At 37.8% G+C, this 72,089-nt stretch overlaps 1 long non-coding RNA gene across 1 annotated transcript; it reads left to right on the top strand.

The window, feature by feature from the left end:
- Positions 1-32,973: 32,973 nt before the first annotated feature.
- On the top strand, positions 32,974-58,644 carry LOC136851600 (uncharacterized). The gene is made up of 3 exons (XR_010856923.1): positions 32,974-33,331; positions 38,099-38,194; positions 54,840-58,644. It is a non-coding gene; the product is annotated as an uncharacterized lncRNA (long non-coding RNA).
- The last annotated feature ends 13,445 nt before the right edge of the window (positions 58,645-72,089 follow it).

Here is a 72,089-nt window from a genome sequence, read left to right on the forward strand (position 1 = left end):
AAGTAAACAAAAAGAACAAGAATACCAGATGGTCAGTTGTCAAAGGGTAACAAACAGAAAGATAATCCAGGAAAATCCGGGATCGAGCTGTCACAAACTGAACCCATAGACCAAACAACAAGAAATACTAAAGTTTAGGCTTACAAAATCCAAAAGCATGTATAACCTTGAATACCAGATGGTTAATTGCCAGGGGATAAAAATCAAAAGATTAATCCACGGCAAATCCGGGATCATGCGGTCACAAACTAAATCCAAATATATATTTAAACATAAGGCAAACGAAATCTTACCCATTCACATTGCAGAAACATGTATAAAAATGAATATTAATTTTTTGCATATACAGTATTTACCAACAACTTTTTTAATTATGAAGGCATCAAGTTTAAACAAACCAAGACTTAAATTTAGAACACTTTCATTATTTGACTTGATAAAACAAGATTCGATGATATTCCTTTTAACTGTGTCATTGCACGGGACTAATCCAGTTAATAGGATGATCTAAATCTCTCATATGTACGAATAATGCATTCGATATTTGGCCAGTTCTCACAGAATACTGGTGTTGTTTGATTCGTTGTGGAAGTGATTTTCTTACACCAGTGGTAGGAAACATTTCTAATACGAATATAAAAAAAATTATGTCGACTTTATAGACAAATTGAGTAGTTCGAATTTGAAATTTGATTTTACTCTGGTTAGTTTTGATGTTGTCTCTTTATTTACAAAAGTTCCTGTAGATGATTTACTGGAATTTCTAGAGAAAGAATTAGAAAGTTATGACATTCCTTTAACTGTAGCAAACCTCACAAATCTTTTAAGGTTATGTATCAAAGACAGTAAATTTTGTTTCAATGGGGAATTTTTTGTACAAAAGTTTGGTATGGCTATGGGTAATCCCTTATCTCCTGTCTTTAGCAATATTTACATGGAATTTTTTTAGACAAAATTTTTACCAAGGATTTTGCCCCGAAAAGTTATATGGTTTAGGTATGTGGATGACATTTTTTGCATCTGGACAGTTCACGAAAATCTCCAGGAATTTTTCGTTAAGCTAAATAATTTAGTCCCTTCTATAAAATTTACCGTAGAGGAAGAAAGAAATTGTAATTTAAATTTTCTTGATGTAACTGTCCATAGACATGATAGAAATTTCACCTTTTCAGTCTTTCGAAAATCAACTAACATTGCCTCTTTTGTTCATTATTATTCCAGTTACCATCAAAGTGTTAAATTCTCTGTCTTTTCTGGAATGTTCTTTACGTGTTTGTAGCCGGCAGTTCATTGTGCTGAGATCAAAACTATTTATGATATTGCTTTGAAAGTTAAATACCCAAGGACCTTTGTAGATGTAGCATGGAAAAGAGCCAGGAAAACATTTGATTTAACTAATAACAAACTTGAATTCAGCAAGCATAATATTCTCAGATTACCGTATGATGAAAGGTTTTTACAAATTCCTAGAATTTTAAAGCTCTTCAACATAAATGTTGTTTTCAGTAATTTTAATGTTAAGAGTTTAGTGATAAAAAATTCTCCTGAAGATGTTTCTGGCTACATTTATGAAATTCCTTGTAAAAAGTGAGATAAAATATATTATGGACAAACTGGAAAATCACTTCACAACGCGTCAAACAACACCAATATTCTGTGAGAACTGGCCAAATATCGAATGCATTATTCGTACATATGAGAGATTTAGATCATCCTATTAACTGGAGTAAAAGAAGACCTTTAGTCCCGTGCAATGACACAGTTAAAACGAATATCATCGAATCTTGTTTTATCAAGTCAAATAATGAAAGTGTTCTAAATTTAAGTCTTGGTTTGTTTAAACTTGATGCCTTCATAATTAAAAAAGTTGTTGGTAAATATATGCAAAATTAATATTAATTTTTATACATGTTTCTGCAATGTGAATGGGTAACATTCCTTTTGCCTTATGTTTAAATATATATTTGGATTTAGTTTGTGACAGCGTGATCCCGGATTTGCCGTGGATTAACCTTTTGCTTTTTACCCCCTGGCAATTAACCATCCGGTATTCAAGGTTATACAGTACATGTTTTTAGATTTTGTAAGCCTAAACTTTAGTATTTCTCGTTGTTTGCTCTGTGTTCAGTTTGTTACTGCTCGATCCCGGATTTTCCTGGATTATCTTTCTGTTTGTTACACTTTGACAACTGACCATCTGGTATTCTTGTTCTTTTGTTTACTTTGTAACCTTCTTTTATATCTGTGTCTCGATTCAATAAACGCCCCGACGATGCGTTAATAAACCTGTGGATTCGCTTTGTACTGAACTTCTGCCTGTCATTTTCCTGTTTGATTCGCTTATATATATATATATATATATATATATATATATATATATATATATATATATATATATATATATATATATATATATTTGTGTGTGTGTGTATACATATACTGTATATATTATATATATGAATTAGTTTCCATATAATTGATGACAGCAGGTGCGTATTTACCATTAAGCAAGTGATACATAATTGCGCGGTAGCTTCATTGCGTCAGCAAGAATTTCATACCGGGAAATCTTATTAAAAATCGTCTTTTATGTAAGTTTTAACGTTTACGTCAAATGTATTTACCTGTATATATATCAAATCAAATATTTTGCTGTGGCTATTTATTCATCATTTATATCTTATATATAATATACTTATATATATTTTCCCTTCAAATATTTTGCTATATGGCTATTTATTCTCTCTCTATCTTAGCTACTCTCTCTCTCTCTCTCTCTCTCTCTCTCTCTCTCTCTCTCTCTCTCTCTCTCTCTCATCAGTGGAATTCAATTCTTGGGATAAATATGAAAGCAACACGACGTTGCCGATAAAAGTTCTTTTCAGCTTTAAATATTACCTTCTAAATTTTCTCCTTATTTTTTATTGTTTGAAAATTCATTAGATAACAGAATCTAATAAAAAAAAACATAACAAACAGAATGTGAACAATATTCAGTAGCCTGAGCGCCCTTAGCAACAACCAAAGAACAAAAAATCAATAAAAAATACGAAAAAAAAATTCAGACATACTAAAGAGTCAAAGGCAGAGCGATTCCGTGAAAAATCCCGAGGATTTAATTTCAATCCGACTGAGATTTTTCCAGCTGTGATATCTCAAAAATATAATGGAAGAATTCTTAGGTTCCTTTTCCTGGGAGGCGAAAAAGAGAAATGATTTTATTTGTTTTCTTGCTTTCAGCGGTTCTGCCGCAAGGTAATGACCATGATGTATACAATTTGAAGTATATGTTAAGTAGGATAGGAAAATGATATTGAAGGCGATGATGACTTAGGATGATTATGATGATGATGATGACAATGATGATGATGAGGAGGAGGAGGAGGAGGAGAAGGAGGAATAGAAGGAAGAGGAATTGAGGGAGGAGGCTTATTTACTACAGTAATACTTTATTTGTTCCTCCAGGTTTATTAATATTTGCAACATTTGGTCTACTAAGGATAAGCCTCATAATTGAAATCTTCAAAATAAAACGAACAAACATTATAATTTATTAATAACTACCTGCAATAATTATGCATGAAAATATCGCCGTAAACTATATTTCATCCTAAAAGAATGGAGGATAGTTGGAATTTCTGAATAAAACCTTCAATCTACGTAAGTGACGGCTTTAGAATATCCTGTTTAAAATGCGTAAAATACAGCACCCCTAGTTTTAGTTTTCTGTAAAAGAAAACTATAGAGATGGCTTTGTCTGTCCGTCCGCACTTTTTCTGTCCGCCCTCAGATCTTAAAAACTACCCAGGCTATAGAACTGCAAATTCACCCTCCAATCATCAAACATATCAAACTGCAGCCCTCTAGCCTCAGCAGTTTTTACTTTCATTTAAGGTTTACGTTAACCATGATCGTGCTTCTGGCACCGCTATAAGTGCCCACAACACAGGCCACCACCGGGCCGTGGTTGAAAGTTTCATGGACCGCGGCTGAGAGTTCATGGGCCGTGGCTAAGATTTTCATACTGTATTGTACGCTGTGCAGAAAAATCGAATGGTATATCTAAAGAAACATCCCAAACTAGAGGCATGACATTTCAAGAGAGTAGGATACTGAAATGTTGAATAGATAAATGCATCAATAAATAAATAAACAATTAATACTGTATAGTTGGGCATGACTGAACTAAAGAGATGAAGCTATAAATTAAAACCACTCAGAAACGGCCTAAGTGCTTAAATAAAGGAAAGCCAAAAAAAGAGAGAGAGAGAGAGAGAGAGAGAGAGAGAGAGAGAGAGAGAGAGAGAGAGAGAGAGATAGCGCTGAGTATTATATTATACTACTATCCTATGAGCAAATACGTTTCTCAGTCGAGCTTCGATGTTTATTGTTATGTGGAGCGAGGATTAAAAGATTATCCTGGATAACGAGGGATTATTATGCCACGGAAGAAGCTGATATAAACCTCCTCGGTAATTCAGGTAATATCATTAAAAAGTTGAAGTTAGAAAGAATGTAGTAATAACACTGGAATTATAATTTTTAATTGGAATTCAATAAATATTAAACATCTACGTATGATAGGCATGATATATATATATATATATATATATATATATATATATATATATATATATATATATATATATATATATATATATATATATATATGTGTGTGTGTGTGTGTGTATATATATAATATGAACATACATATATATAATATGTAATTATGTATTTATTTATATATATATATATATATGTATATATACTGTACATATATATATATATATATATATATATATATATATATATATATATATATATATATATATATATATATTATCTTCTCTCTCTCTCTCTCTCTCTCTCTCTCTCTCTATATATATATATATATATATATATATATATATATATATATATTATATATATATAATGCAGATAGACGAAGAGAGAGAGAGAGAGAGATTTATAAACGTCACATAAATTTCTGTCCAACAGTATTCTATATTCATTATGTACTAAGCATGGGGTTGGGGGAGAGAGAGAGAGAGAGAGAAAAAGAGAGAGATTAACGTCATATAAATTCCTCTCCAACAATATTCTTTGCTCATTACGTGCTAAGCATGGAGAGAGAGAGAGAGAGAGAGAGAGAGAGAGAGAGAGAGAGAGAGAGAGAGAGAGAGAGAGAGAGAGGCGCGCGAGCGTAAACGCAGCATATTCCTCTCTCCAACAGTGTTAATAATTCCTACCATTACTCGCTATTTGGCTGGAAATGTAGCTAAATATTTTATCTCCTTTAATGAATAATTTAGCAAAAAAAGTCCTCTTACTGAGATATACATCAGAGTAAAGCCGATTCGGGATCACGCTAACATGAATCTTTTCAGAGCAATACCTGATGTTTCTTTGCGAGTTATCCAAGTATATCTATCAGCAACGCGGTCAGTAAATGAATAGAAATGAAGATTCATTGCGGAGGGAAGTTGTTGGCTACCGCTAGCATTATTCAGCTGGTGGAGGTACTTGTCCTTTATTTATTGACGGATACATAAACCTTATTGAAAGCTTAACAGGAGTAGGGTATGAGGAGGTAATGGTAAATTCTTGTCAAAGAATTATAGTAACACATTTTAATGATGCGTGTGTGTGTGTGTGTGATAGAGAAAGAGAGAGATAGGATTTTTTTAATTATCATTTTTCAAAATTAGGTTTATTATAAACCAAAAGAAAATGTTTAAAATGGTACCAAAAGGGGATGAAGAGTTCTACAATTTTAAATGCATACAAACATGGTAAAGATTTTAAAAAAAGAAACAAGAATGTTCTGGCTCCTGACCAACGCAGAAAGGAAGTCCTTGGAGCTCTGAACCGAGAAATGCAGGGAATGAATTTTTGTGTGCTGTTGGAGAAGCATAACTTTTGCTGTACGGTAGCGAGAACAGAGCAAAGAATACAAGTGTACTGAGTACTAGGATTGTTCAGTTGAAAATTCGGGATAATAGTAATCGCATTATTCGCTGCCATGGAAAAAGAGTGAAAATGAATGATAATTACTCTACGGGATGTCGAACAGCATCTAGCAGGGTTCAGATGGCAAAACCAGAGTAGACTGAGTTAAGTATAAACGTAGGTTCTGGAAAGAGAAGGGAATAGATGAGAGCTCTGGAACTAAAATAAATTCCCAGTTTTATTGTCAGAAAAGGTAAATGTTCATAGATATAACTGGAAAGGAGAGACCATTGGGATAACAATTTATCACACCAAGTGCCATTTGCAGTGGCAGTTTAATTGTAGCTTTGGTGAGTAGGGGAGTGACTGGATGTATTTTTTCTCGTATTTATAACTTGGTTTGAAAATAAATGAACATTGTAGGTAAACTTATTAAAGCAAGAAGGTGGCAGAATGAGAATGTACGTACAATAGATGCGACTGTGAATAGTAAACAAAACATAATAAACACTCTGCAGAAATAGTAAATGTTTATGGAATGTTTTAAAGGTTCAGACAATGAGATTTTTCCAGGAAGAATAAACGGAGTACATACGACGAGTATAATAAAGATGTTGATGAGAATATAAGCAATAAAAATTTGAAATCGGTCAATGTGTTTGAAACAAAAACGAAAACTTGTTGAAGAGGAAATAATGCGGTGAGAAAAATCATTTATAAATATTCTTGAAATTACATTGCAAATATTAAGATGCTGTCTGATCAGAAAAGTAGTTTTGTGTCGAAGTTGTGAGAATAGATCCGAAAGAGTTTGCTTTGCATTTAATTAGGTTTATTAAAATTGGGAAAGTTAAAGCCTACCAGATATTTTGGTAGTGAGAGAACAATTGAAGGGCTAAATATTGAATGCAATCTTTTTTTGAACGTTGAGGTTGCTGATTGCCTTTTCAAAAATGAAATAATAATTAATAATTACTCAAACACTTCATAAAAAATTCTACTTTCTGTGCTTGAATTAACTCTTAAAAAAAGAATCAATGTATTATAAACCCGTAACACTTTCTGTCCATATTAAGCCTAATCTGGAACTTGTTGAAATTAGATACATTTTTTGTGCAATGCAAATTTTTTTTTACAGTAATGAAGAATGCTTTGGTTTAGGTGCACATTTTTGATTCCTGTAAGTCTGTTCTCTTAGAACTAAAATGCCGAATGTGCATAAAGAAAAAAAAAAATTATTTCTCTGTGGGCCAAAACAAATCACTTTTCTAGTACTATATTGAAATCCAAAATTCAAATCGATGGTGCTATTTCTTCACTGAAGTTTCATCTTCATCTTGAAATGAATTGAAAAACTTAATTTTATTATCGGATATTCACATCATTGATAAAAAAAAATAAAACCAACATAAAAATAACCTAGTTAGTATGACGAAGAAGAGAAGATGGCATCTCCCATTACATATCACCTAATTTTTGCTTGTTTGGTAGGGATAAAAAACGAAAACCAATAGTAATAAATTACTCCAAGTAGACGTTGATGACGCGATATCTTGCAGAAAAAACCTTACCAATAGACAGCTCCCAGTTTTTCTGCCTTATTTGTCTTTCATTTGTCATTTCCAGTCTATATCTGGTAAGCTGATATCTTGGTAATAGATTCTTTTTCCTTTTAGTGTGGGGAGAAATGGCTCTAAAACACACACACACACACATCAAGAGAGAGAGAGAGAAAAAAAAAATTGCTGAGAGGGAATTAGGATTTATAGGAATGTGCACTTGGGAGAGACCTTAAGAAGTATGTTACAAGATAGAATAATGGATCTGACACTAGATAACAACAAGAGTAGATAAGTGTTTGATTTGCAAAGCTGCTTTGCTCTCTTCTATGAAACCTCTCATTAGAAAAGGCTACTCTGTTGTTTAGGTACTGGACTTGCATAGTTTAATGAAATGGAGTTATAACCAAATTCTTTTACAATGTAGTTTACCAACTAAGTTACATGGAGATGCTGCGCTGAATTTCTATTGTCATATACGATCGCAGAACGTCTGCAATGGAAATATTTTCATTCAGTGCCATAATACATTGAATTATTATGATAAAGAATTGTCTTTTCGTATAAATATAACTGAAATAATCAAAACCTAAAAGATACAGTAGAGGACATAAGACAATAATGTTTTATGGCAAATAGAGTAAGAATTATCGTCACGAAGAAAGTATTTACCTCAAAGGAAAGTTGGTCTAGGAGGAAACAGCTCCAAAAGTGATGGAATGGCTGCTGTTCCTGTTGTGTTCATGGCTTGACAGGAAATAATGATGAGATTGCAGGAATGTTTTCAGTCTCTTGCTTTGAGTGTGGAAGGAGGGAGAGAGAGTGAGTCTCACCCTCTCTAGTTTTAGTGAAATGCTTATCTTCAGTAATTATGGAGCTAGAATCATTTATTGAGAGAGAGAGAGAGAGAGAGAGAGAGAGAGAGAGAGAGAGAGAGAGAGAGATTTATGACTTTTATGATTTTATGAAATTTAGGCGCAGACAAGCACTGGAGCATTTTCGTTCATTTAATTAGCCCTTAAGACAGTGAAAAATGAGTTGTAATGGTTGGAAAGTAAGAAAGAGAATCAGAAAATAAAGGAAAAAGAGAGAGAGAGAGATATTTATGACTTATGATTTTATGAAATTTAGGAACAGACAAGCACTGAAGCATTTTCGTCCATTCAATTCAGCCTTTAAGACAATGAAAAGATGGGTTGTAATGGTTGGAAAGTAAGATAAAGAGACCCATAAAATAAAGGAAAGGGAGGAAGAGAGAGAGAGAGAGAGAGAGAAAGAATAAAAGATTTTTGCTGACTCCTTCTGCCATAGACACGCTGCCTGCAGTGACAGGTGGCGTCTAGACCTAGATATAAAAAGTATAATTAGGCTTGTTAGTGTCAAGCCCATAAAAAACCGAGTGTCTAATGAGGCAGATGGTGTCAAGTCTAACCCTCAGAAAAGTAGTTAGTCATTGTAGATTTTTGTCATGTCAGCTTCTTGCCTCGACGAGGAGTTTTTTTTTAGATATATACCAGTCTAGGATCTGGGCCCATTTCCCTGAAACTCCATCGTGCCTATATTACATAATCCAGCTAAGTAGTGGATTACGTATAAGGTAGTTAGTCGAGTGTGGTTGTCGCAGTTAAGTTGGGGAAAGATATGGGCCTTGCAACATCATCCTAAAAGATTTTCAGATTGTATAAGTATTAAAACTCCTTCTAGGTTACCATTCTAAAAGGAAGAGGCACAAACACAGACACGTGCACGTAGATAATGAATAAATGAAATATGGAAAAAGTTATAAATATTTCGTTTTAAAGACCACTGAGCTGATTAACAGCTCTCCTAGGGCTGGCCTGAAGGATTAGACTTATTTACGTGGCTAAGAACCAATTGGTTACTTAAAGCAACGGGACCTACAGCTTATTGTATTATATAATTTCTATCACCAGAAATAAATTCCTCTAACTCTTGCACAAATATGAGTGAGGAGAGTTGGGAAAAGTTTATCAGAGTATATATACATATTTGGGGCGAAAACGAATTGGGAGAGAGAGAGAGAGAGAGAGAGAGAGAGAGAGAGAGAGAGAGAGAGAGAGAGAGAGAGAGAGAGAGAGAATTTTTCAGTGCAACAAACTTCACCACAGTAGAGTCATTCTTTGTTCACAGACAAGAGACCAGTTGTATCAAAGGATTTTCAACCTGGTACAGTTTCATACTCATCAGTCTGCAAAGACAAGAACAAACAAGTTTCTGTACAGCGTATAATGCTGTATGGAACTCTAAACCACGGCCCGGTGGCCTGTGTTGTTCGGTGCCAGACGCACGATCATGGCTAACTTTAACCTTAAATCAATTAAAAGCTACTGAGGCCAGAGGACTGCGATTTGGTATGTTTGATGATTGGAGGGTGGATGATCAACATACCAATTTGCAGCCCTCTAACCTCAGTAGTTTTTAAGATCTGAGGGAGTTCAGAAAAGTGCGGACGGACAGACAAAGCCATCTCAATAGTTTTCTTTACAAAAAAATAAATAAATAAATAAAATAAAAATCTCTCAAGAGCTGCGCTCTTCTACAGGCTGACGACAATCCTAAAATATTTGGTCATAAAAACTCCACCTATAGATATCTAATAACGTTTTTTCCATTGGTTTTCCACCCATTTGTCATCCTCTGTATATATCCGGTCATCCGAAACTTGGGAAGAAATTCTATTGTGATTTTGGTGTGGGGCGCGGCACCTTCACCTTTCACGAGTATGGGAAAGCGAAGAAGAAATGAGGAGAATGAAATATAATTTAGTGGTAGGAGTTAGATAATAATAATTCAGCCGCCTCAAGTAATATTAGTAAAGGTAACTTTCCCTAAAGACTACGAGATGTATTCCTGAATATGATGAAATGTTTAAGTCGTAATAAGAGTGATTACTTAGGATCGACATGGAAAATGGTCAGAGATGGCTTCCCCTTCTTAAAATGAAGGCAAGGACTAAAACTGGAACAAGTTCTTGTTGCTGTGGTGCCTCTGAATTTGCAACAGATGTCAGTCCTAGAAAAGTAATAAAGGACCATTCGACAACAGCCAACTTCTATATATACTGTATATATACATATACACATACATATATATATATATATATATATATATATATATATATATATATATATATATGTATATATATGAATTTTATCACATCACCGTGATTCTTATATAAGCCGTGTGGTTTGATGCGCGTCACTGTAGTCCTGAGTTTTTGTCTTCCGTGGTTCGAGCCCACGAGACGACGAACTCATTATCAACTAAAAAATTTCCCTTCATATAACATACATGTAAATATATTATTTCCGAGGTAGAGCAGAATTGGATATTAAAGGACCTTTTGTCCTGAGCTTAATGCTTTATATATATATATATATATATATATATATATATATATATATATATATATATATATATATATATATTTCCGATATATATATATATATATTAAATGAGGTTTAAGGACTCGTGTTCCCTTAACCTCCATGGATATAGAGCCAACTGGCCCCAGTAGACCTATCTTGTAGGAGCTATTAGGATTCAGTGTACCCAGGTTAGCCTTTTAATGTAGGGTCTGCAGGAGTACGCTATGCCCCAATTAAATCTTCATATAGGAGCTACTGAGGTCCAATATACCTCAGTTGCTTTTCATGTTGGGTATGTTAGGTCTAACGCTCACTGGTTTACTTCCCATGTATGCATTTTTTGCTTAATTAGTGGCTTTACCGTCAGATATCCTGTGACCATGAATACATTACATCCAGAGTTAAAAAGATAACGGTTCTGTCTATTACCTATATAGTGATGTATTTCTAACTCAAAAAAAATATGCACGTACAAACGAATTTGAACCTTAGTGATATTTCTATTCTCCTGCGCACACGGAATTGTTTTAAAGGGAACCCTTCTTGCAGAAATGGAGTGGATATCATCTCCCATGGTAACTTTTATATTCTAAGGAGAAATACGGCATTACTTTGAGTATTGTAGTAAACATATTCACAGCACCTCAAGAGGATGCTTTTAAAAGGTAATAAAGCATGTCTTTCGTAAAGCCAGTAACTCGAGTCGAAATACTTAGCGAAAATGCCTGATTCTTGTTTCATGAACTTATTAAATCTTAAAGCTGAAGATTTCCTGCATAAAAAAGCAAATGCCAATAAGGCATTAATTGATTTTAGGTTAAAATCACCAGTGGTACATAAACAATTTCCCGATGAAGGACGTTTGTGAAGAAATCATTATCATCAACAGTTTTTTATGCGTAGATAAAAGCCAATTTCATCCCTACCTCCTCTAATGAATTCCTTTTTATGTGTTAAGAATTCCTGGATTTTAATCAAGAGAAGGGAAGGTCGGAGGGAATTCCTTTGTTCTACATTTTGTCTATACCAGATTTACCATAGAGTTGACAGTAGCTTCTTATTTTCTTTTATTTTTTATTAACATATAAACTACAATTTATATTAGATATCGCACTTAGGTATTTTTGACCTAATGAACTCTACACTAATCTTCTAATAACGTATGAAAAAACTCAAAAGATTAACAAATCTTATTACCAGTAATGGTACATATATTTCTGTAGACTAAAGTAGCAATATGAATGTAAATCATTTAATCACATTAAAATTTCACCGATAATTATTCTCTCGTTTAAAATGAATTTTCCATTGAAGACTTATAAGCATATTCAGGTTAAACAAAGTTCTTTTAAATGTGGCTCAATTTTTAGATCATTCTAAATGCCATAAAGTGGTATAATGTTCTATAATATAAATATTCAGCAATTTACTCAATATCATTTATAATATAAAAACGATAACGAGAATAGATCCTATACACAAGCTGTGTGAAGCAGAAAATACCTATCACGTTCAGAAGAAAAAAAAATTATCATCAGCTGCAACACAGGCAGAACTCAAAGACCAAATCTGAAACATTTATAGTTATATATGGTCTGCATTATAAATACTATTCTTTTCTGATATCTTTATACATCCTTGATCTAACCCTTTGCATGTTATTAAAAATTAAAAATTCAGTGCGAAGGCCTCACCTCCAACGTCTTGCGTGTTTTTTTATATATAGTTTTATAATCTCTGGCTTTATATATATATATATATATATATATATATATATATATATATATATATATATATATATATATATATATATATATATATATATACTATATATACCGGGTGTTTTGAAATTAGAGGCCCCCTCCACAGAACAAATGGAAAGTTATGAAGTTTTCTGCTATAGCCTATCTCCAAGTACATTATTTTAAGTTTCTATGAAGCTATTTTTCATTTAACATTTCTTGTATTTTCTGACTGAGTGACGGAGTTAGATACAGCCATGGCTAACGACTCGGAGGAAATCAGATGGATTGACCGATTCCGGACTATAACCTTCAGAGAGGCCAGGGATGCTGGTGCATCCTTCATTTCATGTTCCTGGATAGCTAAATACATTAAAAGAGATTAATCCTTTGTTAAAAGAAACTGGAACAAAAATCCATATGACTGTTATTGCGAAAAGAGTGAGAATCTTGGAAGGCCTGAAGTCCTTTCTCATGAGTCAAAGGACATCATAGCTAAGGCAGTGGGTAGACCAAGAAAGTCTTTACGTAAATTGGCGCTTGAACTAGAAACAAAAGGGGAAAGAAGAGAAGTTATAGTGCTGTATATCATGAGTTGAAAAAATCTGGTATCAAGCCATTTCATGTAATCAGCAAGCCCAACATCACTCAGCAACAGAGAAAAGACCGTACATGGTTTTGTGGTTCATTTCTTAAAGACTGGGATGAAGCTGACTTTTTCCATGTTGCCACATCAGATGAATTCTTCATTTACACAGTCAGGAAGCCAAATCATAAAAATGACATCATTTGGGCTGCAAAGCTGGATAATATCGGCGATGACGTACGCTATTGCCAAGTTGTGAAATTTCCTGAATGTTTGGGCATTTTTCTCTGTTTCACAGCCAAACGGTTAAGGTGGATCATCAAAGAAAAAGGACAGTCATGAAATGGCGAATACTTCAGAGAAACTGTGCTTACTGGTGGAGTATTTCCTTTCCTCAAAGATCCTGAAAATGTGTTATCTGTTGAAGAAGTCACAGTTTTGCATGATAAGGCACCATGTTTCAAGGCTCTTCAGACACAGGAGCTGCTTCGAAACAGTGGTATCGATTTCTTCTCGTCAAGTGAATTTCCAGCTAGCTCCCCTGACCTTAATGTGTGTGAAAACATTGGTAGTATGTTAAAGGATCGTGTTGAAGTGCGCACAGTGAACTATGATGGTATACCAAGCCTCGACGACCTCCGAAGAGAGGGGACTGAGGTGCTCAGGGAAATTCCACACGCCAACGATGAGTATGCAGTTGCAAGCGGACGGTGCATAGGCAGTAAATGCTACAGCCCCAAAAGGAAGACAATAATGAGTTTGAGTCTCAGCATTTTTGCGATTTGCAGAAATCATACCCCTCAAGAATGCAGGCTGTGGTACAGGCAGATGGAGGCCACAGAAAATATTAAATACTCAGAGAGAAACTTAATAAATACCTGTTCTGAATTACTTTTGTTTTTGTCCATATCAATTTTAGTTTATGCTGTGGGGAGGGGCGGTTCTAATTTCGAAACACCCATGGGTTTTCGAGAAATAACACAAAGAGAAGGATATTCATGGGGTTTCTCTCTCTCTCTCTCTCTCTCTCTCTCTCTCTCTCTCTCTGTCTTTGTTCTCTTTTGTTTTCTCTTCCCTCCCCATCTGTATTATAACCGATAACAATAAAGATGATCTTTTTTCTATCCTTTGATTTTCACGTCGTTTTTAATCTCATTTTCTTCTTTGTTACATTTGCAAAACCTTTTCCTTTACACTTCTGGAAACCCACCTCTCGCTTTTCCCTTTCAGGGAACTTTCTTTGTGCTCAGATCTTTTCTTCTTCTCAAGGTTCTCACATTCTTCAGAATATCATGACACCCATCCTTTTCCTCGCAGCACCCTCGTCCATCTTCTACCTCTTCCTTTCGTCCTTTCTTCTTTTCCTCCTTCCCTCGATCCTCTTCATTTTTGCCTTCCTTTTACAGCCTCCTCCTCCTCTTCCCCAGGCAGCCCTTCGGCCTTATCGCGCCTTTCTTCGCCGAGTGTAAAGTTCCCTAAGGTTGTTTGGTCGTATCGCACCTTTCTTTACACGGAGTATAAAGTTCCTGTCGATGCCTCGAGGAAGTCGACTCTCGAACAAAAGGGGAAAAACGGCGCAAATTTCGCCGATAAAAAGTTTATGTTTACCGCCATGGAGGTAGTCCATTGCAGGTGCCATAAACCAAATGCAGTCCCCCTCTCTCTCTCTCTCTCTCTCTCTCTCTCTCTCTCTCTCTCTCTCTCTCTCTCTCTCTCTCTCTCGCTTAGAATGTGCTTGAAAGGCGACAGATGCACTAAAAGATATGATTAATAAATCAAATGGAAAGTTAAACCCAACGGAAGGCGCAAGCAATTTTTTAAAGAAACTCACTGATAAATACAAGGAAATTAGCGGCGATAAATCCCAAAGGTACAGAAACTCATACTTCTTAAAAGAAAGTCTATTATAATAGACCTTCAGAGGAAATTAAAAAATGAAACAATAAATGAACTGATAAACTCAGGTACAGCGGATATCCAGAGGGCACATGTAGAACACAACGGCCTTTTGGACCCTATACGATTTCAAGGGGGGGGGGAGGGAGGGGAGACCCTTCTCTTTAGAAAACGGGAAATTGGCTAAATTAGGCTCTATGGAAAACAGAAAAGGCACCTTGAGGCAGGGGGAAATAGCTGGTGAAAAGGTGAAGATGTGGCCGTTGATTAGATGAATAGGTCTTAATTCAATTGCGCTGAGGGAAGAAGCAACTAATTAGGAGAACAATACAGCAAAACAAACAAGATTAGTTTAAAGCTCCAGTTACTGTGATGAAGAAATATCATTACGGCGTCGAAAAAAAGGCGACTTTAAAAAAGTACGTTTGGGAATTCTATCAGTGACATAATTTCTTAAATGTAATTTAATGTAATCAGAAAAGAACTTCATACGAGGGAAGGACTTTATAACAGTTGAAGTACAAATCAAGTATATTCATCTGAGCTAAATCTAAGGTGAGGGAAGAAGTTTAAAAACTGAATCAGAAGAAATAAGTAAAACACAGCAGGTAAACTGAAGGATACCATTTATTTACAAAAGAGAAAAATAACGTAAAATGTAACCATAAGGAACACCGTTAGAAATGGGAAAAGTACCAAATTTTGCTCTGCTAACAGCAACACATACAATGTGTCTACTTCAAAAGCTAGAAAGCTGTTTGAAAAGGCGGATAATGATGCCATAAGCATGAAACCCGAAGAGCAGTTCCTTGCTACGACGAAGTATCATTAGGAGATGCCAAAGTATTATCCAAGGGCCGACCGAGAGGAATTTAGGAAGAATATCCTGATGTTTGAGAAAGCGAGTTTAAACTATAGTTTCAAATGAGAAATAAAAAAAAAATCAGTAAGGGTTCATGCCGCAATATGATGTAGAGCACAGGTCTCGCTGGTTTAACCAGAGAGCTGTGTAGCAAGAAAATAAACACAAAATTCACCATGAGACGCATAAAGTGTAGTATGTAATTATAAAATTCACTTGAATAAAAATGTCTGGAGCCAGAAGGGCTGGGGACAAAAGAAAACTGCTTTCATATTTTCTTCAGGAGTCCGTTAGTATTTAACATTTTTTTTTTTTAAGAATGCGTTTCGCATGTCAGATTTCTTTTCTATTCCACGGACATTAAATTGTCCTAAGAAGGAACTGACCATAAGATCTGGAGCTTTTTATTTTAAAATATCTGAAATTTCAGTTTCGTTCCTTTTTGAACAATGTTTACCCAGCCATCATCCAAAGCTAGTTTGAGAGAGAGAGAGAGAGAGAGAGAGAGAGAGAGAGATCTGAGGAATGACTTTACTCCGCCTGATGGAAGTTTTACCCTGTCGAGGCCTTCCCTCGCGTTTTTAATTATGAAATGAAGAGGCGAACATGCAAGTCTCTAGACCGCGAGAACTCAGAAAGAGATAGACAGTGAAGAGAGGGGGTGGGCACGTAGGTGGGGGGGTCGTCCAGATGAGAAAATAAGGAAATGGTGAGAGAGGTCTGCAAAACAGCGAGCAAACAAAACATCATTTTGTTATTCAAGGGACATTTAACTTCCATACCCAGTGCTGCCTTTTTTTTTTTATATTCAAGCTCCTGGTCTTATCATCTTCCCTTCCGTCAAACCAAGACTTTCGTTGGGGCATGATTCTGCGCTGGAGATCTTTCAAGTTTGAGGAGCAAAAGATCGCCGCTGCCTTTTTTAACTTGACAACTTCGGGAGGTCAAACTTTGTCGAAGAGAGACAATGGTTCGTCTCTGATTGAATCATTAGGGAAATTAAATCAATACCACCTGAGATGGCTGAAACAAACTTAAAATAAAAAGGCAAATGCCTGATAAGAAAACGAAGCTTCAATCTGATAAGTGTAAGATTATTTATGCAATGATTTTCATTTTGGGAAGTATTAATATTATTATTGTTCAGAAATGAACCCTGTTCATATGGAACAAGCCCACAGGGGCCATTGACTTGAAATTCAAGCTTCCAAAGAATATGGTGTTCATTCAAAAGATTTATCATATATCTTGGACCCAATTCAGAACACAAACATAAAAATTAATTACAAAAGTAAAAACATAAAGAACACTGAGACGCTTTTATTGAAACACTGATCGATATGAACCCGCACCCAAGAGTATGAAATTGAATTGACGCAGACTCCCATATTTTTAGTTAATTAAAATGTACTCCATGATGTTTCCTTTTTTGCTTAACAAAAGTAATTCCTCAGATACCTAGTGTTTAACAAATGAACCCACCGCCAATCTACCAGCTAGCGCATTACAATAATCATTTGCTTATAGGTAAACCTATAATCATTAAGAAAAAAAAAAGTCTATTTTATTATTCTTTTCGAACATGAGCGAAGACTTATTTATACACACGTAACTTTTTTATAATCACAAATAGTATACAACAATTATGGTTTAATTTCAAATTCTCTTTAACTTTGGAATAACTTACAACCAAAGAAAATTATGACTGAAAAGTAGATCTTTCCCAGTCAGGATTCGAGCCTGTGTCTTTAAGAGTACTTACACAGTATATGTATATATATATATATATATATATATATATATATATATATATATATATATATATATATGTGTGTGTGTGTGTATGTATGTATGTATATATATATATATATATATATATATATATATATATATATATATATATATATATATATATATATATATATATATATATATATCGTTTTGAATTATATACAGAGGTATAAACTCGACTTATCCTTTCCACTATCAAGAGTTATATTATCCAGATGAACACGTCGACCTCCGCATCTATCCTAAAAGGCGCTGGTTCGAATCCTGACCTGGGAAGACGCTCCTATCCTTTGGGTGTAAGTTATTCGTAATGTAATTCGATATCAAGGGACACTTGTTTCCTATAATAGGTGGTGACCCCAGAAAAAAAAATAATAGTAATTTCCATATGTACACTTTACTGAATCATTAATGCAGGGCCTATGCAGAAAGTTTCTCACCAGTAGCCACTGTTAATCAGGTCATCGTGCCAACAACAAACACTGTTTCATTTACTTCTCTCATAAACTTGCACTGATGACTCCTGAATACTGAAGGCCTTCCTTTATAATACCTCTTCCACACTTTTAATCCAATAATTACCCGGTCTTCCTCTCCTCCATCCTCTGGACACTTTGGAATTATACACTCTTTTCAATAAATGATAGTCCTTCGTACTTTCTATGTGACATGACTATATGAAGCACTCTGTCACTTACGCTAATCTTTTTTTTACCAGGTATCACCACATTTCTTCCTAGTTCATATACTAAATAAACAATTCATCCTTTTATCCTTTCATAAATATATCATCTATTTATCAATATATATTTATCCTTTCATAAATATATCTATCTATTTATCAATATATATATATATATATATATATATATATATATATATATATATATATATATATATATATATATAAAAATTTATATCTGCATATTTATCACATCACCGTGACTCTTTTACACACAAACATTCAGCTGTAGTCACCTGATGCACTCGAACTACCGACGATAACCATCAATGACTTCGGTGACGAGTAAAGTCGAGTGGTAGAGCACTCGTCACTGAAGCCATTGATGTCGCTGGTGGTTCGAGTCCATCAGGTGACTACCACTTATCAATTATAAGTCCCCTTCGGTATTGTTTCCGAGGTGGAACGAATTGGATATTGAATGGCAATTGTAACTTAATGTTTACACATACACACACATACACACACATATACATATATGTATATGTATATATATATATATATATATATATATATATACATATATATACATATACATACATACGTACATACATACAAACACACACACACATATACTGTATATATATATATATATATATATATATATATATATATATATATATATATATATATGTGTGTGTGTGTGTGTGTGTGTGTGTGTGTGTGTGTGTGTGTATGCATAAACCTGTGCATATATGAGATAGAAAAGAGTATCAAACAAAAATCTGTATAAGCAGTTATTTATGCTCTCTACTGAGCATGATACAAATATGCTATCATCGACCTGAAAGCTGGAAATTATATAGACGATATTATAATCCGTGAAAAACTTCTGTCGCCTCAGTTTTTATGGACTGTTTTTTCTCTTGCGTAAAGACAAGAGATTTATGTAATTTTTTTTTTTTTTTTTTTTACCCCTTGAACTCCCTCTTTTGAGATAATTCCTTCCGGGGAAGAAAATATCTTTCTTCACTTGTCCCTTATCTAAGTCTTTTTTCTCTCTCATTTCTTACATCATCCCTTCTAATAATCTAATAATATATATATATATATATATATATATATATATATATATATATATATATATATATATATATATATATATATATATATATATATATATGTATATATATATAAATATATAAATATATATATATATATACATAATCACGTGTGGAACAGAAATAAATTTCTGACTCACGTCGGGATATATCTCTCAGGTGGATATATATCTAAAGAGTTGGAACCTATGCATCTGTTGCATGTTTTCCCCAACTTCCCGATATATAATTATAAATAAGATATCATGTGGAACAGAAATAAATTTCTGACTCACGTCGGGATCGATCTCAGTGATTGTGTGTTGATGATTTCTATCTTATTCACTCAGAAGGGATAATAATGAAATATTGGGTCATTGCTAAGTTGGGGAAAACTATGCAAGCAGTTATTGCCCAGGTAATTCATATTCCAACTTCTTTTAGACTTGTATATGGTAACGCCCTTGCTTTCCACCTGATATCCCGACGTAGTCAGAAATTTATTTCTGTTCCACATATGATTGTGTGTTGATGATTTCTATCTTATTCACTAGAAGGATAATTCGATGAAATGTTGTCTATTGGGTCATTGCTGAGTCGGGAAGTTGGGGAAAACTTGGTATGCAAGCAGTTATTGCCCAGGTAATTCCTTGGGTGCAGTTGCTCTCAGGTTCCAACTTCTTTAGACTTGTATGGCCCAGTGGGTAACGCCCTATTTCCACCTGAGAGACCTGGGTTCGATCCCGACGTGAGTCAGAAATTTATATATATATATATATATATATATATATATATATATAAATATATATATATATATAAATATATATATATATATATATATATATATATATATATATATATATATATATATATATATATCGTTTTGAATTATATACAGAGGTATAAACTCGACTTATCCTTTCCACTATCAAGAGTTATATCATCCGGATGAACACGTCGACCTCTGCATCTATCCTGAAAGGCGCTGGTTCGAATCCTGGCCGGGGAAGACGCTCCTATCCTTTGGGTGTATGTTATTCGCAATGTAATTAGATATCAAGGGACACTTGTTTCCTATAATAGGTGGTGACCCCAGAAAAAAAAAATAATAGTAATTTCCATATGTACACTTTACTGAATCATTAATGCAGGGCCTGTGCAGAAAGCTTTCTCACCATTAGCCACTGTTAATCAGGTCATCGTGCCAACAACAAAACTGTTTCATTTACTTCTCTCATAAACTCGCACTGATGACTCCTGAGTATTGAAGGCCTTCCTTTATAATACCTCTTCCACACTTTTAATCCAATAATTACCTGGTCTTCCTCTCCTCCATCCTCTGGACACTTTGGAATTATACACTTTTCAATAAATGATCGTCCTTCGTACTTTCTATGTGACATGACTATATGGAGCACTCTGTCACTTACGCTAATCTTTTTTACCAGGTATCTCCACATTTCTTCCTAGTTCATATACTAAATAAACAATTCACCTCGAGAGCTTCATCCTTTTATCCTTTCATGAATATATCTATCTATTTATCAATATATATATATATATATATATATATATATATATATATATATATATATATATATATATATATATATATATATATATTATTTATATCTGCATATTTATCACATCACCGTGACTCTTTTACACACAAACATTCAGCTGTAGTCACCTGATGCACTCGAACTACCGACGAAAACCATCAATGACTTCGGTGACGAGTGTTCTACCACTCGACTGTCTTGACAGTCGAGTGGTAGAGCACTCGTCACTGAAGCCATTGATATCGTTGGCGGTTCGAATCCATCAGGTGACTACCACTTATCAATTATAAGTCCCCTTCGGTATTATTTCCGAGGTGGAACGAATTGGACATTAAATGGCAATTGTAACTTAATGTTTACACACACACACACACACACACACACACACACACACAATATATATATATATATATACATGCATACAAACACACATATATATATATATATATATATATATATATATATACATATATATATATATATATATATATATATATATATATATATATATATATATATATATATATATATATATATATATATATATATACATATATATATACGTGTATGCATAAACCTGTGCATATATGAGATAGGAAAAAGTGTCAAACAAAAATCTGTATAAGCAGTTATTTATGCTCTCTACTGAGCATGATACAAATATGCTATCATCGACTTGAAAGCTGGAAATTATATAGATGATATTATAATTCGTGAAAAACTTCTGTCGCCTCAATTTTTATGGACTGTTTTTTCTCTTGCTTAAAGACAAGAGATTTATGTAATTTTTTTTTTTGTCGTGGAACTCCTTCTTTTGAGATAATTGCTTCCGGGGAAGAAAATATCTTTCTTCACTTGTCCCTTATCTAAGTTTTTTTTTTCTCTCATTTCTTACATCATCCCTTCTAATAATCTTTTATCTCCATTGCCTTCCCGCTTTTATTTCTTGCTCGTGTGTCTTATTCTCGAAGGTCTCGGTAATTGCTCAAGAAGGGTTTATTTTTTATTAAGTCAACCAAAGCGCTCTTAAAATTTAGCATTTTTTAAATGAAATAAAAACTACATTTCTTCAATTATGGCCCGTAAAATATTTCTTATCCATAATTATGACCGAACGATATACTGTATGTATATTAATTTCTTAATTTATGAATTGTATTTTTGGAGTGGAATTTATTAATTTTTATTTTAGATATAGAATAGAATAGAATATAGAATTTAGGCCAAAGGCCAAGCGCTGAGACTTATGAGGTCATTCACCGCTGGAAGGGGAAATTGGCAGTAAAAAGGTTTGAAAGGTTAACTGGAAGAAAACCTCTCAGTTGCACTATGTATCAATTGTTAAAAAAGTGTGGGAAGTCAAATGGAGAAAGACAATATGAAAGGAAGCACAGTAAAAGGAATGAAAGGGGTTGCAGCTAGGGGCCGAAGGGATGTCGCAAAGAACCTTAAGTAATGCGTACAGTGCACCGCATGAAGTGCACTGACGGCACTACCCTCCTACGGGGTAATTTAGATATAGATTTTCTTATCAACTTAATGGATACAGACCAAAAGCTAATGACCGTTTTTGGGGGAGAGTTATTTTTTCAAGCTAACTTTTCCTTATATCTGCTCCAGGTCAAATTGTTTATAGTAACATAATTTGTACAGATTTTGAAGACACATTCGAATTACTTCGCCTTATCTCTTCAGGACTTTATGTGGCTGTTAATAATTATTTATTATTTTTCTCGTTATTTGTTGTCTGAAAGGCAACCCTAAACAGATATGACTTTGGTTAAAACACTCACGGTTGTATAAACAAATGGATATTTGTATATCTATTGTCATGCGCTTTCGCATGTATATACCTCAGTGGATTTTTTAACCATAACAAAAACGCATGAGCTGGTATTCTTCTTGAGACAATCACAAATAAAGCGTGATCAGGTATTCTGTTTACGAGATGTGGCTTTAACAACTCTCCTTTTCTCAAGTCACCACTTTCTGGATCGCCCTCTGTCCCTTGCAGCCGAAACTTTTGTTCCACTTAGCCTTTTTATCATTTTAAGTTAATATTGTTTCTTCTCCCCTCTATTTCCTAAACTTTTCAAGTTTATGAGGAAAAAGTTACGTCCTAAGACGACTGAAGCGTTATGTATCTTAAGAAAAGCAAATCCCGGCAGAGAATGTTTTGATTTTTAAGTATTCATGGGCGAAAATGATTTTATGGTCATTAAAGCTCGAATGGTTACTATGTAAACTCGGGGAGTAAAGCCAGTTAAGAAACTACGGGAAGAATTAGAGCCTTTTGTTCAGAACTGTATATTTTATTATTAATCTAAAAGTACTACTGAACAAGGTTGTTTATTTATAGTTTTTTTTTTTTTTTTGCATGATTTATACATCATTACCAGGATTTATACATCATGACCGGCGGTTAATATTAGTGGATGGTTTTTCCATTTGTCTTAAAATTACGTTTACGGAAAAAAATTCCTTTGTCTATTTCAGCATCCTGTTATTATTATCGTTATATTCCAATGGAAGACTCCTGTGTTTTTTTTTTTTTTTTTAATACGGTTGTATATGTTTACGGTCAATCCCGAATAAGTTTACTACCTCTCCACTTAATCTAAAATTTTTACTACTGGCCGAATGATAGTATTGGAAGTAGAATCATCACTTGGTGTTCGCATAAACGTGATTGTTATTCTCGTCGGTGTCCTTGGTATCTTTGCACTAAGAATAATGCATAAACAATAATAGTGATCCTACAATAGTGGGCAGCTTCCAAAAGTATAATGGTTACAGGCCAGCCTCCATCGTCACAGTGCTGAGACATTGACCTCATTAATTTATTAAAGGTGTTTTAATTTTATATTTAATCATGACAACCAGTACGCTAAAAAAAACACAACTACAATTTTTATCAAGCTGAGACTCATTAAATCTGATATTCATTTGTTCGGGGGCCTTTGATGCATATAGAATCAAATAATGACCTCATTGTTGGCTGGCCTTTGAATTAAGAGCTCAAAATAGCAGACTAAGCAACTCTTGCTGTGTTTATTCGTTCGTATCTGCTGAGAGATTAAAACGCTACTTGCTTAAACCAAGAGCTGAACTAGCCAGTGGGATATGAGGCTGTATACTAGCAAGACTAATTCTTTATTGAGTAGCTAATCTCGTACCGTACTCCCATTTCTCCATTAATTTGGTGTTGGTAATGGTGCAGAAACATTAACAGTTTTCCTTGTTGATATCTTGCACGTGGTTTTATATTGCTATTTTGCTGACATTGTTTATTTTTTATGACGGAACTCGATCGTCAAACTAACTTTTGTTTTTTGGCTGAATTTTAATTTTGTAAGTATAGCTCACCTTTTCTTTGATATTTTTGTTTCCCTTTTGGGGTATATTTCCAAGACATTGCTGATTTATTCAGTGGAAGCAGTTTGCGTGAAGTATATTAAAAATGCATGTTATAAGTACTAAATCTGCGTATCATACGTTTATCAGAATTTATATTCCACATCCTCAACACATATTCTCGAATGAATAAAACTTGCACATATAATGTCCGAGTAACATTTGGAGCTACTGGAAGTAGTGGAGAACACGTGTAAATATGTCATTACCTCGCAGGTAGTATCGTTTTACATTTTGGATTTTTCTTTAAATTTATAAAAATCTATCAAATGTGGTTATATCTTCAGGTATACCTGAGATATTTTTTCTCCAGTGATGGTCTAGATTATATACTGCGTAACCAAGTTCAGTTTTCGCATATTGCTTGTGACAATAAAGTTTTCCTCCTCCTTCTCTCAAAAAACAATAAGAAGGGTTTCTAAGAAATAAGTAGAAGAACGTTTTGCACTTGGCTGCATTACCAGTCTTCTCTACCTTACCCACATTCATCATTCTTTATTATTCTATCAGATTAGAATTGTGGAAGTCAACCTTTTCCTCCCAAAGGTTATCAAATAACCATTCTGTTACCGGATGAATTACCTTTCGATAAAACCAAAATAGCGTCCCGTATTGTGGGAGTACCTTAAAATTCCTTACTAATTGCGTAGTGTATCAGATTTCCATATACTCCAATGTAACTCCTTTTTACATAATCTTTCCGTGCGGGATGAGAGTATATTCTTTTTAATATATCAAATTTCATACCAGTAATATACGGAGCTGTGATTATATATATATATATATATATATATATATATATATATATATATATATATATATATATATATATATATATATATTCATATATATAAGCTCCTCTGCTTCTTTGTATTACAAAGTACACCCAACACTTAGCGTTCTAATCTTCTAAGTAATAGGTTAAGATAGGGATCTTAGGTATGATATTACAAGATCTCATTTCCTTTTCAATTAAGATAAGGCATTACTACACAATGGTTATGGTTCTTGTTCTATTAAACCTAATCCTCGAAACTGTGTTACACGGAAAAATGAGCCTCGAGAATGTGAAGCCTCTTATTGTAGTAATACTCTTAAACTTCACCGGAATCTTACAAATAATATTACCAGGATTTCAACCTTTAATATGATTACTTCCATTCAAAGGATCAAGGGTTTAATACAATGTGTCTTAGGTTTGCTATTTCCTTATGACTTAATATTCTTACTACTTTATTTAAATCCAGTGGTCTTTTAAGATTAAATGAATATGAAAACGTGAAAATGAGCTCTCTTACGTAATCTCTGTGTCTGCTTCATTTCTAACTTTGGCAGCCTTTCCTTATTTATTTTTCACATTTTTGTTTACTGATACTCATCTCATCTTAATAACACAATTTTATCAATATATTTCCCTTCTAACCTCTGTATGATTTTATTCCTTATACATATATTTCCCTTTATACATTAATCCGAAATTCATCAATTGTGTAGAAGTTTATTCCATGTCCCTTTTTCTCCCGTCATTCTATTCTTTCCGCTTATTTAGTTTTCCCTTTCTATTATATTCTCATTCTCGATTCATAAGCGTAGTCTGACTTTATATGTTCTTTTCAAGTTTATTCCCTTCCTTTCGCTTCTCTACGTTTTTTTTTTTATTCCTTTATCATTTCCTCTTTATGTGTAGTCATTGTTCTTCCCTACTTTTTAAATACGTTCCCTTTTCAGCTCTTCTTTATTGTTTATCCATTAGTTGTCTCCAGCTGAGTTTACCATTTAGTTCCTCTATAACGTGTAAAGTTTCCCCTCTTAACCATTCTTTTTATATTTACTTATTTTCAGTTTTTAGTTTTCTGTAAAAGAAAACTATTGTGCCGGCTTTGTCTGTCCGTCAGTACTTTTTCTGTCTGCACTTTTACTGTCCGCCCTCAGATCTTCAAAACTACTGAGGCTAGAGGGCTGCAAATTGCTATGTTGATCATTCAACCTCCAATCGTGAAGCATACCAAATTGCAGCCCTCTAGCCTTAGTAGTTTTTTTTTTTATTTTATTTAAGGTTAAAATTAGCCATAATCGTGCGTCTGGCAACGATATAGGAATTGCCACCAAGGCCGGCTGAGAGTTTCATACAACATTATACGCTGTACAGAAAACTTGATTGCGCCGAAGAAACTTCTGCGTATTTTTTACTTGTTATATTTGCATTTGATCCTTTAAATTCAGTGACTGTTCGTCTTTCCTTTATGAAACTGTAACCTATTTTGAATTTACGCATATTCTTCTTATTTTTTCAAAGTATGATTCTGCATCCATCCAATTCCAGTTTCTTTCTACCTGTGAATCGAATGCTACGTTGTATTTTACCGCACTGCGCTGCTTCATATCGACAGCACGTTCTGCAAACAAAGGATGCAAAATTTATTTTTCTTACCCCAACCCTTAATGGCATTTAAACAAGCAGTCGTGTTTGCTCTATCCGACACAAGCGAAGCTTCCGCAGGATTTGAATATACAAGAAAGACACGAAATGATTCATGTTTTTTTGGGCAAGGGCCCCTGACACACTCACATTCTCTCTCTCTCTCTCTCTCTCTCTCTCTCTCTCTCTCTCTCTCTCTCTGATTCATGTTTTTTGGCAAGGGCTCCTGACACACTCACATCTCTCTCTCTCTCTCTCTCTCTCTCTCTCTCTCTCTCTCTCTCTCTCTCTCTCTCTCAAACTTTCTTACATCCTTGAATAATGACAAAACCTAAAGTATGTCTAAAGAAGTTATTCGTCTCGAAAAATTAAAAAGATCAAGAAATTTTAATTTGTTTTAATCTATTATAAAGTGGTGCAGGGATAGACTACATCAAGGAATATCTATGCATACGTACGCCCACTCACTCCGTCAGCGACTGTTTGCTGCAAAATATTTGCATGTAGATTTTACTGTAATGGGAACTAAATAGAACTTGACTAACAATTTACAGTATTTTTAATCGGTTGACTGGCAGTCAGCAAACCCTTTGTCTTAGGTGTTTCATTCCCAATGTCTGTCTGTCCTTCTGTGTCTGTCGGGCTGTTTGTTTGTTTAACTACCTGAAAGGCAGATCAGGGAACCGCTTGTCTAGACGTGAACCTCTCTCTCTCTCTCTCTCTCTCTCTCTCTCTCTCTCTCTCTCTCTCTCTCTCTCTCTCTCTCTCTCTTTACTGGGCGCCAGGAGCATTCCAAGTTAGGATACGATGAGAGAGTTTGTTTTATACATCTTATTCTATATACTGTATATCCTCTCACTCTGCCTCTTGCCCTGAGTTCCCTGTTGGCTGTTGTTGTCATTTGCAAATTTGCCAAAACTGCCAAGTTATATCTGCATTCGGAAGCCAGTTTGTAAAAAGAGGACATTTCGATATCAATTAGTGGCTTTTGTAGAGAAATTAAGACAACAACTGCAATTAGAACACAGGCGAGTCCCGGCTCACTGTAAACGAATTTGGCTCCTTTGATGTTATTCAACAAAAGGTCGTCTGCTTGTCTCTGTACGCATCTAGCGGGTTTGAGGGATTTACGTTTCCTTAAAAAAAAAATGACTTTAAATACAATGCCGATTGTTTGTGGGGGCAAATATTATCCCTTATACCGTGACTTTTTTGGGTGAATGTAGGTGTTTTGTAGAATCCGTAATGAAGTAATACCTCATACGAATAGTTTTCTTAATTTTTTCGTTTCTCCTTGGGGCTGTGCTGTATGGCTTATATGATAGACAGCAAATATTTCTTGCTGGTTTTCATTATTACTGTTATTATGCTTACTTAGATTCTTCTGTGGTCCTGATTTCCCCTATAGATCAAAAGTGGATGGGTGCAGTTTAATTTCTTGGTTGACAAATTTCCAAGCAATGCATATAGACAAGAACAATGGAACATTTAAAATATACCAAATTTGGGAAATGATAATCCTCTTTTTTTAAGAAATCCAAAATTTAAAATATATCCATCGAAGTTTGCCTTCTTTGTTAAACCAAAGCTATAACTTAAGCTCTCAGTTATCCTAAAGAAGATGGAAATTTCATCGCCGCTCCTGACAAAATGACCAATATCGAGTGCTTAAAGAATATTCCCACCTCGCCCAAAGCCATAAACAGGTTACTAATAGGACGCTAAATACTTACTTAATTGCTGCACCATCTGATCATGGGAACAGGTGCCTCATATCTTGTAGTTTCTAAAAGATATGAGATTTTACTTAGGACTGAACGAAGGTTATCCAGTCATAGTGAAAGCTTCAGCTACTAATGCCCTCAGATATATTAGTTTCTTAGTATTTTTAAAATCCCCCTGTTAGTTAGATTGGGGTTTCATGCAAAGGAACTAGATCTGTCCAACTGCATTTTTGCAACAATTTTATTCAGACGGTACTTTCCTTGCAAGTTCTCCTTAATGACAGTCAATTCATATTTTTACAATTGCTCTTAAATTCTTATGAATAAACGAAAAGATTTCTTTCCTGGATACTCTTTTCAGTAACACGTATACTTAGATTATATTAATATAGAAGTAATGCACAAAAGTCTACAATGTCTTCTCCATATTATAATTACATACGTTTTGTCGGTTATATAAAACATCTATTACAATCCCACGGCAAACACTTCAAACAAGAAATAATTTTTTCTGGTTAAGTGTCTTATCACGAACGAAAACAAACCACGGAGTTCTCCAAAACAATGTATATCCCAAGAGACCTCTGCATTTCATAAGCAAAACTTGGACAAACAATAAATCTTTACTTCCCAGAGCAGCGAAAACACCCACACCTTCGGGCATTACGGCTCGCGTTTCTTTTCGACAGTTTTTTTCTGGCTGTTACTCACAAAGTTTTGATTGGATTTTCAGGAGTAGGAAGAATCGGACAGGTAATTCCCATTCGAAGAATCAAAAGGAAAATGAAAGCTTCGTTTCCTGTGATTTAATGGGCTAATCTCACGAGCATCACCACAATCTTTTTTCATTTCAAAAGAACGCTTTATGTTTTGTTCAGGCACTTATCCTGATTTGATGTACAAACCTGTGTTTTTTTAACAAACAGAAAAATAACAATGGGAAACCTAAAACTCTAACACACACACACACACACACACACACACACACACACACACATATATATATATATATATATATATATATATATATATATATATATATATATATATATATATATATATATACTGTATATCCTGTACTCGTTTCAATTTTCTTTTCAAGTTTCAAAAAGAACCCAGAAGTTTTCTGAGAGCGTTATAACGCTAATAGCATTCGTAGTTGTTGCATTATAGTGGTGCTATTTGCATTTAGGAGATATGACATTCAAAACGAAACATTTCCAAATAGAAAAACTATGATTGTGAAAAGCCACTTAATGGTTTAGGGGTTTATTATGCTGTTGTCTCCAAAATGAGTTTCTTGGTTTTTTTTTTTTTATTCCATTCATCCCTTCTTTTAATAATGCTACCGCATATTCACGTTATGGCGTTCAGAAAAAGAAAACTTTTAATTAAGAATGTGGAATGTAACTGGCAGTTTAATCTCCGTTAATATTTTTCTCAGCAGGAAAGCTAATATACATTTTTTATATAATTATACACTGTTTATTAATTTTTTTTCTGTACTTGAAGGTTTAATATCAGCTTACTTTCCTTTTGAACCCCACCCTAACGAGGTAATTAGTTCAGACAGGAATTCTTCAGTAGCACCTTTTATTTTAAGATCATGTACTAAGATCATGTACGTTTACTTCCCTTCTCTACAGGATGATATGTTTCCCTCTCTTAAGCTCTAGCTTTACTTAACCCTAAATTTTAATCAACTCTTCTTTCTCTTTTACTTTTCCCATGACTTCATAGATCATCTTCGGTCTACTTCGAGCAATCAGTTTTCCTCCTTTCTCAACCTCTCACGTACAGCTACCACTGTGACCCTATATTTACGCTTCTGCGCTCCCTCACTGCATTACGGTATCTTTATAGTGGTTAATTTTTTATTTTTATAATACTTCCATCCTATTCTCCTTTCTTTTTTTCGGATCTTTCCTGGATAGTGACCCCCCAAGAGTTTTAACCCCGTATATGTCCACCTTTGGGGCGTGTTTAGTACAGTACAAGCCCGTTGGGGATTACCGTAAAAACATAAACAAAAGACAGTAAAGATCATAAAACTAATGACACCTAAGAAATATTAGTCCTAGATAACGACCCCCGAACTTTGTTGGGGGTGACTATCTAGGAAAGATCCTTTTTTGCTAATCCCGCAGGTCTTGAATATATTTAGATAATTTGTGAATTGTTATTCCTTGTGGAAATATACCTTATTTTTTTTTTTTTTAGTTTTTCTTTGATGGAGTGATAAGTCGCTGCCTATGCCATCCATGAATATGAAATCCAACTTGCATTGTGCCAGCATATAGGCAGCATTTTCTGATTAATGCACGTGTACTCTTCTACGTGTCCCACCAGACATTTCTGGCCCAATTCTATGTACTTCAGCTCTTCGTTGGATGAGTCGGTAGAGCTGCGGACTGTCACTCGATGGGCCAGAGTTCAATTCCCCGGCCGACTGATGAAGAGTTAGAGGAATTTATTTCTGGTGATAGAAATTCATTTCTCGGTATAATATGGTTCGGATTCCACAGTAAGCTGTAGGTCCCGTTGCTAGGTAACCAACTGGTTCTGAGCCACGTAAAATAAGTCTAATCCTTCGGGCCAGCCCTAGGAGAGCTGTTAATCAGCTCAGTGGTCTGGTTAAACTAAGGTATACTTAACTTCTCCCTCTCACTCTTGAACACACTTAACTTACTTTGCTTTCGGTGGGTGCCATGTCATTAAGCTCTTTTTTTATTTATTTTGCTGAAATGAATATATCATTATAACTCCTCTAACCCCTACGTGTGATCCACCCGTTTGAAAGCCTCTGCCTCATTAATGAATACTAATAGTCGATATCCACGACTTTTCTCCCAGATTTTTGACACTTGCCTCAAAGCATTACGTGTTACCGAAATATAATTAAGTATAAATTCAATAACATTATAAAGTAAAGAAATCCGTTGCTTGTAAATGTAACTTAAAAGTTATTTATGAAATACACCTTTCATATAGCTCACCTTACAGAAAATAATTAAATGTTCTTATGGAAAAATAACGAATGAATAGCATGGAAAATGTCTGTAATTGAGAAACAAAACAAATTTGAAATTAAGTCATTAAAAGATTTTCATATTTTTTCGTTTTTCATAAATGTTAGTTTAGAGTTGCCATACTTTTTCGCTTTTAAAAAATGTTAGTTTATAGTTTTCACTTAACTCATTATTTATTGGCAATTTTTAACTAATAGAGTTATTTACCTTTATAAGAAAATGAAGGTTAAACTATTATTATTATATTTCTTATTTAAGCATTCGTGAAGGACTATTCTCGTCAGGAGGTAATATTCTCGGGAATTTTTAAAATCATGCAATTAGAATTAAAACGAACAGCTACGAGAGGAAATCTCTTGGCGCTATGCAAGGCCTTTATTGTGCAACTTTCCTTCAAAAAGCAATGTTTTACAGGCCTGTGCTTTTAATTATCTGAGAGGAGTAATTTCTCTCTCTCTCTCTCTCTCTCTCTCTCTCTCTCTCTCTCTCTCTCTCTCTCTCTCTCTCTCTCTCTCTCTCTTACTATAAAGCGAACAAAAACATTCATTCTCACTCCCCCCCATGCTGCGAGAGAACGGGTGCGTTCATTATTAACAACTCCAAACGTCCAGGTATCAGAGTCTGTAATAAAGGCCAATTAATTTCCAGTGAACCCCAAAATTTACCAGTTTTTTTGATAAGTCTCCGAAGTCTTTTAAATGATAATGATGAACTGATGAAAATGATGGAACTTTTAAGCACAATCATTAAGTAATTATCAGCAGGCATAATTTATATGAAACCGCTGCCTTGCACGCTCGAAAAAGTTTCAGTCAATATAAAATTCGTTTCAAGTGCAGAGGACCCTCTGTTCCAAATAACGTCGGCTGACTGTGTTATTTCTGGTATCCTAAAACAAGGCCAGATTCTGGTTCATGAAAAAAACAATGGAATAAAATAACCTTTGTTTTCTCTAATGGACGAGGAAGCCATATTTACTCGACTTTTTTTTTCATCCGTAGCTCCATTCATTATTTTTTTGTAGGAAAAAAAATGTGAGGAAAACAAAAGCCTCAACAAAAGCTTACCCTAATGACACAAAAGGCTCCATTCCTGGCCTGGATTGGTTACTTAAGCAATTAGAAGTAACTGGTAAAAGGCAGTTGGACAAAATCTTGATGAAATTAAATTAATTAGTTTGAGACCTATAGATAATTTCAATAGCACTGATCATAACTATATAATTATGTAAATAGGACTGCTTTTGGTTACTTTTACTCTTGACTCATTACATAAACATTGTTCAGTACCATCTAAAGTTGCCAGCATTGTATAAACAGTTTTAACCTCCTTTATGTTAAAATTAATCTCATTAAAAGGTATAAAAGCGCATTGAATTGAAACTTGAGGGTATACTGAATGAACTGCACGCTGGCATGCGCGCTCAAATAAGTACAAACACGAGCTTTTAATGAAATTAGGATTAAAAACTCCCGATCGGCAATTTGGCAACTTGCTCCAAGGTTTATTGACAAAGGGCCTTCGAAGTGGAACTGGTGAAGTCTTGAAATGAACCGGATACCGGTGAACGTTGTTTTTGTTTTGTTTTTTTTATCTAAGAAAACGGAAGGTCGTATTTTGATTCCGGGTGAGTATAATAATTATAATTAATAATAATAAGCGTGATTAGTGGAGAGGAGTCGTCTAGAAACGAATGAGTAGGTGAAGGAGCCTTTGGGCAGTTGCTGCCTGCCCCGGCAGCCATTATGCCTAGCTCTGCCCTCGATCCGGTGTCGAAGACTATGTTGACAGGCCGATTTTAACCGCCGGTTGCATTTTCCCGAGATGTAACCCAGTACCGGGATCTTTTCGGGAAAAAACCGTGACGCTTTTCCGGAAAATAATCTCGTAATGTTTCCCACACCCACCATAACTAGCCCAACCGTACCTAACCTAACATAACTTAGGGGCATAGTAAAAAAAAAACCAGGGCTGGTGCAATACTAGCATACTTCTCAGACATTTGCCCGCCGGGTATGGTTATGGAGACAATGGCCTTTCCTAATAGTGTATTTGTGTTTTTTAAAAGATAAAAGGTAATTATTAGTGATTAAATCTATTAGGGGTACTATCCAGATTTACCTGGCATACCTTGAGCTAACTTCAGGTCTTTGACCCAGGCCGATGTTTATGTATATAAGTTATTTTGGGGTTCCCTGAATCAATCATTAGGCTAGGAGGGGTATTGTGGATACAACCTTACCCAAAATGATCATTCTAAACCCATCCTAGGCTGCATAGAATTTTGCCTAGGTAATTCTAAGCCGGCTGTCCGCGGTGAGCTAGCCCATGGCAGTTGACGTTTTCTTATGTTATTTTACCCGCTGAACAAGAATTTAAAATATTTTGTTTGTTGGCTGTAACTAAAATGTAATTGACCCTTGAAAACTGCACGTCTGTACCAGTGGGTGGCACACAGCTCAAGGTTAAATTACAGTTTACCAGCAGCCGACCAGCAAAATATTACCTTAAACTCTTGTAAAGCAAGCAAAATAACATAGAAAAACGTCAGTTGCCATAGTCCAGCTCCACTGCACACTATTTGAAGCTTTTGTAAACGGAAAACAAAACATTACCATTTCCACTTTCAACTTGGGTGGCCTCTATAGGTCGCCGTAGCAGAACGGCGCTGCGCACCTTATCTGCATTTTTAAAGATTACTGCAAGCTCGTATGTTCTGGCAAGAGGTAATTACTTTAAATTCTTGTTCAGCAAGTAAAATAACACAGGAAAACGTCAATTGCCCGTCTCTCGCAGTTCTCGCTAAGCGCAGAAAACCGGCAACTGCTGGATGATTGGTGAACCAAAAGCTAGAGCATGCGTGTTAAGGCTTAGAATCAGTATCCATTTATTTGCCCTTCTCTTTACGCTTGTTTTTCGTGTTCCAAATGACATATATAACAGGACGTACAACAATAAGGTACCAAAACCTTTTCCCAATATATTTAACCCACCAAAAAACCCAAATTCCCAACTGGTCTCCCTTACTGTTAGCTATTCTCGAAAGGGTTTTACCACACCAGTTCTAAGATAATTTGGTAAAATTGCAGTAAAAGGCAACGTGGCCAAATGGCAAGGAAATACACTTTTCTAGGTCATTTTGATGTGTTTCGCACAAATTTCACATTAAAATTCGTCGGAAATTGATAGTTTCTTAGAAATACCTGGATTATTTTCTCCCATCTAACGCTTTTAGAGGTTCTGATACTGGCGGTGCAAGTGTTTGTTGTCGGCCAGATGGAATGTCCCTTCGCAGAGTTTAGTACTGGCCAAGGGGACGGTTGGGTACCCATACATTAACAAGTTATTGTACTTGCCGGACGGGATATGAACCTTATTTTCTCGTCCTTTGGTCATGCATAAGTTTGGGGCTGTGACCTGGGTAGTCGAGTGAAAAGTTAGGGTTAGGGGCTGCGACCTGGGTACTTCTGTGAGAGGTTAGGTTAGGTTGTGTGGGTTTCACTGATAAGGAAATATGTTATTCTGATTGATTTTGATGTGTTAAGCACGAATTTCACCTTCAATTTTCGTCGGAAATTTATGGTTTTTGGTCCACTATGTACATGGAGTTAGCTCCAAAACCGTTAATTTCCGACGAAGTTGAAGGTGAAATTCGTACTAAACACATCAAAATCAGTCAGAAAAACATTTCTTTGTCGTTATGGCGTGTTGCCTCTTACTGCAATAATACCGATAATTTACAGCTTAATTAAAGCCGAGCAACAAAATATTACTTTAAATTCTTGTTCAGCAGGTAAAGTTCTATAGAAAAACGTCAACTGTCATAGCCTAGCTCACCACGGACAGCCGGCTTAGATCTACCTATAGCCTACAGTAGAAATGTCAGGCCCTCGCTCAGGTTATTGAAGTTTCGTACCTGGGAATGGCTTCAGATTTCATCATGTTTGTGTTTTATTGTCTTGTCTAATAATTTCTAAGTTTTAGCTCCGCACCTGTTTTTTTCCTTGGAAACTGGTTTTTTCTACACTTTTATGGTTTCTGATACTGGTGGTGCATTTGTTTGTTGTCGGCCAAATGGAATGTCCCTTCGCCGTGTTTAGTCTGGCCCGGGCCGGGGGTGGGGTGCCGGTACCCACATGTTAACAAGTTATTGCACTTGCCGGGCTGGATATGAACCGTTCCAAACAGACGTACCCGTGCTCTGTCTTGTGGAGATCGTGTATGGAAACCCATTGTTGGATGGACTTCAGGGGTTAATGACTGGTTAATTACATTTGTACGACAAAAATTGAGGGTAAATCCTTAATTAGCAACAAAAAAACTCTAGAAAAAGTCAAGTTAGAAGGAAATTGCCGCTGCGGAGCTACTGCTTAGATCTACCAAATTTTCAGTAGACTAATGGGGAATACCTACAGACTAATAAGTTTAGGCTAGGCTGTGTAGGGAAGAAGTGAGAAAGGTCGAGGGAAAGTCGACACCGCAGAGTTTCCAATGGGGAAATAGGTAGTCTACCTGTTGAATGGTTCAAAATATGAAAATTCAAGGGAACCAAAATGCTTTTAAATTTTCTTTTGCATGCACTGTAAACGTACACCAAAAAAATAAAGTTATTTATTTCTTAAATGGATGCTGCCCAAAACCAGGTTTTGGATTTTGCAACAAATTTTTGGTAAAACTCAACACTACTGCCGCGGCCTGGTTCCCGCCAGTTGGTGGCTGTAACATGTACCACCTCATGTCTTTGTTTATGTTTATGTTACAGTCACAAGAGCACCTTAAACCACTGTTTTTGTTTGTTGAATGTGTCAGTTGTGTAGGAAACATAAGAAGTCTTTCTATGAGGTTGATGTAAAATCCAGTAGTGTGTTCTTCAAGAGGATTTAATTTTGCTTTCACACTTCTTATATGTACACTGTTGTTGTCACAAATGACAGAGAACAGACTTTGTTTGCACATACATGTTATGGCAGAAATGGGTAAAGAAAATGTGCTCGTAACCTTGCAAAGACCTCCTTCCCTTATGGTGCAGTAGTTTTGTCCCTGCCATTTTGTAGTGTTATAAAGCAAAATCCAGATGTATGTTCTTCAAGAAGATTTAATTTTACTTCCATACTTCCTATATGTACTTTGTTATTGTCATAATGACAGGGCTCAAACAGTGTTTGCACGGACATTTTATGTAGAAAAGGGCAAAGAAAATATACTCATGCCTTACAAAGACCTTCTTCCCTTGTGTTACAGTAGATTTGTTCCAGTCACGCTATAGTATTTTATTAAGCTTATTGAATTATTGACATGCCAACTGTCAAATAGGTGTGGAACATTGCAATATGAATGGGATTGAAAGATTTTCTGTCTGATATACTCATTTCTGTTAATATAGTTACGTCAGTTTTCCCTTTTATGGGAGTAGATATGAAATGAGCTCTCTCTCTCTCTCTCTCTCTCTCTCTCTCTCTCTCTCTCTCTCTCTCTCTCTCTCTCTCTCTCTCTCTCTCTCTCTCTTGGGCATTGTCTGCCCAGTTTCCATGTGGTCCAAGTCTTCATCTGTCGTTTCTCCTTGGTTTTTCTGCTGTTCCTCAGGTCTTCATCGTATTTAGCACTTTCTTAGCTCATTTCTTTTCATAATAACTTTCATTAGTGAATTTACAGTTGTTCATCTCCTAGCCTCTGGACATTATATCTCTCTCCTACTTTTCTTATTTATTACAATATGTTCTTTGCAGTAGTATCTGTCTTGAATCTGGGCAGTGTGCAAACTGTCCTGCTCAAATATGGTCTTTGCAGTAGTACACTGCTGTCTTGAATCTGGCCAGTTTGCAATCCAACCTGCAAAAATATGGTCTTTAAAGTACATAACTGTAGAATATGGGCAGTTTGCAATCCTACCTGCACAAATATGGTCTTTGCAGTACATTCCTGTCTAGAATCTGGGCAGTTTGCAACCCTGCCTACACAAAGATGGTCTTTGCAGTGCATTGCTGTGTAGGATCTGGGTGTTTTGCAAACCTACTAACACAAATATGGTCTTGACAGTACACTGCTGTGTAGAATCTGGGTAGTTTACAATCCAATCTGCATAACTATGGTAATTGCAATACACTTCTGTGTAGAATCTGGGCAGTTTGCAGTCGTACTTGCTCAAATTTTTAATTAATGCACTTTTACTAAAAATTAAGTGAGTTTCATTTAAGGTTTTGTATTTTCTTGAATATTCATACTGTGCATTATTACCCTTAAAAGTTAAGATGTGTAATGACTACAATATACATAAGCTAGATAGATCTACATCAGTAACATGGTGAAAACTAATCATGGCACTTTGAAGTTGTCATCTTGATTTTGTGAAAATAATGATTTGAATGACCTGAGTTTTTCCTTTTTTTTTTGACAGATGGTGGAGTACATCAAGAAGAGTAGTTGTTAGGGTCCGCACATCATCCACATGGCGATTAACAGGGAGCTTCCAAACTATGCTGTTGGATATTTGGTGAGTGTGATTTGTAATTAGGAATGAAGAGACTTCCTCAGTTGACAGAATGGAAATGTTTTGGTGTTAAGTGTAAGTAATAATCCACAAGGGGTTAGGAATGGATAATTATAAAGGTTATAACTTTTCCCCTGAGGAGTATAGGCTGCAATAATCACCCCACGTTTAAACACAAATCCATGAAGACAGCCTTTCAAGTGTTGAGACTCAATGGTCATTAATTCTGGTCATTTTTTTTTATTCCAAGGTGTCATTATATTGTGGAGCTTAGTTATTTGTTTAAAAAATATGCTCCACTTGCACTTCTTGGGTCACAGACAATCATGGCTCAAGTTAAATAGTACCAGAGATATATTGATGTCTCGTAGTATCCCTTCTTAGGCCCTGCTGCCGGTTCTTTTACTGTCTTTGCTGCTTCAGCTGTTTAGCTTCCCTTTCCCTCCCTCATTATCTTTGTTTACTTTTGTTGTTGTCAGGAGGTCCCATCAAAGTACATCCACTCAGGCCCTGACGGGATTTCAACTGTCAGCGAGCTCACACGAGCGAAGGGGTTTTCAAGACGTGCAGCAGAAGCTATTGCTAAATGTAGACGCTAATCTTCCAACAGCATCTACCAGGCAAAATGGACAGATTTTAGACTCTGTTGTAGATAAAAGGATTGGATTCTCCAAGGGGGATGCAGTTTGTTCCATCACCCTGGGCATTCTAGTGAAGAACGAGAATCCGTCACAACCCTGGCCTCGTTCTTTTACCATTTAAAGTTTAGTGGATATTTTAGACACAGAAGAAGAGGAGAGGTCTCTTTGCCCTGTGAGAGCTCTTAGATACTACTGTATCTCCAAAGAACTGAGAAAATCAGAGAGCCGGCAAGTAATCCTTTGGTGCTTGGTGAAGAACCCTTGTAGACCCTTATCAAAGAATGCCCTCTCATTCTTTTTAAGGGATCTTATTTTGGAAGCACATTCCCAGATTGGAGAGGATGTTTCGCCTGTCATGAAGGTTAGAGCTCATGATGTTAGGGCTTTTGCTACCTTGGTAGCCTTTAAGCATAATGTGTCCCCTCTCTTTTATTCTACAAGCAACATACTGGAAATGCAAGTCAGTGTTCGCCATGCATTATTTGCGAGACATAGAAATAGTCTATGAGAACTGCAATACCTTAGGACCTTTGTCTGTGGCTGGCCTAGTGTTGGGTGAGGAAGGGTAGGAAGCATCCCTTCCATCCTTCTGTCTCTTTGCCGTGACATAGGGTGTCCTTTGTTGGCCATTGGAAATGTCCTTTGCCGCAAAGCCCCTACTAATACTTTGTCAGTTATTGGGTTACTCCTTCATTGCAAAGTCCCCACTTGAGTAAAGGTGCTCCTGGCTATACTGTACCGCCACTCCACTACAAGCTTGAGATGAGCACCAACAAGAGGCAGTATCTACCTCAAGTAGCTCTCTCACCAGGTAAGGAAACAGCAAGCATTTTATCAATGCTAGCCTATTTTTTGTACTCAAGTTCATTAACCTTATTAATGTCTTGGGGTACAAGATGTCCATGAATCCCCACCACCTGTCAGTGTGGATTCAGCTAAATAATTACTGGGTAAGTTACTTATATAAAGATGACATTTTTATAATAAAATAAAGTTTTATAAATACTTTCCAAGCAGTTACGGACGGAGCCCGCCCTCCTCCCCTTGCATGAACATTTAAGCATGAATGAATTGAAGCTCTTGGCTGAGTTGTTCCTTGCTTACCCCAGAAGTGGGCAGGGCTAGTCACCTACATAAACAAAAGAATCGCTGCCGCGAATTCCAAATTCAACTACTCTTAGCTAAGTAATTACTGGGTAAGTGCACATAGAACTTTTTATTATAAAAATTTATTTAAGAGGTTCCCTATGTGCTTCACTAGACTTGCCTGTTTGTAGACTCATTCTTCACAAAAACAACTAGCTTTATGCATACCCTGAGATGCCCTCATTTGACCTACCCACACTCGCTATCCTCGTTGTGTTCCCAGCCGAGCGTTTAGATAGACAGTCTCGATGCAATGACGAATTGTAGTCTCATTATTTTGTGCAGTTTTTGGGGTTTGTTCTTATCCCCCCTTTCTTATTAACAGAGTTGTCGAATTATCTTTCTGTGAAAGTTTCACATAACTAGCCTGTGAGAAATAGTGTCTTTGTCACCAGAGAGTGACTTGATCACATGATCAGGTGTTGGAAAGGTTGTTCAGTCTTGCCCTGGTTTGGACCAAAAATTTGACCATGTATTAATATTGGTGCCTGAGTTGACTAGTGTTAGTGAAACATAATTAGGAAGTGCTTTCATGTTTATAAATACGTAGGCAGTCCCTGGTTAACGGTGGGGGTTCCATCCCCGGGTGAGCGCCGCTAACCGAAAATCAGCGATAATAGCTCTGAAAACCCCACTTTATGGCGCCGTTAACTGGAGATTGACGCCAAAATCCCCGTTTAATGGTGCCAATAACCTGAGACCAGCACCAGTACCGGAGACCAGCACTGTTAACCAGAGATCAGCACCGTTAACTGGAGATCAGTGCTGTGAATCAGAGATCGGTGCTGAAAATCTGATTAACGACATTGCTAGCCAAGCGTCGTAACACCGAAATGCCGTTAACCGATGCCGCCAGTAAGCAGGGACTGCCTGTATCTAAGACTGTTGAGTGTTATGTTGTGAATATTAACTGACTAATTTAGGGAAAGTGCCAATTGCATTAAGTTCCTTAGCTTTTCCCCATTGGGTTCAGTTTTTCTTTGTCCAGTGAGACAGAAGAGAAAAGATGGAACATGTCAGGATTAGCAAACACATCATCTCCATATCAATAACAGCAAACCCAATGATACCCATGTAAAGAATGGCCAACCTTTCTGGTCCGAACTCCAATTCCACATGAGCGCTAGTACTAAACATGGCAAAACAGTGATTCATCTACACTATTTTTCCGTGTTTAGTACTAGCCCCTGGGGGACCAAATGTCTGGTACTGAAGTGTTCATGTCTAGAACAGCGAACCAGATTATTCCCTTGTAAAGAATAGTGAACCGAATAATCTTATTGTAAAGAATAGTGAACCCTGCTGCGAGTGGGTTTGCTAATCTTGACATGATCCGAAAAGATTTTCCATTTTTGCTTCATAACATAATTGTTTTTTTGTGTTGAGGTTGGTACCGACTTGGGCAACAAAATTCCAGTTGAAAACTCACGTTTGCGTTTCTCAGTGCGGCAGTCCAGTGAGTGGTTGGAGATCCTGTTCTGCCCTCCATCATGGAAGATATTGGGAAGCACATATTACGTTATTGCATGGGCAAAGACAAGTCGTGGAAAATTCAAACGACCCTCATTCGGTTTGTATTTCACGTAGGGAAAGTGTGAGTCATGGCTGTCTTCTCAGTGGGAAAAATACTGAAAGAAGTTAGAGAAAGAAGCCTACGCTGGTCTCCAGAGAACCATCTTACTGCATCCCTTCTCCCTATCCATCACTACCGATCCAAACACCTTCTTTGCCTGTCACACCCAGTAAGAATATTTTTTTCTCATCCTTCATCCTCTGAACCTAAGGAAGTTCCACGGTCAACGTCGTTAGCATTATGGCAGACTCTGAGCCAGTGCCCCAGTTTGTGCTGACTCTGGTGGTCAGCTACCTGTTGAACACATGCTGGTGCACTGTCCTAGATTTAATCACCTTAGGGAAAAGTACTTATTAGTGGGGAAGACTGTTTTAGAAATTTTAAATTATGAAATTGAGGTAGATAACCTTATGGGTTATCTGAGAGAATCTGATCTTTATTAATGAGATATATTTATTAAAGATTTGTCATATTTATTTTATATATTACGTATATATTTTAAGTATAAAATTTTTATATGTATTTATTTTGTCTGGTTTTTATCTAATATTCTTCATTTTTTACGTTCATATTTTAACACTGCATTTTACTAGTACTGTACAGTATGTTGTTATTCACCTTTTCATTATCTATCACATCATTAATTTATATATTTCATCTTCATCGCTGCGCTGAATAATCTTGATGGGTTCTGGTGCTTGGTCTTCTCTAAATTTCATAATTGATCAGTTAACGGAGAATTCCAGGGAGGTAGCGGGACAAAACAGATATGGGAGAGTAAGTATGGGAACCGGAATGGAGTGGACTCTCCATATAACCCATCCCAGCCCATGGGAGACTGAGAACACATAGGAGGGAGTGCATACCACCAAAGGAGAGGGAGGTCTACCTCTTCAGAGTCACTCACTCCCCTTAACCTGTTGTCAGGGCATAAGAAGTGTCATCATCCAGAGCCACCCTCAGAGATGAGACCATCTATAAGGGGGGTGAGCAACATTCCCTAAACACACCAGAATGTAGACATCAAAAGCAACAGAAGAGTCAACAGTCACTATACATGTCTGGGGAGACCTCCTGCACAGGTTCCAGAAGCGTGATGTGACATGGTACCTCCTTGAGGTGTGAGCAGGACGGAGAAAGACGTCACCCCTCTCGTCAGCAGTCCTGACACCAGTTTGTCACTCCCCGTCCGTCAACCGTAAATGTGTCGCGAAGCGGTACTTTCCTAAAACAAAAGAATAGCCAGAACCATCCCAACATCAATCTCAACACCGTTCATCGAGTTGGGAAACTGATGGAGAGTTGAAAGTACGCCTGCTCTCAGATGGGGAATGGTCTTCCCCATGGAAGAACCATAACAGATCCCAGTCACATTCTCCCCCATACTGGGCGGGGCGGCGTACAGACAAGAAAGAATGGAAGGTATTGTGAAGCACCCAACACTTTTTACCCAAGACATTGGAGATGGGACAATCGGTCACTTGAACAAAAGGGAGCACGGGAAAGGCTGGGACCGTCAAGCCAAATAAGTCCGTCGGACTTAGAAGAACTTGACCCATCTCTTCACGATCTACTAGAGGAAGAAGTCAGTTTTGCCAACTTCATCCTTAAGGTAAGAAGAAAATTAGACCTACTGAAGCCTTAAAAAGAAATGCCCGATGATGGTCCAGACTCCACTTACATGGATTGGATAGCGGAGAACATACCAGAGACCAAGCATTCTATCCATCTCCCTTGGTCTTCAGTGGTACATTCTGTAAATTAGGCTAAAGGAGTTGGATAGCCTAATAGCAAGGAGGAAGGTTCCCTGGCCTCCAGGTCTCAAAAATTACCACCCCCACCATTACCTCATCAAACCAAGTACTGAACTATGTCATGGAGAAACCTGCCACTCTTCCCAGGAGTGTGAATGTGGCACTTTGCTGGTTGTCTGGAAACCCTTCCTTAGACACTTCATGACAGATAGGCTCTATGTTCACCAGTAAGGAAATGGTGAATTGGGATGGAGTGTTGGGAAGGGCATTGAGAGATGTCTTGTGGCTGGACATGTGCCAAAGGGGCAATTATATCACAAATTAAAGATTTCGTTTCTCCCAAAACCATGGCTCACAATTAAGGAATGTTTGACACCTATGGGAAAAGCCTTGAAATATGTGGCAAAACAAGTAACCAATGGATGGGCTAATATCCTGCTGAAAAGAGGAGAATCCCTCCTGTCTCTGGCTCAGAGACAAATCTCAGCAGATTGTTGGCTGAACCTAAGGAACAGCCCCCCCTGTCAGATGTGTCCAGATACTTCCTTCCAGGGCCTCCCAGTCAAGCAATAACATACAGGAGGGAGGACGTAAAAGACATTCTCTCATCAACCTCTCTTAAGTCTACTGCAAGGAGACAGTCCTACAGTTGTGGCATCCAAGGTAGACAGACGAAATCTACAAGACAGACCTTTTGAGCCAAGGTTTCACCAGCAAGTCTCTCAATCTTTCCGAGGCATATCACAAGAAGGAAGGCAACCTTACTGTACCACCTTAGCCCCCTGTCCCGGGAAATGTAACGGGATCGGAAAGAGAGGGGGCAATAGATGAGAGGGAAAGAATCCCACATCCACATCATCAGACCAGGGTGGGGGCCTGTCTGGAGAACAAGTGTCAGAGTGGCAGGAGGCCAGAGCAGAGGAATGGATGGTCCAAACACTGAGGAAGGGATACATCCTCGCCTTCGAGCAGAAACCTCTCTTAACAACAATTCCACTCGAGTTCTTGCCCTACCGGAGAGACTCTGCCAAGGAGAGAGCCCTTCAGAGGGAAGTCCGAGACATGCCCATCAAGGGGCAGTAGAAATAGTGAACGGCAAGACACCAGGTTTTTACAGCTGCCTCTTCCTGGTAGAGAAGGCATCGGGCTTGGAGACCAGTCATAGATCTATCAACATTGAACAGCTGCCAATCAAAGAAGAAATGGCAACTCGTAATTGGTCATCTTGTGTCCTTGGAGAAGTTAGCACCAAGGGGCAGGACCCACATCCGTTTCTTATAGTGGAACTTGAAGGAAACAGACACAGTAATAGAGAAGAACATGCAGGGTCTGTGGTGGTGGAGAGACCCACAAAACCATCTGCAGGGATTGCATTTAAGTCAATCAGCTCCAGAGATGCTAGTTTACTCAGATGCATCCCTAGGCAGGTGGGGTGCCCACCTGAATGGAAAGTGCGTTTCAGGGAAATGGGACGGAAAGGAATGTCATGACCACATCAGCATCCTGGAGATGAAAGCAGCCTGTTTGGCACTGCAACCTTTTCAGGAATAACTCCAAGGGAAGACCACGACGGTCATAAGTGACAACACCTCAGTGGTGTGCACTTGAACAGGCAGGGAGGAACGATCTCCTGTGTTCTAAATCAGTTAGCCATAAAAATTCACAAATGGTCAGAACTCGAGGGACTAATACTGATGGCCAGATACATCCCAGGAAAGAAGAACATTGTGGTGGACACTAAACAGGGTAGACCAGATAGTAGGGACAGAATGTTTATTAAAGCAGGCAGTGGCAGCCAGGCTATTAAGGTTGTGTGAGGGCCCACATTGGATCTGTTCGCAACATCAAAAACGCACAAATTACCCCTGTACTGCTCTCCAGTCCCTGATGAAAGAGCTGTCCTGTAAGGCATTTTCCAGCATCAGTGGGACAACCTGGATGTATACATGTTCCCACCATTCAGCCAGATATGGAAAGTCATAAACAGTGTTCATGTCCCAGGGACAGAGGATGACATTGGTAGCTCCAAAGTGGCCACAAGCATAGTGGTATGTAGATCTTCTCCACCTGCTGGGAGACATACCAGGAGAGTTGCCTCTAACCCCCAAGTTTTTTAGGCAAGAGCGCAGCAGCCGAGTATATCAAGCAGCAGCCTCCCTCCAACTTCATGGATGGAGGCTATCCAGCAACTGCTTAGAAAGAAAGGGTTTTCAAGAGAAGTTGCAGCAGTCATTGCCAGTCCTCTTAGACAGTCCTCCCTCTATCTGTATCAAGGAAAGTGGAAGGTCTTCCTATGTTGGTGAAGTGAGAGGAATGTACATTCCCTCAAAGCAGCTGTGAAAGATGTAGCGGAATTCCTCCTTTTTCTGTGACAAGAAAAACCATTCCGTATCAGCAATTAAAGGTGACAGGGCCACCGTCTCCATGGTGTTTAAATCAAGAGGCATAGACTTGAGAGCATCATGGGAACTGTCAGATATGGTGAAACATTTTGAAAAGGGTTGCTCACCCAGAGTGTTAAAACCACGAGAGTGGAATGTCACCACAGTTCTTGCTTCATTGACAAACAGTCCTCGCTTCATCGACAAAGTCTCCCTATGAACAGATCAGGAAGGCTCCAGACTGGGACATGACTTTAAAAGCAGTGTTCCTCTTGGCATTGGTGTTGGCGAATAGGGTAGGAGAAATTCATGCCCTTTCGTATGAGATCACTCATGCCTGTGGATGGATGGAGTTGGGGCTTACCCTCCAGCCGGAGTTCGTAGCGAAGACTCAGAACCCCTCCACACATGACCCATGGTTCGATGGTTTTTCCATTCCCTTTCTCAAGGACTTCATAGAGAACGAACAAGAGGAAATGGTGCTATGTCCAGTCAGGGTTTTGAAAGCCTACCTGAAACAGACAGCCTCCCACATGCTAACTAACTGTAGGTTGTTTATAAGTACAGGTCGAAGAACACTGTCTCCTTCTGGCTGAGAGAAGTAGTGCAGACCCCATCCCCACCAGAATCAAGACACAACATTAGAGGTGTAGGTCCTTCAGTAGCCTTTAAAAGGAACTACTCTGTAGGACAAGTCCTGCGTGCTGGGGTTTGGAAGAGGCAGACGACCTTTACCTCTTTCTACCTAAAGGACATAGCACGCAAGTCCCTAGACACATTCATCTTGGGTCCAGTGGTGGCAGCACAGCAGGTGGTGTAAGGCGTAGAGCTGTCCCACAACTCCGTCACAAGATGTAGACATGCCTCCACAGCTCCGTCATGGGATGAATTTTGTTATGGTGGTCCGGAAGATCAAGAGCGAGTATTTTTCACAAAAGGTTATTTTGCAATTTTAGGGAATAAAGGGACACATTATGCTACCTTTTTAGAAAAGAGATTGGCCTCCCACCTAGAGTTGAGGCTCCTAAATATGGAAGTGTAGGTGAGTATTTGTGTGAGAACAAATAAATTAAAAATAAATTTGTATTTTTCCTAACATACGAACCTACACTTTCATATGGATCAAGTTACCCTCATTGTACCGCCCCTCATAGCCTGATCTCCCACTCCTGCCAAGGCATTGCAGACCTATGCACACACTGACTCCCTCAGTGAGGATAGCAAGCATGGGTAGGTCAGATGAGGGCATCTCAGGGCATGGGTAAATCTAGTTGTTTTTGTGAAGAATGAGTCTACAAACAGTCGAGTCTAGCGAAGTACATAGGGAATCCCTAAATATGAAAGTTTAGGTTTGTATGTTAAGAAAAATACAAATTTATTTTTAATTTGTTATTTTTGTTTATATATTCACTTTTGTTCATGCCACTTACCTGACAGATATATATATAGCTGTATTCTCCGAAAGGACCGACAGAAATTCAAAATCATGGCACACTTAGATGGCTAGGTGGTTAGTACTCATCCCGCCGCTGGGAGGCGGGGCATTAGGAACCATTCCCATTTTCTATTCAGATTTCTGTTACTGCATTGTCAACACCTGTTGTCAATACCTCCTGATTCTCGTAAACTTTTCCACTACATTCTGATTGTCTTTTGGTTTTTGACTTTGGCTTTGTGGATTGGGCATACGCTTTCTTGACTGTTTTGATTCTTGGTTTTGGCTTTTCCTGAACAAGATAAGTCTGATCTAGTTCTGCTAGTTTGGTGTAAGGAAGGAGGGGAGGTGAGGCTACTGAGCTTGTAGACTCCTCACACAGTATGCATGAGATGAGAGGGTATGTCTGTATGTTGGATGATCGCTGCAAGGAGTGCAGAATCGTTGCCTGATTCTGATTGGAAGGCTTACGATTCTTATGTTCAAGCTAGAGCGCGATCGTAAGGAGGTCTTCAGGAGTGTGTCTAGGTGGGAGCCAGGTATTAATTTATCACCTGTTAACCCTACTAATGCCCTTCCTGTAGAGTCAACCTCAGGATTGCGCCTGGCGGAAGGTAATGTCTCGCAGATTTTGAATCTATCTGTACTTTGAGCTCCAAAGTGCTGGCGATCGAAAGTGCTGGTGGGAAGTGCAGTGATCCCCAGTGTTGTAGGCGCCGATCGGCTCCCAATGCCTTCTAGCCCAGACTCCCGCCGAACTCCCAGGACTTAGGAATGGGCATGTCAAAGCCGCAAGAGGGTTACGGGACCCCCACCATCTGGCGCCCCTTCGCAGACCTTTGCTGACGCCTCCCCAGGCTGCCATGATCGTGCTCACAAGACGCATCCCATGATTGCTGGTCCGAGGCCCCTCTCCACTCTAAGGGGTCACGCTTTCGTTGGGACTTCTCGTCCTTTCAAGAGGAGCCATGTTGAAGAGGACGCTTCTCCTCTCTTTCCCGTGCCTTTGAATCTTCTCCCGACTGGCTGCGTGATTTGTCACTTCAGAAGAGGACCAGGATTTCTTCTCGAGGAGGACGGGCTGAACGCCCCAGCCAGCACTAAGAAGAGAGCCCCTGTCGCTTCCTTTTTGATAGAAGGAGGAGGACGTCTCCTTCCCCTCTCTTTCTTCATAAGAGCAGCCCTTCTGATAGGCTTCTCCCTTCAAGCGCCTTATCCAAGATATGCAGCGCAGTTGGGGCCTTTCCGCAAGGAGAAGGAACTCAGGCGCCCGTAAGGATTTGTCAGCTGCTGCCAAAGGCTCTAAGAGGTCCTCCTCTCTTCGTTCGTCTCTCTCCTGCGGTTTCTCGTAGTCGCCTCATCGCTCTGGCGGATCAGCCTCCGCCCGGCCGCGACTTTTTGGCCGATCAGACACCTCTTGCAGCCAGGCTTGCCGCCAGGTAAGAGTTCGCGCCAAGACGCCTTCTTGCCTCTCCCCTGCTTCTCGCCTCGCTTTGGCGCTCGCAGGACGCCCCAGGACGCTTTCTCGCGCTCCCGATCCCCGCATGACGCCGACTCGCCAAGAAGCTCGCAGTCAGCTTCGCCAGACTTCCGCCAGACGCCGCAGCTTGTGCGAGCAGGACGCCAGACGCCGGCTGCTTATGAAGCAGGACGCCGTCAGACGCCATCAGACGCTCGCTGTGACGCCTCCTCAGACGCCACAGACGCCGATGCGACGCTCCTGCATGAGTTAAGTTCGATTTTTCGGCAGCTTCTTCCTACAGAAGAGGTCTCTGGGCCGAATTTGGACCAAAGGTCTTTGTTCTTCTAGCCCCGGAAGACTCCTCCTGTCGCTCCTGTCGTAGAGGCTGATTTGTCTCAGGAGTCGGACTTGCAGAATAAGAACAGCCCCTTCGCCTTTCTACGACTACCGGTTTTGGCTAGCATGCTGAAGGAGCTTTTCCCGATAAATTTCAGCCTTCGTCTCTTTTCCTCCTTCGCAGTTAGCTGAATATGAGGAATAGCCTGAGCCTTCAAATGAAGACTCCCTCTGGCTACTTCAGAAAAGCTCAGAGTCAATGCGTGGATGAAGATACAGGAAGTCTCAAGGAAATCTTCCTTCGCTCTCCCCCCGTCTAGATTGTGCGGGAAAGCGGGAATGTGGTATGAGACGGGAGAGGAAATTGGCTCTAGAGTTCCTTCTTCCTCTCAAGGTGATTTTGCGAGCCCCGATGCGTCAAGGAGGTCTCTTTCGTTGTCGGCGGTGTCTTGGACTTTTCGAGACCGACACCATCTAAAAGGATCTTTTCAAGTCTATGGAGGTTTTTAACTTTCGACTGGTGCTTGGGGGCCTTGGACTTAAGAACTCAGAGGTCCGGATTCCATTTCTTCTGGGGGAGCTTGTCCAGTGTACTGTCGTGTACATGGACAAGGCCAGGGATGGCGAAGCATGAACTGGTTTCATATTTTGGCACAACCCTTCTAAAGAAGAGGGCTTTGTACTGCAATTTTGCTGCCAAGTCAGTTTCTCCTGTTCAGAGGGCTGAGTTACTTTTTGCCCCTCTTTCTAGCCATCTCTTCCCCCAGCCGCTTGTCAAGGATCTCGCTCCAGCCCAAGGAGAAGGCTACTCAGGATCTCCTACCCAGCCTTCAGACGCCCTAGTGGTCCTTCACGCTCGCAAGGACTTCCCCGAAGACAGAAGCCTCACAGAGATCTTCCTCCTAGACCCTTTTCGCGAGGAAGAGGTCTCTCTAGAGGCTTAGGAGCCCCTTCTTCCCAAAGGGGCAAGAAGTGACTTCATCACCTCCAGACACCAGTAGGAGCCAGGCTTCTCCCTGTTTCTCGAAGCCTGGAAGTAAGAGGGCGGATTCCTTGGTCCTCAATGTAATCTCAAAAGGTTATATCCTGCCTCGAAAACCCCCTGTCCTCTACTCCCAGAGATCTGTCGCCTCTTACCGTCCGGGGAACCAAATAGATTCTTTTAGATCTGCTGGAAGAAATGATCCAGAAGAGGCCATAGAGCGAATCCTGATCTGGAGTTCCAGGTTTTCATAATCGTCTCTTCCTGTCCCAAACAGTCAGTAGTGAGACCTGTCCGATCGCCACAGACTGAAATAACTTTGTCGCCAAAGAGAGGTTCAAAATGGAGACGCCCCAGTCGTGGTTATCAATGCACTGCGACCAGGCGATTGACGGCCCTCTGACCTACAGGACGCGTATTTTCATGTCCCCATTCATCCTCAGGTCGAGAAAGTTTCTTGAGGTTTGTCCTGTAAAGAGAGTAAAATTGTTCAGAGCTCTGCTCCCCGGACTGAGTACAGCTCCGATGGTGTTCATGTCCTGATGGAGGAACGCCGTCTGCGGCTTCATCTTGCCGGCATAAGGATATCGCTCTATCTAGACGACTGGCTCATCCGAGCCTCATCGGAACAAAGGTGTCTGGAGGACTTGCTTTCAACTTTGAAACTGACAAAGTCCCTGGGACTTCTTGTAAATTTAGAGAAGTCTCATCTGATCCCTCCTCTCCTTTTCAGTCCATTCTTTATCTGGGGATCTGATGGATTCAGCTGGAGCCTGAGCCTTTCCATCCCAGGAATGTGTTCAGCAGCACTGCTTCAAAAGTCTTGCCTCCTGGGAAAGAAACATGCTCGGTGAGGGAATGATGAGTCTGTTGGGGAACTACCATCACTGGAGGAAGTTTGTTTCTGGGAGGTTGCATCTCAGACCCCTACAGTCTTCTGGCGACAACTGGAAGAACAAGGAGACTTAACGCAGTTCCCAGATCTCTCTGTCACACCATCTCTTCGCAGGCCGATCCTTTAAAGGCAGAAGGTCTCTCTCTATCTTCAGAGCCCTGACCTAGTGTTGTTTCTCCACGCATCCATAGCTGCCGGGATGGGGAGCAACACTAGGGGGAGGAAGGTCAGGCACCTGGTAGGGAACAGGTGTCCAGCATAGAATCAAAAGAACTGAAAGCGATTTTCCTGGCTCTTCAGTTCTTCTCAACATCAAGTTGCAGGTCGGGTGGATCAAGTCAACTCCGATAACACCACGGCCCTGGCGACTTCAAGAAACAGGAGGTACTCATTCAGTCCCTGTTCTGATCGCTAAGAGATCTGCTTGGGCACTCCATTCGCCGGGTGACGATTCTCACTGCTTTTGTAGCAGGGGTCGAGAATGCACGCCACCTTCTCAGTCGACAACATCAGCTTCTGCCAACAGAATGGACTCTGAACGCAGAAGTGCTTCAGACCTTTGAAGCTTTGGGGTCGTCCCCGGTGGACACTTCAAGAACACCACAAGGCCCCTTTACTGCTCTGCTCTCGGGACCCGGGAGCTCGAAAAGTAACAGATGCCTTTCTCTGGGACTGGGAAAGGTCTAGATCTGTACGCTCTTCCATTCAAGATTCTGGGAAGTCGTCAGAAAGTTCAGCCCTGTAAGGGACGAGAATGACTTGACCCGCCCTTTTGGCCTTCTGTTATGAATGGTTCCTTAGAGGTCATGTCTCTCGTGGTGATTCTCCAAGAACGCCTTGAGAACAGATCTTCCTCAAACAACCCCACTCCCGGAGAGGGTACCACAAAACCCTTCCCGCCTGAGTCTAACTCGCATACAGACTATCGAGAAGCTGCTCAGAGCGAGAGGTTTTCAGACCAGTGGCTAAGGCGATCGCTAACGCGCAGGAGAGTTCTTCCCAGCGCAGTGTACCAGTCCAGTGATCATTTTCAGAAGTGGTGTAAATTTCATGGAATTCTCCACCACGACTCCTTCTTTCCTAGATAGTTGGACTTCCTTTATATCTGGAGAAGGATTTGAACCTGGCAGTCCCTACCATCAAAGGCTAGAAGTATGCTATGACGGCCTCAGGCATAGAGGCCTGAACTTATCGGACAATAAAGACCTTCATGATCTTCTCTTAGGTCTTTGAGATGCCCAAGGTAGCCTCCCTGCCACTTTCGGGAAACTTAGATGTGGTTCTAAAGTTCCTGGATGTCGAAGAGGTTTGAACTCTTTAAATTTGCTTCCTTCCTTGGTTATATCAACTAAGAAAGCTATTTTCCAACTGCTCCAAGGACGGCGAAGAGAGCAGTGGAACTCTGCCGCTCAGCAAGATTATGTGCCTTGTATGTTACCCTAATGCGTCTGTTCTCTGAGCCCCAATTTTCTTGCTAAGAATGAGAACCCGTCTTCCCCTTGGCCCAGGTCCTTCGAAATTAAGGGTCTGACGAACATCACTGGACAAGAACCTGAGAGAACCCTGTGTCCTGTCAGGGCTCTAAAATTTTATTTGCAGAGTGACCAGGATTGTAGAGGTCCTTCTAGGCACCTTGGTGCTCCGTTAAGAGGCCTGATATACTTCTCTCAAAAATGCTCAAGTGTTCTTTTCGATGAAGCACCATCATAGACGCCCATTCCAGTGTTGTAGACGAAGATTTGAGAACTTTCAAGGTTAAGGCTCACGAAGTGAGAGCCATTGCTACCTCAGTGGCCTCCAGAAAAAACCAGTCTCAATGACATTCTGGTGCCACTTTTTGGCGAAGCACCCGGTCTTTTGCTTCTCATTATCTCACAGAAGTGAAGACGTCTCGTATGAGAAAATGCTGTGCGCTGGGACCTTACGCCTGCAGAATAATGCATCTTTGGGAACAGAAAGCCACCTCATCCTCCTTTAGTTTTGTTTTGCAGTGTTTAAATATTTCTTGCTGATTTTTATGGTCGCTGGGTCTCCACCAGGTGGTCGCCCCAGTCCTTAGTTTACAGCACCTTTTGACGCAGAATCCAGGCCACAGGGTTGTTAGTTTGTCGCCACCTCAAAGCAAGGTCATATGGTCTAGCTCGCTATTGTGGTCTCGCCCGTTGACAGACTATCTAGATTCCACCAGCTTTAGGTCTCACCCCGCTGGAGTTTTCGCAAAGCAGAAGCAGGCTTGGGGGTGACAGTAATCACGAAGTCAGCACAAGCAATACAGGTATGTGAAAACTACAAGGGTCAATCGCCTGCTAAGGTTTTGTTTCAAACTTATTCTTCTTGTTCTTCCCACTCTCCAATGGTGGGATTCAGCTATATATATATCTGTCAAAAAGTGCATGAACAAATGATATTTTCTTATGATAAAATAAAGTTTGTCTACTTACCTGCAGATAGCATAATCATAGTACCCGCCCTCCTCAGGAGACAGTAGATCTAGTTTCTAGAAAATCTGAACAGCAATGGAATGGTTCTAATGCCCGCCTCCCAGCGGTGGGAATGGGCATAACCACTCCGGCCCATCTATGCAGCCGTAAGTTTTTGAATTTGCCGGTCCTTTCGAGAATACAGCTATATATATATCTGCCAGGTAAGTATGAACAAACTTTATTTTATCATAAAAATATCATTTTGTTGTTGTCTTCAGCTTTTGGTGGACCTTCTTACGTGACTTTTGGCCTTACTGGTGAATTCCTGATAAGTTTAGATTTTGTTTACATGTCTTAACTTATCAGAAGAGTCATGGTCATTGTATATCATACCTTTCCATGTTCTGCAGTATGGGTAATAGCTACCTAGACATTAGTAACTGATGAAGAGAACTATTATTGTGTATCACTGCTCTTTTCCTGTCATTTATATTCTATCTGTTGCCTTACCTCTCTTCCAACATGGCCCCTGTAAGGGGATAGTGCTGTCGCATTACTTAAGGTTTTATGCAGCCTCCCTTCGGCCCTTAGCTGCAACCCCTTTCGTTCCTTTTACTGTGCCTACGTTCATATTTTCTCTCGTCCATCTTACTTTCCATCCTTTCCTAACAACTGACTCATAATGCAACTGCACAATTTTCCTCCTGTTACACCATTCAAACCAGTTTACTGCCAATTTATGTTTCAGTGCAGAGTGGCCTCATAGGTCCCAGCGCTTGGCCTTTGGCCTAAATTCTGTATTTTATTTTATTCTATTCTTTCAAAAGGGCTGTCCACCACCTGTGCCTTTTACCTGCTTCAGTTCTTGCCTCATTTAAGGAAGAACTCTTCTGGCCAGTCCCATGAAAAGGGAGGAATTTGGCTGGTTGATGGCCAGTGTACAGTGAAGCTTTATCATTTGTGAGGATTATTTTGAAAAGTCTTAGTGCTGATTTTTTAATTTTACAAATGCTTATTTATAGACCTGCGTAATCATATCCTTTGTAAACGGAAAATTTAAGTGTGAATCAATGCTAGTGTTTTTAATGAGTGTGGACAAAGCATGAAATGCTCTGGCTGTTATGATTAGTCTAATACTGTATAACTGTAGGTACTAGTGGTTCAAGCATCATTATTGTTGAGTAGTTCCTCCCTGAAGTTTTGTCTGGTCAAGGAGTTTATCTGTGTTCTCAAGATCCAAAGCACAGGATGGTGTAATTCCTTCTTGTATGTAGGTCTCTCTTCTTTAGTTACTTACAAGAAAGACAGCGTCTGTTGTTGATGTCTCCTCCATAACACAAGCTGGCCAAGAATCTTTTCCGATACACTTTCATACCATGCTCTTGCAATGTTATTTCTCTATATCTGTCTCTTTCTCCTCTTAGTTTACCAAACGTAATGTCAGCATGCAAATGTTGAAGCATTATTCTTATAGTTTGTTGATATCTTTGTAGATAGAAGTTTGACAGTATCTTGTAATGAATTTTATTTTCATGTTTCATTTTGAAAAAGAAAGTTTCAGAGTATGTATTGAGACCACAGATGTCCATTGTACACTAACATATGTTCTTTGCTTTCCAGATAGATTTAAGAAAAAGGAATCGTCAACACGAACAGAAGGCACCCCGTCATTGAAACTCGTTTGAAATTTCGAGAACATGAAACTGTTGGTGTGAACAGAATGCAGCCCCTCACTGAAACTCATCAGAAAATCAGAGGAATATAAGCAATTTTTTTTTTATTTTCTCAAGAGGTGGCCAGTTTGATCAGAAGGGGTATTAATTAAATTGCTGTGCCTGGATATTATGGCTGCAGAATTAATCCATTATTGTTCATATTTTCTTTTGGACTGGTGGCATTTAATACAAGGTCTAATATGTTACTGGTTACAGTGTTAAAGAAGTGGCTCAGCTTTCACTAGAATTAAAATCTGAAAATGTCAGTTTATTAGCTGTACTGTATTAAGTTTTTGCCTCTTATTGTTAAGTGTATTTGCTTGTCATGTGATAAGTTGTATTTCATATATTTTTATTGGATTTGGGTATAGTGTGTATGGTTTTGGTATGCTTCCTTTTGATGGATAAATATAATTATTTGTGTGTTCTGCAATACTGTATTGCTAAGACTCGCATTTAACTTGACATAAGCTGAAACTGTGTAATTATCTGCTTGTGCTACACTGACAACTTGGGGTCATACTTATAACCATACTTATAACTTCACAGAATCTCCATAATGTTTCGTTAACTGATTATTTGACTTGAGGATGGGGTAGAAAGAATGGTAAGAAGTTCTGCTTTGCCTGTTAGAGTAGCAAACTTAAGAATAAGGACTAAGATTCTGTATATAAGGCTGGTAAGTCTAGCACTAGAAACAACAGGGAGAGACACATGTATCTTGCAGTAATTGTGTCGATTACAGCATAAAACATTTTATTTTTGCTAATGCCTTAATGTCAGTGGGACCAGACTGGTGGAACTAGCTAGACGATGGTCAGCGACAGGTGAAACTCTGCTTTATATCTTACCTGTCTGTTACACACACCTGCAAACTCTTTCCTACATGTTGGTATGCTGTGATAGTGCTATTCTAATAAGAGTATCGGTTATTTATCTGGTGGGATATCTCTCAGTTTGCATTTTTATTGTGAGGTTTAATCCACTGATATCAAAATGCAGTGAGCTTTCAGTAGTATACAGCTGAATCATGGTGGGAGTGGATACTGCATATGAGTGAGGAAGACAAATATGTTGATATAATTCATGTGGAGTATTTTTCTTGTTTCCACTGTAACGAGATCTTTGTCGTGGTCATCTAGTACCATATGCTTCTCGATACCCCTGTTCCATTTCCCTTTTAGTCCTTTTCTACCTTGTGCCAATTTAATTGGATAGTGGTGATTAACATCAAACACCATTCCTAGGTTAGACCTCACAGCATGTTTGTTATGCATTGTCTATCGCGGCAAGGTACTGCATTACACATTTTTTACTTGAGATTTTGCTACTGTGTTTTGTGTGTTTTGCATGGTGTTCATTTGGCTCTTGGAGGTTACAAGTCAAGCTAGAAGGTCATGGCCTCCTACTTTCAGGCGTTAATCTGTTACTTTTGTTTTTTTCCCTATATCTTAGGGCACTTGCACCCTTCTGTTTACCTCTTCTCCTTTTACTTTAAAGAGTCTTTCTTTTGCAGTTTGTAGTAGGTCTAACCTTTCTTCATCTGTTGTCTCTGGTCTTGAGAACATATCTAACTGGAGACCCCAGAACGGACTTGCAAAGTTTAAGGCCTTTAAGACACACTTTTGTCTCATTTCATCCATTTCTTGATTCTTTAGATTTATTCATTGGTCATATTGATTTTATTTAAAAGAAGTGTAACCCATCCTTTTTCATAGATCCATATGTTGGAGGTTCAGAACATGTCATCGTATATCAGGAATCAGAAACTTAAGACATTTAAACCTTCTAAAAGTTATTTTCTTTATAGCATCTGTTTTTGCATTCGTTCTAGTAATTCGTGTTATTTTGACCTGTTTCCTTGTTTGGAATATCTCCAGAGGGGGATAGTGCACCTCATGTGGTGCACTGTAGGCATTACTTAAGGTTCCTTGCAGTGTCCCTTTGATCCCTAACTGCATCCCCTTTTATTTTTATTTTTTTTTTTACTATACCTCTGTTCATATTCTCTTTCTTCCATCTTACTTTCCACCCGCGTCTAACAGTTGTTTCATAATGCAACTGTGAGGTTTTCCTCCTGTTACACCTCATAGGTCCCAGTGCTAGGCCTTTGGCCTAAATTTTGTATTCTGTTCTATTCTTGTTGGTAACATTTCTCCCTCATATAAGGATGCTTCATTGATATTGCTTTGCTGGAGGCTGTGTTGAAGTCTATTCAGTTGACACTGTGGCCATAAAGAAATCCTCGTACAAGAAGCCTGGGGTCAAGATGCAACCTAGACTTAACTAGAAATAGGGAGGAAAAGGAAGATGATTCAATAGAGAGAGACAGTCTCCTCTATTGCCTGGTGACTAGAAAGGTTATCTTGGTCCCCACTAAGTCTCCATCTGGAAAGGAACAAGGATCACTACCAAAATTGAAAGAGGTGATTGCAGGACTTGTTTCCCTTCATATCCTTTGTTCTTGGTGCTCTATGAAGGATATTTACCATGTTCCATTCACTGCATACCCTCTCCGGTCAGAATAATCTTGGATGGCTCTCCATAGTTTATCATTGGAGTAGTGAGGTACTATTCAGTATGGGTTTCCACAGAATATGCCCAGCTCATGCTCACCTCACGTGTGCTCTGCAGGCATTACTAAGGTTCTTTGCAGCATCCTTTTGGCCCTTAGCTGAAACCCCATTCATTTATTTCACTGTAGCCATTCATCTCGTTCTTCCATCTAACTTTCCACCCTCTCCTAATGTGTTTCACATTGCAAACTGAGAGGTTTTCCTCATGTGTTACACCTTCCAAAACTTTTTAATCTCAATATTCCTTTCAGCACTGAATGATCTCATAGGTCCCAGCACTTGATCTTTGGCCTAACTTTTATGTTCCATTCCATTCCTGATTGTCCTGGTGTTTGAGGAGTATTTGTACCATCCTCAGGCCTTTGCACAGTTGTGTTGGCGAGGGTGATAATCCTTAGTTCACTGAAGAAGGCCATCAATAGACGAAATCAAGGACTTCCCACTAGTTGGTGGAGACCACAACCACCATTAACCATTATCTTTTCGTAGCTTAAATTTGTTTAGTCTGCTGAGTGTTCAGGTATAAGTGAAAATAAGAGGCTTGTCTCAGAAAACCAAAAGATTAATCTACAAGGTAAATTGATATACAGTATATCCGTACAAGTTTTGTAAGATTGCCTTTGGTAGAATGATTTATAAAAATTGGAAGGGGAAAATAAGAGGTTTGTCTAGTAAAACAAAACAAGATTAATTTACAAGGTAAATTGGGATTTGTAAGTTTTGTGAGTCGCCTTTTGGTAAATTAATTCATATAAACTGGAATGGCAAAATTGGCACAGTATATATACAGTATACAGTACTACAATTACTTTTGTTCATATTTGTAATTGTTTTTCTTGAATGTGTAAAGGGACGATTTAAGTATGCTAAGTAACAGTGGTCTAAGGTATGCAAACTAGTAGCAATTGACGCACACCTAGCACTTGACGCTTAAATAAGAGTTGTTGAATTTGAAACTCCTCTGGTTATTTTAGGTATGTTACCACCTTAAGATATCCACCATGAAAAATTAGTCAGTATATCAAGGTTGATTAATTCTCTGCAGTCATGAAATTTTTGATAAAGGAGTCCATTATGGAAAAAAAAGTGTCGGATGTCACAAAGTCATTTTGAGTGTGAAGAATTTTTTTTTTTTAATAAACATTTTGTCTGTATTTATTTAAACCCATATTAATTTTTTTCATCACTGTAAAGCACACTAAACAAACCTGTCATTTTTGTATTGCTAATTTAGACAGAGGGGCCCATCTGGTTCAAGAATAAAAATGTAATTAGACAGCAGGAAGGTTTTTTTTTATAATTATAAACAACTGTTATTGATCTACTTTTAAGGGCAGACGGACCTCGCAAGAAATCAAAGGTGTTCCAGAAGTTCAAGAGGGGCTGTCCCTCAATGTCGAACTGACTCCCATTCCTTTATCCCTACTTTGACATCTTTTGTCAATCTTTGCTGCACGTTTTTATTCTTTGTTGCTCATTGTCAGCTGCAATTTTATCATGTCAAAGTGCTTTGTTGTCTACCTGTCATTTTTTCTTCAGTATACAATATGTTTCCTCTTCCCTCATTAGAATTGCGCTTTCATTTTGTGTTCTATTGAGTTTAAGGAAGTTTCTCCTTGTGCAGCTAATGTAACCCATATTTACATTGTAAAAACAATCTTTATGTCATACTGTACAACAGATGGTTTTCACATAGTTGGGGTTTGCCATTTTTGTTCTGCATCGTCCTTTAGGAGGCAGATCTGTTGTATCTAGAAGGTGGTGGTTTCTTCTGGGCTAAATAAAGTCAGTAGGATGCCTGTCCCAGTCACCTCCGTAAGACTAAGAACTAGTTGGAAAAACTTACAACCAATTACCTTGTGGGTTTGTTCCATGCGAATAGTGTTCATCTGCATAATAATTGATAATAATATTGATGAACCTTTGTACTTGTCCCCTGTAAACTTCATAGTCATTTGTCTGTCTCATAAACTTTTATTCCTTATGTTTGAGATCTGCAAGCCTTGGTCTTTTGTGTCTAAAGTATGGTTAACCAAGAAATTGTGGTAGCCCAGTGGTATTACCTGGACTTACAATATGACCTCACCATACCTGTGATCCAGGAATGGTACTGTGCCTCCTTTCATATTCTTTTTCATCCATCTTACTTTCCATCCTCCTAAAAGATTGTTCCATAGTGTAACTGCGAGATTTTCCTCCTGCTACACTGTTAAAGCCGTTTTGCAGAGTTTCCCTTTCAGGTCTGAATGCCCTCATATGTCCAAGCGTTTAGCCTTTGACCTAAATTTTATATTCCATTCCAGACCTGCGTTAGGGCACATAGGCCTACCTAGTTCCCTCGGTGGCTCAAAAGGCATCTTACTTACGTTGGTGGTATTGTAGTCTAGATCTTGTTAAATTGGTCAACAAATCAAGCATCAGAAATTGATGACTTGAAGATTTTGATTGATACAGGAAAATGTATCTTATTCGGTCTTCCAAGTCCATTTAAAATGAAAAGACGTAATTGGAAACGTATTTTTACTACTGAGTAAGAAGCTGATGACAAGTTTTGAATGGGCAAGGAATCGTTTTTGAACCTTGATAAGTGTGTGTTTTGCTGTCTAATTACCATATTATTCTTGAATACAGAATTTGGTCTCTCCATCAAAATAAATAATGAATGCCTTTGTGGAATAACAGGTTTTGTGTATGAAAAAATGTTCACTTTTCCCCCTTGTTTTAAAGTATCTCGCAGCTTTCATTATTATGTTTATTTTTTAATTTTCCATGCCCCCCCCCATTCTCTCTCTCTCTCTCTCTCTCTCTCTCTCTCTCTCTCTCTCTCTCTCTCTCTCTCTCTCTCTCTCTCTCTCTCTCTCGATCCGTAAGACTATGAAGATAAAATACTAGGTTCACTATGCAGATAAAATATTAGGTTCAAAGGCTATAGATACTTTATAATTTAGTCACATGAAATTTAAATAGGGTACGTATATAAGGGTAAATTGAAATGGAAAGCAAAATACATTTGTGTATTCAGACAATAAAGAAAGAGGCCTATTTGCATTAAGAAATATTAAGGCCAAAACGATAGCTGGTTGACCCGTTGAGGGTAGACTGACCTAAATTAGATGGCCGTGGCAGTTGAAGCGTATGAAAGAAAATGGCGCTAGTTCTACAGTAACTAGGCAAGGCAAAACGTATAGAACTTCGACCCCAATAGAAACCTGAAGCTTGTATAAACGACGTATATTATGTAAGGTGACGCCATTAAATTACCAGTGAAATGTGTGTACATTAGTCAAATTAGAGCCATTGTAGTTAATACACGTCACGTCATAGAGAACGTAAATTTCTTGCATGAGCAAAGTGTGTCGAAGACTGAATTGTAACGTCATTAGTCTTAATTCAGATCAAATATAGATCCATTGTAAAGTTTACTATTGCGACGTCATAGATGTATTATGATTGACCAAGCTTAAAAGTAGAGGAAATAAACTAATGAAGAACCGTACGCTCTTTCATTTAAATCCAAAGTAAAATTTCGAATTTGGGAAGGTTATTCTTAATGAGAAACCATTTTTTTTTGTTTAATTCTTAGGATCAGCATTGCAATGCCCCGAAGAAGGGAAAGTGCCCTCAGCTGGATGTCATAAATCAGTCGGTTGCCAACTTTGAAGCCGACCCAAAAGGCTTGTTCTCTATGCTGACAGCTGATCGGCCGAGAAGGGAAAAGCCTGACATCCTTCCCTTGTTCCTTGCCAGACGTCTTTCAGTCTCCTATGTCTCCAGCGACGACTTTAAGACCCTTCAGATTGTCAAAGAAACTGGTATGCACGGAAAGTCAAAGGAAGGCGTGGTAAGGTTACTGCAAAGACAAACCTTAGCTTACGTTCAACTCAAATGTCAGTAGTTTCGTACTAAGGCAAATGCTTGGCTGAAGTTTAATGGAAAAAAACCGTAGACTTCAACGACCAGAATATTGTCCCGAAGCAAAGTGACAACCCCGAAAAAATCCCAAGTTCTGGTCCTCTACGGATAACGTGTAAGGAAATCCAAGGGTTGTAAACATACATCCTGAGATTCTGCTTTCCGTTTTCGTCCAGATTTCGAAACCGTAAGGGGTTCTCTTACGTCTTCTTAGTAGAAAATGGGTCTTGCTGTATGAATTAGACCTCATAGAAAACAGAAAAATAAGAAGCATAAGACTGTAACAAAGTTATATGTTTTTCGATCGTATTATGAGCCATCTGATATTGACTTTGTAACTGGCAGAATTCATGTCTTAAGAGCTGTTGAGGATAATTTACTTTTAAATATTATTGGAAAGACTATTTTATCCTCATGGTTCAGAGGTAATTATACGTGTTCTTTTCGGTACGGATTTGACTAGAACCCCTTGATTATTTTTTAGATGAATTCCCTTTAATTGCACATACTGAAATGGTAGGCCTACATTTTTACTTAACATTTCTATCATTAGATTTCGTTCCTTCAAATACCTTTGCCCGACTAAGTTTACCCACATAAATTTGATGCAATGCGTTCAATTATAACTTGTAAAACACTAATCTCCACGATTAGAGGGCCATTTTTAACCAGAGAAATCGCTGAAAGCTTCCAGTATGACAGAGCTCTTAAAATGGGCATTATTAATGTATATACATTAAATGATTAACTTCACCGTATTTTTTACAGCATCTGTTATTGATTAGTTTCAATTCTGCATGAAAACGATATTTAATATATTTGCTTGCTTTCGTTTTTGCTTATTAAAATTTTGGTTGCATTTTAGACATCAATTGCATTTTTTTGGCCTTGCCCTGTTCAAACTACATGCACCAAAATGTTTGAGCTAAATTTTCGTGATTAACTTTCAATTCAATTAAATCCATGAAGTATGGAATATTAATTTATATTCTCAGATGTCTTTCTGAACAAGAGAATTACAGGAATTTCACAAGTAAACCAAACTAAAACTAATTCACTTTTATTTTAAATTACAAGTCATCCTTCAGTCTTTGTTTTAACAAAAAGCAATTAATTATATCAAGACACATACAGTCCCTTCCAAAAGCAGACAAGTGACACAAACCCCTTCGGTGGAACAAGGGCGCCTTTGAAGCACCCCCGCCCTTCCCCCAAAACACTTCGTCTTATAGGACCGGACACCATTCAATGTAAGTGATTGAGTCAGGTAAATGGTCAGAGACGTGCAAAGCTAATATCCTCCTGCCCCGTTCTTCCTCCCCCAGCAGGACAGCAGGTCGGACTAACGTCAACCTTCACCGTACACGTGGACCACCAGGCCAGTTTAGCTTGTGTGTGATATGGCTTGCAAAAATCCATCCCATAGCCAGGTAATTAGGAAGGAATGTCCAGCACCTAACTGGAACATTCCTTCGGGTTTTTGAAATTAGGATGTTTTCTCAAATTTCTCAACTTTCAGTTCTTACAAGTCTTTGAAAGTCAGTTTTGTAGTGATCACCAGGACAAGGCTTCAAGACTACTAATAGTTCTATATTGTGCTTCATATTGATCACCAAATACAAGACTATAAAAATCCCTGCTTGTTTTGTGCCTCAGATTATGGCCACGACTAAAATTTACATACAAATGAAATCTGGAGTTTAATATTGGACAACAAACTACAAATTCACGTTGCCCACTAAAGTAGCCTACACACTACAGTTACTGGTCATATACTCACTCGAGTAGGCCTACACTACACCAAAAACTGCAACTTAGATTTTTCAAATGAGTGCTGATTAGGAAAAACTTCATGGAAGATTAGTGTTTTTAATTTAAACATACCTCAAGATTCGTTTTTAAAATTGCTGACAAACTAAGTTTCAGTAACTGACATTCTAAATTTCGGAGTTTTATCTTCGATAACAATTGCACACTTCTTAACGACCTTTATAAACATTGTAATTTTGCACGAATCTTGGGTTTGTTCAGTTAGTCAAGATAGAATTACCGACCCCCAATCCTGTTCGTCACTAATTAGCGTTTTCCCGGTTAGTGAACTCCTGATTCTTGAAGTTGCAGGTACCTTTATATAAAAAAAATTCCCAAGAATACTAAACCTTTATTCTCGTGAGTACCATTAGGCAAAATCCACTCTGGAAATGACAAAATTTCTAGGTAAAAAAAAAATTCTCGACTAACATACTTTCTGGTAAAAAAAAAAAAAAAAACTCTCCATAACTGACACTTTCTGGGATAAAAACTCTCTCAACAAGACGAACTTTGGTAGGCAAGTATCTCAGTTAAACTGATTCTACCTGAAAAAAAAAACACCTTCAGGTTAAAAAAATACATTTCATGGCTAAAAACTGACAAACAAACACTTTACAATGACAAATAAAATCAAACCATACTTTTTGGGGAAACAATTTTCCCAGGCTAATAAACTCTGGGACAACAAACAAAAACTTCATTGAGGAAAATACCTCCGAAGCAAAAGATTCGTATAGAGACATTTCTGGCAGTAGAAAACTTGTAAACCAACAGAATTTTTGGTTAAAAATTCACAAACTAATAATTTCCAGGCGAAACAAAAACCTCCCTTAATCAACAGGCTTTAAAAGAAACTTCATCCAAATTTCATGCAAACATACAGGTACAAACAAGTCAACAAAGGAAACAACTCCTCCAAAGTAAATTTCAAAACAAACAATTTCAAACTCCCAAACTAATGGTACAAACAAGTCAAAAAAGAAAAAAAAGTCACACTTTCCAGGCAAACAACTCCTCCAAAGTGACCCAATTTCCAGGTACATAAACTCTCACCCAAACATACACAATTTTGGGCAACACCTCTCCCAAACATACACACTTTTTAGGCAAAACCTCTCCTAAACATACACAATTTTTAGGTAAAACTTCTCCCAAACATACATCCTTTTTATGCAAAATCTCTCCCAAACATACACACTTTCCAGGCAAAAAAAACTTTCGGAATGACATTTTTAGGCAAAACTTTGAGCTTAAAACTCACGGTATATGAAGCCTTTTAAGCCAGGAACTCATGGATCATAAGATTAACTCCCAGACTAATAGACAAACTTACCCAAACCAGAAGAATTCATATAAGATGAAAAAACAAACTCTAAGAAAAACGCAAAATTTACACCAGAGCGAAAAATATATCTAATAGACTTTCTAGAAAAGGAATCGCAAACAAACTGACTTTCTAGAAATAAGAATTGCAAACTAACAGACTTTCTAGACACAGGAATCACAAAATGAGAGACTTGCTAGCCATAGGAATCACAAACTAACAGACTTTCTAGCCAAAGGAATCCCAAACTAACAGGCTTTCTAACCATAGGAATTACAACTTAACAGACTTTCTAGCCAAAGGAATCACAAACTAACAGGCTTTCTAGCCATAGGAATCACAAACTGACAGACTTTCTAACCATAAGAATCACAAACTAACATACTTTCTAACAATAAGAATCACAAACTAACAGACTTGCTAGCCAAAGGGATCTCAAACTAATAGACTATCTAGCCATAGGAATCACAAAATAACAAACCTGCTAGCCATAGGAATCACAAACTAACAGACTTTCTAGACAAAGGAATCGCAGAATAACAGACTTTCTAGCCAAATCGCAAAATAACAGACTGTCTAGCCATAGGAATCACAAACTAACAGACTTTCTAGCCATAGGAATCACAAACTAACAGACTTTTTAGACAAAGGAATCGCAAACTTACAAACTTTCTAGCCAAAGGAATCACAAAATAAGAGATTTTCTAGCCATTGGAATCACAAACTAACAGACTTTCTAACCAAGGAATAACAAATCACAGACTTTTTAGACAAAGGAATCGCAAACTAACTGACTTTCTAACCGTAGGAATCACAAACTAAAAGATTTTCTAGCTATAGGAATCACAAACTAAGAGACTTTCTAGCGAAAGGAATCACAAACTAGCAGACTTTCTAGCCAAAGGAATCACAAACTAACAGACTTTCTAACCAAATGAATAAAAAATAAGAGACTTTTTAGACAAAGGAACCGCAAACTATCAGACTTTCTAGCCATAGAAATCACAAACTAACAGACTTGCTAGCCAAAGGAATCCCAAACTAGTAGACTTTCTAGCCATAGGAATCACAAACTACAAACTTCCTAGCCATAGGAATCACTAACTAACAGATTTTCTAGCCAAAGGAATCCCAAACTAGTAGACTTCCTAGACAAAGGAATCGCAAACTAACAAAATTTCTAGCCAAAGGAATCACAAAATAACAGCCTTTCTAGTCATAGGAATCACAAACTAACACTTTCTAGAAAAATGAACCGCAAACTAACAGACTTTCTAGCCCAAGGAATCACAAACTAACAGACTCTCTAGAAATAGGAATCACAAACTAACAGACTGTCCAGCCGTAGGAATCACAAACTAACAGACTCTCTAGCCAAAGGAATCACAACAGACTTTCTAGACAGAAAAAAAATGCAAGCAAACAGACTTTTTAGTTAAAGTATCCAAAGTAACAGACTTTCTACAAACAGATGCAGACTAACAAGACTTCCAAAGCCAAAAAGAAAGAAAAAAAAATTATTTGTTGCAAGAGCAATAACTGAGAGGCTACCAGTAAAATTCACAATTTAACAGACTCTCTAGCAAAACTAAATCAGACGTCTCGAAAGCCAAGGTATTATCAAAGCTAACAGACTTCATTGAAGGCAGAACCATGACGTTTAACAGACTTCAGTGAAGGCAGAACCATGACGTTAACAGCCTTCCTGAAGGTAAAACACCGCAAACTAACAGACTATATCACAGTAAAAGCAACACACAGACATAAAATCATAAAAATGTAAAAAAATATCAATTACTTTAGAGAGAATACAAACTAGCGTACATTCTAAACCCAAAAGTATTACAAAGCAAGATCGCCTGAATTAAAAAATATAAAAAAGATTTTCTGAAAGCAAACTATCATAAGGATCAGACTTTCTCGTGCAAGTTTCAGAGAAATTGACTTTCTAAAAGTAAAAGTATCACACAGTGACAAACTTCCCACATCCAAAAATGTCACAAGAAACTTCAATGCAAAACGTCAAATGAAACATCCCCAAAACTCAGTCACCGAAACGTGAATCGCAGACTAACAAACTTAAAAAATCAAACGATCATAAACCAATAGACTTTCTACACCAAAATCCAGCAGGAGCAAAAACTTCTTAAATCCCAAATGATCATAAACCGATAATTTTTTTCTTTGAATCCTGGACTTGTTTCAGATACCAGCAGCAAACACTTTTGAAACTTTATCATCATGTCCTCAGATGCTACTAATGATGATGAATCCTGATTCTGCCATAGTGCACCAAAAAGGCATTGCCGGATTATCACAATTAAGGCCTGACGCCTAAGTCCACTGTCACTACAATACCAGGCTATCACAAACGCACTTATCTGAATGTCCAACACCACTCTAGTTGTCACTATCCAATTTTCAACAAATCTTAACATGACCGACCTTTAGTATTCACAATCAAGCCATTATCAAGCTTTCACCGAGCTTCGATCTTTATCAGATTCCAAAAGTTAATTATCGTAGGATCACACTATGAATCCCAAGATATCAGAGCAAGGACTTGATTAAACCACAAACCACCATCAGAAAAAAAATACTTATTTAATGCTGACTACGGTCAATCAGCTTCCTGACTGACATTACTGTATCAAAGCTCAGATAACCACTACACAAATTCACTGACATCCAGGAAGGGAAATTGCACATCAACACAAAACCAGGAAATATCTAACCTACATCATAATCAGTGTCTTAAGTTACTGAAAAATCACCTGACATTCTAGTGACTTCTTAGGGTACAATGTGACTTCTCAGGGTACAATGACTCGGTAAGGCCTGCCAAGATAATTTTTGGAGTAACGAGGAGGCTACACCAATGCCTCAAGTTACCTAAGATGAAGTATATGAACTGTAAATCACCTGGCATTCTAGTGATTTCTCAAGGCACGATGATTCAGTAAGGCCTGCCACGACCATTTTGGAGGCATCTGAATATTTACAAAGCAGTAAAATCAAGTCTCTATTCACGTATTCTCCCAGCAACAAAATACTACAAAAAATTCTGGACCACCATTACTTAAGCACCTCATATCAGGGACATGCATGACCAATTCCAAGAGCAGGACAAACTCACTAAACCAGCACAACAGTTTAAATTTCTACAGACATCCAAAGGAAGCTTGTGAACACCCGAAGCCACCTAACCATTGTAAACTGATGTAAACATTTAAAATAAAATTAGCACTGAAGGTTTCTGCAATGTCTGAAATGAAATGAAAACTAACTTCTCCATAGCATTTGATTCATCTAAATCTTAAACTTTCCATGGGACTACTTATATAAAGATTAAGCCTTACATTAGAAAGGTAACCTAAAAATGATGACAGTTTTCTCATTCATTTAAGTGACAGGGAAAACCTTTGTTTATAAAGTTCATCTTTTGCATTCAATAAAGTCTGGATATTACTTTATACAGCATCAAAATCTCAGTTTTGTTTCTGTCAATTTTAGATCAAAGAATTTAATCAAAATTCCCCCACGATCAACAAAATGAGTTTTGTCTAATTACTGACGACGTTATGAACTTTTCAAGTGTCTCACACAAATTCTAAATTGGCCATAGTGGTATTTAGCCCTTCTTTATTTCAAGTACACGAATGAAATGTGAGCCTAAGACAAAGAGGTGTTTGAGCCCCAAGCTGGTACCCCCTTTTGAAATGGCGGCATGTGTCATAAATATAATTAAATGTTTTGTCAAATACTTTACGAAAAGGATAACTTTTAACTTCTCAAATCTTCTGATAGGCTTTACATATTTTAAGACATCTGGCAGGATATAAAAGATATTCAGTACCTCAAGAATAAACTTGTGGAACATTTTCATGTAAGCAAGTGTTAAAAAAAAAACTAGCATGTGATGCAGTCTGTTAAATCCAACATCAGTAAATATGACAAATTCTGCCCAATAATCTTGGTCAAAGATGCTCTACAAGTTAGAAATTTCCATATTACATAACCAAATTGACGTGAACTTGGCCAGGAAATGGTATTTTAAATAACAGAATCTAATTATAAAAAAAAACAAAGACAACGTGACAATTCAGAAAAAACATTTTCCAAAATGAAAATTTTCCTTATAAATTAAAGATTATGAAGTTATGCAAACTCGTATAGAGTATTTCAGCATCTAACTGTACTAAATACTTTTAGTCAATTATCCATAAAAAACAATCTTATATATAAATATAACTGAAAACTGATTAAATAACTCTCTTCACAAATACTCACAAATAAATTTATACTCAGCTCTAAGGAAAGTGTCAGCTACAAAGCCAACTAGACAATGGTTAATACATTCGATAATACATACACCATAACCACAAAACTTTAACTTAATTATTTTTCTTTTTCTATGAGATTTAATATAAGACAAGTTCTGCAACAAGACGTGGGAGAAAATCCAGTACGAAATCTCAAAAACCGAAAAGAGATTCACAAAATGTCTGAAATCATCGGATTTCTTAAACGTTTTTCATAGAGTGAACAAGGATTTTTTTTGGGGGGGATGGCCACTACACTTCGTTTGATACAAAATTATGGATTGAAAATCTACAGATTCACTACACCAGATTATAAGATACATGTCAAGCAAGCATTTGCCTACATACGAACTCACAGCCCATTAGAGTGGACATAAGATGAGGCTTGCTTCAGCAGTAACCTTACCACTCTCTCCTTAGACTTTCTGTACATAAGTTTCCAATGATAGTTTGAAGGGTCTAAAGTTCCTCACTAGCGACACAGAAAACTGAAAGACGTCTGGGAAAGCGCAAAGGAAGTATGTAAGGCTTTTCCCATCTCGGCCAATCAGCTGTCAGCTTAGAAAACAGCCCTTTGGGTCGGCTTCAAAGTTGGCAACCTACTGGTTTATGACCTCCAGCTGAGGGCACTTTCCCTCCTTCGGGACATTGCAATGCTGACCCAAGAGTCCTTTATTGTAAGTCTTTCCAGTTTTCTACACAGTGTATACATACATACAAACATACAAATTATATAATGTGATGACTTCTGCACTTCAACTTTCGCCCTTTAATAGTGCGCAAAAATTCTGAGTTTTCTTTATACGGTTGAGGTTTGCAGGTTAATTTCTATTTCTTACAGGCACTGCTCTAGTTCCCACTTGGTCCTCAGTACTAAACACAATAAGCCTTACTTCTCAAATATTATGAGAAGATGAAAATCTTAACTTAATCTCACTACAAAAACTGAACTACTCAAAATCTACAACAAAAACTCAAGAATTCACTTAACAATATGGTGGCAAAATAAAATAAAATATTTTGACATTCACAGATTTACATGAGTTTCATGCCCGAACAATCTACGATCAAATACCTATTATCACGTACAAATGAGCACCTTTAATTGTGTAGCTTACGTGTGTGTTTAGAGTAGGAATTTAATTGCGAAAATGCTAAGAGTGAGGTACTGAATCCCTTTAGCTGGGGGTAATGACTAAAACTCCTTGATATGTAGTTGAAGTGTGTAGTTAAAGTGTGTATTTTGAGTAAGAATATAATTGCGAAACTGATTCGAGTGAGGTACTTCATCCCTATGTCTGGAAGTAATAGCAAAAACTCCTTGGTGTGTAGTTTAGTGTGTGTTTAGTGTAGGCATGTAAGTGTGAAAACGGTAAGAGTGAGGTGCTTAATCCTTATGTCTGGAAGCAATGGCAAAAACTCCTTGGTGTGTAGTAAAAGTGTATGAGTGTATTTAGAGTAAGAATGTGTTTGAAAATGGTAAGAATGAGGTGCTTAATCCCTGTGTCTGGCAGTAATAGCAAAAGCTCCTTGGTGTGTAGTTTAAAAGTGTGTAGTTTAAAAGTGTGTAGTTTAGTGCGTATTTGGTGCAGGTATGCAAGTGTGAAAATGGTAAGAGTGAGGCACTTAATCGCTGTGTCTGGAAGTAATAGGAAAAATTCCTTGGTGTGTAGTTTAAAAATGTGTAGTTTAGTGCGTGTTTGGTGCAGGTATGCAAGTGTGAAAATGGTAAGAGTGAGGTACTTAATCCCTGTATCTGGAAGTAACGGCAAAAACACTTACGTGTACAGTGTGTATGTGGGGTGGGGGCTATGGTGGGTTTGTGGGTTTGTGGTGTGAAGATTTCAGCAAAGCAGCACAAGAATCTCCGAGTAGAGAATGATGCTTTAAAACATGTAAGGCATACAAGGCAGCTTGGGAAGACTATGTAATGATTCTTCAAAATACTACATAAAAGCTTAGGCAAAACACAAAATGTGCAGAGGTGCTTCAGAAAGAGAGAGAGAGAGAGAGAGAGAGAGAGAGAGAGAGAGAGAGAGAGAGAGAGAGAGAGAGAGAGAGAGATATGAAATCTCCCTGAAGTAAAAGCAAGTGGATTTTATTATAGCACGAAATGTGCTGGTTTTCTTTTGCCAAGTGTTCAAGTGATCAGAACTCCTTCTACAGTACAAAAAGAGTGTAATTCTTTAGCTTCCAATTTGTGTTGTAAATATGTAAAGTGATTCTGTTTAATGCCTTTGAGGAGACTAAAGAAATGCCCTTGAATGTGTAGACTTTGTGATTTCAAGTTCATTAAGAGTGAGGTCTAATTCGAATGGAAAGCTGAGAGGAAGAAGTATGGGCAATATCTTAGTTATTTGATTTTACAAAAATATCCAGTTTCTATAGCCAATAACTTTGCAAAAAACTATTGGCTCTTTAGATTTCTGCCGAGGTTAGCCAACGAGGAAAATCTGTATAGCTGTGAGTCTCCATATTCAAAGTTTATCAAACCTAGATTGTCATGTCCACACAGCGTACCACAAACAAGGAGACAATGGATACTGATATAATTTTCTTGGTTTTTGGTTGTGCTGAGAAATAACAAAGGCAATAATTGCTTTTTCTAGCAATATGAAAGCTGAGACTTGATGAGAACTGAGCAAAAAGTTGAAATGCAGAAGTCCTTGTACAATAAAATCAGTACACAATAAACAATTTGGTATACAATAATTTTCCCATTATTTAAATTTCAAAGTTAAATTTCTAACAATAACGGTTAACTGAATTTTGATTTGATCTGGTTACTTAAAATCAATGGGAATAGTATGAAACATGCTAAAAAAAATATTAATAACTTAACCTAAGATATCTCCTTATGTCAAGACACTGTTCCATTGGGAATTCCAAAATTTACGAAACCTCTAACTCAGACTTAATGAATGTGAATTTCTTAAACACTTTACGTTAACAAAGCCATAAGCATCAAAGATATACCTTGTTATAACGTAACTACATTTTCCAAACTTTCAACTCTTCTGACAAGGTATCATTTTCGACAAATATTCGAAATATCCTTTGTGCCTGTAATGACCTGTACTTCAAATGGCTCCTTGTTTACATGGCTTCATTGTAATCATTCTTAAGGAAAGTTTACTTGTAACCATAATCCCTAATTAATAATATCAGTTAATTAAACAGCAACTATCCTAATCCCTAAGAAATCAACT

This window comes from Macrobrachium rosenbergii, chromosome 23, assembly GCF_040412425.1.
Source record: "Macrobrachium rosenbergii isolate ZJJX-2024 chromosome 23, ASM4041242v1, whole genome shotgun sequence".
Lineage (NCBI taxonomy): Eukaryota > Metazoa > Arthropoda > Malacostraca > Decapoda > Palaemonidae > Macrobrachium > Macrobrachium rosenbergii.